At 59.9% G+C, this 68419-nt stretch overlaps 2 protein-coding genes and 1 long non-coding RNA gene across 8 annotated transcripts; 1 reads left to right on the forward strand and 2 right to left on the reverse strand.

Annotated features, from left to right (window-relative positions):
- Window positions 1-7587: 7587 nt before the first annotated feature.
- On the forward strand, window positions 7588-20931 carry TMEM179 (transmembrane protein 179). Of its 3 annotated transcripts, XM_067714340.1 has the most exons (4): window positions 7654-8123; window positions 15528-15665; window positions 17372-17450; window positions 18856-20931. In XM_067714340.1, exons 1-4 carry the CDS (start codon window positions 7819-7821, stop codon window positions 19033-19035), a joined length of 702 nt encoding a protein of 233 aa, XP_067570441.1. In that variant the 5' UTR covers window positions 7654-7818; the 3' UTR covers window positions 19036-20931. The 3 variants fall into 3 exon arrangements, with proteins under 3 accessions (XP_067570361.1, XP_067570516.1, XP_067570441.1); XM_067714415.1 differs by lacking the exon at window positions 15528-15665 and having other exon boundaries at window positions 7649-8123; XM_067714260.1 differs by lacking the exons at window positions 15528-15665; window positions 17372-17450; window positions 18856-20931 and adding an exon at window positions 8330-9146 and having other exon boundaries at window positions 7588-8123.
- An 884-nt stretch (window positions 20932-21815) lies between these two features.
- Window positions 21816-32218, reverse strand: C1H14orf180 (chromosome 1 C14orf180 homolog). Of its 4 annotated transcripts, XM_067714764.1 has the most exons (6): window positions 30508-30856; window positions 27487-27630; window positions 26764-26890; window positions 25097-25226; window positions 23450-23485; window positions 21816-23056 (listed from the first exon to the last, which is right to left on the reverse strand). In XM_067714764.1, the coding sequence occupies exons 3-6, from the start codon at window positions 26872-26874 to the stop codon at window positions 22851-22853; spliced, it is 483 nt and encodes a 160-aa protein (XP_067570865.1). In that variant the 5' UTR covers window positions 26875-26890; window positions 27487-27630; window positions 30508-30856; the 3' UTR covers window positions 21816-22850. The 4 variants fall into 4 exon arrangements, with proteins under 4 accessions (XP_067570865.1, XP_067570783.1, XP_067570713.1 ...); XM_067714682.1 differs by lacking the exons at window positions 27487-27630; window positions 30508-30856 and adding an exon at window positions 32044-32218; XM_067714612.1 differs by lacking the exon at window positions 27487-27630.
- Window positions 32219-51728: 19510 nt separating this feature from the next.
- Window positions 51729-58781, reverse strand: LOC137212006 (uncharacterized). Its single transcript, XR_010937320.1, has 3 exons — window positions 56315-58781; window positions 55551-55719; window positions 51729-54809 (listed from the first exon to the last, which is right to left on the reverse strand). It is a non-coding gene; the product is annotated as an uncharacterized lncRNA (long non-coding RNA).
- Between the last annotated feature and the right edge of the window lie 9638 nt (window positions 58782-68419).

A 68419-nucleotide genomic window follows, 5' to 3' on the forward strand; every position in this document is an offset into this window, starting at 1 on the left:
TATTCAATACACCAATATTTTCTTTGAAAAATTTTACATCAATATTTGTAAATGAAATTCCTTGTTACTTTCTTTCCTTCACTATTCTAATAGGATTTTAGCATTAGTGTGATGCTGACTTTTACAACATGAATTTTGGAGTTTTCCAGATTTTCTATAGATTGAAATTATTTTAAGGACAAGGGACTTCCATGACTTTTGACGGGTAAGTAGAACTCACCTCTAAAACTGCTGGTGTCTTGTGCCTTTTAAAACGGTAGCTATTTAGGGGGGGCGGAGTCAGGATGGCTGTGTGGGCAGACGCAGAGTTAGCGTCTCCCCACCGCTAGGGCGCCTGCCGGCAGCTGCTGGGGGACTCTGACCCCCAAGGAGACGGGAGGAACCCCAGAGTGAACTGGTAGGACGGACGTAGGGGGACCGAGGAGGGAGGAGAAGTGGAGGCCAGACAGGCTCTGCGCCCCTGAGGTGGGGGAGATCAGGAGAGGCAGGCGGGAGGGGCTCTCCGGGAAGAGGAAGACGGGAGAGGAGTGGAGGGCGATCGCCTGGCCCACTCGGCCGGGGAGCCTGCTGAGCTCCCAGGTGAGCTCCCCTGCCCTCCACAGCCCCTTCCAGGCCGCGTGGGTCCTGGGGGCATAGGAGGGAGGCCGGGGGATCAGGAGAGGCAGGCGGGAGGGGCCCTCCAGGAGGAGCAGGACAGGAGAGGAGGGCGATTGCCCCGCCCACTCGGGCCCAGGAAGCCTGCTGGGCTCCCAGGCGAGGTCCCTGCCCTCTGAGACCAGGGGTGGGGAGCACACCTGGGCCCCTTCTGTTCCTTGAGCCTAAGCCCCACCTCCCACAGCCCCCAGGGCGTTTTCCAGCCCCGTGGGTCCTGAGCATTGGCCCCGCCCACTGCCCAAACCTCGCCCCTGCTTAGGCCCCGCCCTCCACAGCCAAGGCCTTCCCCCCCAGCTCTTTTTTTTTTTTGTCTTTTCCCTCCTCCTCTTGTTTACTATTGTGGTACTGATGTACCTTCCAGTTGTTGAATCATCTATATTTTTCTTTTTACATTCTTTCTAACATATCTGTTACTTTCCTAGTCTAATTTTACTTTTTACTTTGTTATTGTTCTCTCTCTCTTTCTCTCTTTGCCACTCCACACGGCTTGCGGGATCTTGATTCGGGAACCTGGGGTCAGGCGGAAGCTCCTGTGGTGGGAGCTCCAAGTCCGAACCACCGGGCTAACAGAGAACCTCTGACCCCAGGGAATATTCATCGGAGTGAGGTCTCACGGAGTTCCTCATCTCAGCACCAAGACCCAGCTCTATCCAATAGCCTACAAATTCCAGTGTTGGAAGCCTCAGGACAAACAACCAGTAAGACAGGAACACAATCCCACTAAAAAAAAAAAAAAAAATGAGAGGGCAAAAAATTTGTCACAGATGAAGGAGCAAGGTAACAACCTACAAGACCAAATAAATGAAGAGGAAATAGGCAGTCTACCTGAAAAAGAATTCGCAGTAATGATAATAAAGATGATCCAGAATCTCAGAAATAGAATGGAGGCACAGATTGAGAAAATACAAGGAATGTTTAACAAAGATCTAGAAGAACTAAAGAACAAGCAGAGATGAACAACACAATAACTGAAATGAAAAAGACACTAGAAGGAATCAATAACAGAATAATGGAGGCAGAAGAATGAGTAAGTGAGCTGAAGACAAAATGGTGGAAAGAACTGCCAAGGAGCAGAATAAAGAGAAAAGAACGAAAAGAATAGAAGACAGTCTCAGAGACCTCTGGGACAACACTAAACACACCAACATTCAAATCATAGGGGTCCCAGAAGGAGAAGAGAAAAAGAAAGGGTCTGAGAAAATATTTGAAGAGATTATAGTTGAAAAGTTCCCTAACATGGGGAAGGAAAACTGTACAAAACACAAATACATTGGGGCTAAACAGTGCACTTCTAAATAACCAAGAGATCATTGAAGAAATCAAAGAAGAAATAAAAACATACATAGAAACAAATAACACTGAAAACACGACGACCCAAAACTTATGGGACACAGCAAAAGCAGTTCTAAGAGGGAAGTTTATAGCAATTCAATCTCACCTCAAGAAACAAGAAAAAACTCAAATAAACAATCTAACCCTACACTTAAAACAACTAGAGAAAGAAGAACAAAGAAAACCCAAAGTCAGTAGAAGGAAAGAAATCATAAAGATCAGAGCAGAAATAAATGAAATAGAAATGAAAAAAACAATAGCAAAGATCGATAAGACTAAAAACTGGTTTTGGGCTTCTCTGGTGGCGCAGTGGTTGAGAGTCCGCCTGCTGATGCAGGGGACACGGGTTCGTGCCCCGGTCTGGGAAGATCCCACATGCCGCGGAGTGGCTAGACCCATGAACCATGGCCGCTGAGCCTGCGCATCTGGAGCCTGTGCTCTGCAATGGGAGAGGTCACAACAGTGAGAGGCCCACGTACCGAAAAAAAAAAAAAAAAAAAAAGCTGGTTCTTTGAGAAGGTAAACAAAACTGATAAACCCTTAGCCAGCCTCATCAAGAAAAACAGGGAGAGGATGCAAATCAATAAAATTAGAAATGAAAAAGGAGAAATCACAACTGACACTGCAGGAATACAAAGGATTATAAGAGACTACTACAAACAACTATATGCCAATAAAATGGACCACCATGAAGAAATGGACAAATTCTTGGAAAGCTACAATTTTCCAAGACTGAACCAGGAAGAATTAGAAAATATAAACAAACTTATCACAAGTGATGAAATTGAAACCGTATTTAAAAATCTTCCAACAAACAAAAGTCCAGGACCAGATGGCTTCACAGGTGAATTCTATCAAACATTTAGAGAAGGGCTAACACTGATCTTTCTCAAGCTCTTCCAAAAAATTGCAGAGGGAGAAACACTCCCAAATTCATTCTAGGAAGCCACCATCACCCTGATACCAAAACCAGAAAAAGATATCACAGAAAAAGAAAATTATAGACCAATATCACTGATGAACATAGATGCAAAAATCTTGAACAAAATACTAGCAAACAGAATCCAATAGCACTTCAAAGGATCACACACCACGATCAAGTGGGATTTATCCCAGGGATGAAAGGATCCTTCAATATATGCAAATCAATCAATGTGATACACCATATTAACAAATTGAAGAATAAGAACCATATGATCATCTCAATAGATGCAGAGAAAGCTTTTGACAAAATTCAACATCCATTTATGATAAAAACTCTCCAGAAACTGGGCATAGAGGGAACCTACCTCAACATAATAAAGGCCATATATGACAAACCCACAGCAAACATCATTCTCAATGGTGAAAAACTGAAAGCATTTCCTCTAAGATCAGGAACAAGACAAGGATGTCCACTCTCACCACTGTTTTTTTTTTTTTTTTTGTGGTACGTGGGCCTCTCACTGTTGTGGCCTCTCCCGTTGTGGAGCAAGGCTCCGGACACACAGGCCCAGCAGCCGTGGCTCGTGGGCCTAGCCGCTCCGCGGCATGTGGGATCTTCCCGGACCGGGGCATGAACCCGTGTCCCCTGCATCGGCAGGCGGACTCTCAACCACTGCGCCACCAGGGAAGCCCATCACCACTATTATTCAACATAGTTTTGGAAGTCCTAGCCATGGCAATCAGAGAAGAAAAGAAATACAAATTGGAAAAGAAGAAGTAAAACTGTCACTCTTTACAGATGACACGATACTATACATAGAAAATCCTAAAGATGCCACCAGAAAACTACTAGAGCTCATCAATGAATTTGGTAAGGTTGCAGGATACAAAGTTAATGCACAGAAATCTCTGGCATTCCTATACACCAACAATTAAAAATCAGAAAGAGAAATTAAGGAGACACTCCCATTTACCATCGCAACAAAAAGAATAAAATACCTAGGAATAAAGCTGCCTAAGGAGGCAAAAGACCTGTACTCAGAAAACTATAAGACACTGATGAAAGAAATCAAAGATGACATAAACAGATGGAGAAATATACCATGATCTCGGACTGGAAGAATCAATATTGTGAAAATGATTATACTACCCAAAGCAATCTACAGATTCAATGCAATCCCTATCAAACTACCAATGGCATTCTTCACAGAATTAGAACAAAAAATCTTACAATTCATATGGAAATATGGAAGACGCCAAATAGCCAAAGCAATCTTGAGAAAGAAAAACAGAGTTGGAGGAATCAGGCGCCCCAACTTCAAACTATACCACAAAGCTACAGTAATCAAGACAGTATGGTACTGGCACAGAAACAGAAATATAGGTAAATGGTACAGGATAGAAAGCCCAGAGCTAAACCCATGCACATTTGGGCACCTAATTTACGACAAAGGAGGCAAGAACATACAATGGAGAAAAGACAGCCTCTTCAATAAGTGGTGCTGGGAAAACTGGACAGCTACACGTAAAAGAATGAAATTAGAACACTGCCTAACACCATACAGAAAAATAAACTCCAAATGGATTAAAGGTTTAAATGTAAGACCGGCCAGTATAAAACTTTTAGTGGAAAACATAGGAAAAACACTCTTTGACATAAACCACAGCAAGATCTTTTTTGACCTACCTTCTAGAGTAACAGAAATAAAAACAAAAATAAACAAATGGGACTTAAATAAACTTAAAAGTTTTTGCACAGCAAAGGAAACCATAAACAAGACAAAAAGGCAACTCTAAGAATGGGAGAAAATATTTGCAAATGAGACAACAGACAAAACATTAATCTCCAAAATATACAAACAGCCCATGGAGCTCAATATCAAAAAAACAAACAATCCAGTTAAAAAATGGATGGAAGACCTAAATAGACATTTCACCAAGAAAGGCATACAGATGGCCAAGAGGCACATGAAAAGATGCTCAACATCACTAATTATTAGAGAACTACAATGAGGTATCACCTCACGCCAGTCAGAATGGTCATTATCAAAAAAGCTAGAAACAATAAATGCTGGAAAGGGTGTAGTGAAAAGGGAACCCTCTTGCACTGTTGGTGGGAATGTAAGTTGATACAGCCACTGTGGAGAACAGTATGGAGGTTCCTTAAAAAACTAAAAATAGAACTACCATATGACCCAACAGTCCCACTACTGGGCATATACCCTGAGAAAACCATAATTCAAAAAGAGTCATGTACCACAATGCTCATTGCAGCACTATTTACAATAGCCAGGACATGGAACCAACCTAAATGTCCATCGACAGATGAATGGATAAAGAAGATGTGGCACATATATACAATGGAATATTACTCAGCCATAAAAAGAAACAAAATTGAGGTATTTGTAGTGAGGTGGATGGACATAGAGTCCGTCATACAGAGCGAAGTAAGTCAGAAAGAGAAAAACAAATACCATATGCTAATGCATATATATGGAATCTAAAAAAAAAAAAGGTACTGATGAACCTAGCTGCAGGGCAGGGATAAAGAGGTAGACATAGAGAAGGGACTTGAGGACACGGGGTGGGGGCGAAGCTGGGGCGAGGTGAGAGTAGCATTGACATATATAGGCTACCGAATGAAAATAGTTGGCTGGTGGGAAGCAGCAGCACAGCACAGGGAGATGGGCTTGGTGCTCTGCGATGACCTAGAGGGGTGGGATAGGGAGGATGGGAGGGAGGCTCAAGAGGGAGGGGATGTGGGGATATATGTATGCATATGGCTGATTCACTCTGGTGTACAACAGAAACTAACACAGTATTGTGAAGCAATTATAGTCCAATAAAGATCTCTTAAAAAATGGTAGATATTTAATAATCTTTCCAATTTATTCTGCAGTTCTCCCTTTGGGCCACCTGCCTCTCAATTGTCATGGTCTCTTTTGTTTTGGCCTAACCCTTAAAGTGTAAGACCCCCAGATGTGTTCAAATTAGTCCACTGGATAACGATTGGATGGGATTTCAACTCTGGTCCAAGTTGGGGGGGGCACTGAATTTCCTGAGCAGGCTCCCTTTGGTTGAATCGGGGAACTCAACAGTAGCAGAAACCCCATGTGTATTCTCCAAGGGAAGGGTTGCTGTCCCAGACCCACGGCTGGTCTTCGATGTGTGCTTTAAAGTGACTGCAAAGTGAATGTGCAATGCACAGAAGACAACTTACACATAGTACCAGCACAGGAAAAGATGCTCAACCTCACGATGACAGGGAAACCCAAGGTCACACCTCAATGAAGACTGATAGAATTTAAATACAGCGATTTTCTCAGTGTTGGAGAGGGTGTCTGCAGCATGGATAAGAAGGTAAGTTCGTACAAATTTCTGTCAACTCTTAAAGGTGCACACCCCATGACCCAGCAGTTCCCCTCCTAAGAACTTCTCTTTTAGGAAGTACCTGTACAGGTGCACAGGCATGTGTGTACAAGGAAGCTCACTCAACAGTATTTGAACTAGCAAAAATGGAAGACATTAACCAGCTACCCAAAGAGGGATAGTTACGCAAATTGTGGAATCTTCATGATTATGGACTCTTACACAGTTATTAAGAAGAATGAAGTAGATCTCTATGTGTGGGCAGGGAATAAGGTCCATGACATACTGCCGAATGAAGGAATCAACCTGCAGAATGGTGTGTATCGTATGAAGCACTCGTGTAAATTGTGGGCGTTTATGTGCTTAGCAAAATGTCTAGAAAAGTAGAAGTCAGACTGTGAAGAGTGGTCACCCCAGTCATGTGGCCGGATGGGGGTGGGGAGGGCAAGAAGGAGACGTTGTCTTTTTATTTTATACATAACATCTATGTGGCTTGACTCTTAAAATGGGCATATATTACTTTGGCAATAAAACAAAAAGGTTTTTTCAGCGCTTGCAACAAAAAAGCCGATGTAATTTTAAACCAGTTGGCAGTGTCTTTTGGAAGGAGGCTCCCTCACTCTGGGAATTGGACTAAATGTGACTTAGTCTTAAAGGGAGCTAGAAAAGGCATTACTTCCACTAATTAATGCATCAGCACATTCCATCTCGGGAAGGGCTGTCTTAATGAGGTGCCTGGGGCATCCATTATTTATCTTACAAATACCAACTCAGGGTTCTGCTTGTGTCAGGCAGTGAGAGATGTCCCTTCTGAGGGTGCTGTGCTGGAGAAGCACAGACAGCTAACAGAGCCACTCTGTCCTCTCGGCACCCATCTCTCCGTGGCGACCCCTGTGCCACTTCCTCGACCCCAGATCCTCCCCTCTCCGGCCCATTTCCCGTATACTTGGTGCACTCCAGGACCCCCGAAAAAGAGTCATTCCAGTCCGGACTGAAAACCTCACTGCCACCCCTCATTATGGGCATCTTGAATCAGTCCCTGTGAATCGCTCTCTCCTAGCCTCCTTTCCTTAACGCCAGTGGGGCAACTGGGGACCTGGGAACCATCGTATGTGAGGCCCGCACAGGTATAGCTCCTGGTACCAGAGTCGGGTCTCGGTAAGCCGACATAGCAATCTTCCCATTCCCTCTCCTGGTTTCCATTCCGCTTCTGCATCGGTACACCCGTTCTCCAGTGTGGCCCACACCCACCCATTGTCCCCTCTGCCCCCTTTCCGCGCCGCGAGCCCGCCGGTAGCTGTCCGTGGTGCTGACCGCAGGCGCGGCCCGCGCTTGGCCGCTGCGCACGCGTCCCGGGCGGGGCGCGCAGGACCCCGCCGGCGCCGCCACTGCGCAGCCTCCCGCGCGGATCCGGCCTGGCTTGCGCGCGGCGCCGGGAGACTCCCGCGGCCTCGTCTCCCGGCCTGCGCCCCTCGTCCCGCGTCGCCAGCCAGCCCCGCGGCCTCCTCCGGCCGCTTCCTCGGCCCGCCTGGCCCCGCCATGGCGCTCAACAATTTCCTCTTCGCGCAGTGCGTCTGCTACTTCCTGGCCTTTCTGTTCAGCTTCGTGGTGGTGGTGCCGCTGTCCGAGAATGGCCACGACTTCCGCGGCCGCTGCCTGCTCTTCACCGAGGGCATGTGGCTGAGCGCCAACCTGACGGCGCAGGAGGGCGAGCGCTTCACCGTGCAGGAGTGGGGCCCGCCGGCCGCCTGCCGCTTCAGCCTGCTGGCCAGCCTCCTCTCGCTGTTGCTCGCCGCGGCGCACGCCTGGCGCACGCTCTTCTTCCTCTGCAAGGGACACGAGGGGTAAGTGGGGGCCTCGCAGCTGCCCTGCACCGACAGACGCAGCCCTTATCCCTGGCACGGCCCCCCTTCCGTGCCCACAGCGTCCCAGGCTCTCCCTGACAAGGAGGAGGGTGAGTCCCTGCGTCTCCCCATGGTCTCAGAGGCCCGAAAATATCAACCATCGGCCCTCACCACTTCCACGGAAACCGCCCTTTGTCTACACGCAGAACCGAGGGGCCATGGCGTTCTCCGTACCAGGACAGTGCTTCCCTCTCCAAGCGCGCATCACCACCCACACCCCGGGGTGCAAGTGTTGCATCGTCATCTCGGAGCCGATTTGGGCCTCCCTCTCTGGCCCAGCGGGGCCCACGCCCGTCAGCACCGCGGACAGCTCCCAGCCGGGTTTGGCCTGCTCCCAGCTCCGGGTGGAGGGGGAGGGACCAGGCAGGCAGGGGGCCGACCCGGCTAACAGGGCTTCCTCCCCCGTTCCCATCCTCCTGGGAAGGAAAGCCGGAGGGAAGCCCTCGAGGCCCACCGCTATGGCACACACCTTGGCTGGGGGATGGGGGAGAGGGAGCAGCAGGTGTGTGGGGCCCCGCTAGCCTCCGCCCCCCTCCCCCCCACCCCCCTGGGCTCCATTTTTCTCTTCACCTTGTCCTGTCCTGGCTCTGTTTTGTGAGAGAGTGGGATGTGGGTCCCTGGGCTGGGGTTCTCAGCCAGTAACACTCCCTGGGCCTCTACCCCTGTGGGACCCTGTGTGGCCCGCCCCACCCACGCCCAGGCTGCGGATCCCTGCGCCCTGGAGCGGCCAGGTCTCCTGCAGAGGCCCCGGGAGGCCGCTCCTGCCTGTTGCCTGCCCTCACATCTACGTGGGGAGTCCACGCCTTCTCCCAGACTCTGCCTCCACCCTCACCCCCATCCATCATCTGCTGGTAGTTTTTAGTGGCTTTTCACTTCTTCCGGGGAGCGGGGCTCTGAGGCTGTGAGTGGGCAGGGACTCCTGAGAGCTCTCAGCTTGGCTTTGGCGTGGAGAGAGGGGCTGGAGAGAGGAAGGGGGGCTGCAGGTTGAGGGGGAAAGGGACAGCTGAGGCTGGGGGAGGGGGTAAATCCCAGCAACCCATGTGTATGAGTTTCCAGGGGCTGCTGTAACAGAGCACCACAAACTGGGGCTTAAGACAATTTATTCTCTTACAGTTCTGGAGGCCAGAAGCCCCAAATTAAGGTGTTGTCAGGGTTGCTTCCCTCGGGGGGGTTAATATTTTCCAGGCCTCTTCCTAGCTCCTGGCGGCCGCTGCAACCCCTGATGTCCCTTGCTTAGGCCTGTGTCGCTCCAATCTCTGTCTCCCTCTCCACATGGCCTCTTCTCTCTTTCCTTCTTCTCATAAGGATGCTAGTCATTGGATTTGGGGCCCACCCTAAATCCAGGATGACCTCATCCTGAGATCTTTAGCTTAATGACACCCACAAAGACCCTGTTTCCAAATAAGGCACATTCACAGGTACTGGGGGTGCAGATGTGGGCATACATTGTCAGGGGATGCAATTCAACCCAGTGCACGGAAGTTCTGCATTCGGGGTCTGCAGAAGCCATGTGTCAGCCCGGGGCGTCCTCCAGGTGCCGTGTGTGGGGTGGGAGCTCTTCCCAGGGTGAGCCCGGGCCAGTCCCGGGGGGGCGCCTGCCCTGCTTCTCCTTCCCTCCACCGCACGATGGCTGGTGTCCCGAGGAGGCTTTGCGACACATCTGCACCTGCGGTGCCAAGGCCACGTGGTGCCGGTCGGAGCCTCCAGTGCAGGTTGGGCCTGGAGAAGCATCTCTGATTACGAGACAGGGTCTGAGGCAGAGGAGGGGCGGTCAGCAGGCGGGGCAGGTTGAGGTCCCTTCAGTCTGGGAAGCTGAGGGCAGTGGGCACAGGCCAGGCGGGGGCCACGGCTTGGTCATCAGCTGACGCCCATGGTTCCAGCTTGTCCCTACAAGACAGGTGACCTCAAGGCATTCAGGGTCTACCTGGTGAGGACGCGTAAGCAGCTCTGTAGGTGGGGCCCAGCCCCCCGTGGCTCTGAGTGGTGGAAGATTTCAGAGGCACCACCAGGGGCTGGGAGCTAGGAGCCCAGAGCCTGCAAGGAAGGAATCCTGGTCACGCAGGACCGCCTGTTTCACACAAGTTGGGCAGCAAACCTAGGAGCCTAGGGACAGCTTCTGTCCTTTGTCATCTCATAGAAGGTGTCCGTCAGCTCTGTGAAACCATCCCCATCCCCATCTTAAAGACGGAAAACTGAGGCTTGGGAGTGTACATGCCTCCCGTGCCCTTTCACCGTGCCCGTCCCCTGAGGACAGAGGGGACCTGTGCTCCCATGGAGGCGGCCTGGCTGGAGGAACACTTAGGGTCCTCTGTCCCTTTGCATCAGTCCTAGGGGCTCATCTGTCCTGCCACCAACGGCCTCGACCATGGCAGCCAAGGCTGGGCCACGCTTCTCTTCTCCAGGGACATCTGTTGCAGAATGTCCTTCTCAGCCCTCAGGAATTCCGGCCCAAGGCCACAGGTTGTCCCGCTGCCTGTTCCCACCCTGTCCACCACACAAGCCAGTTGGTCAGCTGTGATGACGTCTGTCACAAGTGTCATCCTTTCTTCTTAGTTCGGGTTGTAGGAGCAGGTCAAAGCTCTTGTGGATGTCCAGGCCATGGCTATGCACCTGAGGGGAGCCTGGGCTGGCTGAACCCAAGGCGCACGCATACCTGTTCACCTCTGTGTGCTCAGGGCTGAGCACGGGGCATGGTGCCCAGGAGTCACCAGATTAGTGATTGTTGAGTGAATGACGGCAAGGTTCCTGCCCCTTGAGGTTTGCAGCTTCACAGCCACTCATGGGCCCGGATGCCTTTGCAGATTCACAGTCTGACCAAGGGTTCAGCCCTCTGGGCTCGCTGTGTCAGCCAGGTCTGGACCTGTGGGAAGGCTGGGTCTGCCTCGTCCAGCCACGGGCAGGACGGTCAGCTGAGGGCAGCCAGTTCCGGCACAGTTGTTGGTCAAGCTGCATAGACCAGGCGAGCAGGTGCTGGGTGGGTAAAGGGACTCGGGACGGCCAGGAAGCCGGGAAGGGCAGGTGGAGAGAGCAGTGTGATGGACGATGGCTCTCAGGGGTGTTGATGGCCACCGGACATCCGGCCCATGAAGGACACCACTGCCCTCCTTAGACTTGGGTTCTTTTGTTTGTTTGTTTTTTTGCGGTACGCGGGCTTCTCACTGTTGTGGCCTCTTCCGCTGCGGAGCACAGGCTCTGGTCGCGCAGGCTCAGCGGCCATGGCTCACGGGCCCAGCCGCTCCGCGGCATGTGGGATCTTCCAGGACCAGGGCACCAACCCGTGTCCCCTGCATCGGCAGGCGGACTCTCAGCCACTGCGCCACCAGAGAAGCCCTAGACTTGGGTTTTAGGGGGCCCTCCCTGTTTAGGGTTTAGTGTGCACCCTAATTCTCCTAAGAGTCCAACCTCGGACCGAGACCCAGGGTGGAACCCTACGCTTTGATCTGTGTGAGGGACTCACGGCTGGGTCTCGAGCTCGTGGTCAGACGCAGTGTCCGTGATGCCAGCTCCCTCCTCGTGCAGTGTGTCTCTGTGCAAATTGGGGACCCCTGATGGCTGGTGCCCAGGGGTGTGAAGGGTAGGGGGTCGGGGCAGCTTTTTGTACAGGGGGTGTCATCCCGGTTGCTGGCTGGGGGAAGCAGTGAGTGGATCAGTGGCCCCTGTGGCTTCCGGGGTCACTGCTGTTTCGGGCCCCTGGCTGAGCTGAGGGTGAGTCGGGCCTGGGGGCCGGGCAGCTTTGCCGGTCCACGTTGCAGTGGTTTGTGACTGACGGCTGGGGAGCGCTGGGTTCAAACGGCCCATCTGCCTGCCCACACGTGTCCCTCAGCCTGCAGGTCGCTCCCAGGGCTTCCCAGGATAGCTGTCGCCATGGAGATGGCGCGTCCAGGTGGGGCACCCTGACAGGCAGCGGGAGAAAGATGAAGTTAACCCTGTGAGTGCTGGGCTCCCGTTCCTGACCGCTGCCCCGGCCTGTCGGTGGGAGGAGGGGGTGGGAGTCGTGTTGTGAACGCTGGGGGGCCGGGGCCAAGGGAGGCTCTCACACACCCGATTCTTCAGAAATCTGTAAAGCCAGAGCACATGCCAAGGAAATGACCAGAAGCCGACGGGAAGGGTAAGAGGAGGCTGCTGGCTGGCAGGACCCCAGCACGGGCCCTTCCCTGTCTCGTGGGATGGAGACCCCAAAACTGTGCCCATTTAATAGGGATGCGGCCGGAGTGTCGGTGGTTTCTGGCTCTCAGAGACTGTGCTGTAAATAGCCCTGAGAGGTGGGAAGGGGCAGCTCTCTGACGGGTCGGCTGTGTCTCAGGCCTGCTGTGCCAGGGGTCCCACGAGGGCACTGCTGTGCACACGGGGTGAGCGGCCCTCCTGGGCCTCTTGGGGCCCCCCAGCGAGGAGGAGCAGGGTTTGACGCCGGCTGGTCGCCCGCTGGCCTGCCCTCTGCACCCTGGCCGTCCCTCCTCCCACAAGCCCTGCTGCGGACAGGCTTCCTGGGGGGACGGCAGAGGGCTGTCAGCGGGCGGAGGGCACCTAGGGAACCGGCCGTCCCAGGGGGCTGGACTTCTGTGCCGAGAGTGGCCTGCTCCTCTGCTCTGCCTGTGGTGGCTCGTCCCTGGCCTCCCTGGGACCGCCATGTTCTCCTTGGCTGGAGCCGAGTTCCATCCAAGATGGAGACGCCAGGGGCGTAGGCTCTGCGTAACTTCTGCTTTCCTCGGAGCACCAGCTCCTGGGAAGGGGGGCTCCAGTGGGCTGGGCCTTCCCCAACCCCCCAGCCCCACCCAGCCCCACGCTGCCCCACGGGGGGCACAGCTGGCCGTGAGCCCGTCTCCAAATCTGGTTCGCAAGGGCGACTCCGCAGCTTCTCCATCCCTGCTTCCCGCACCCCATCTTCTGGGGCAACACAGGCCCCAGCCCGAGGGCTCCAGCTGTGCCCCTGGCTTGGGGGTCAGAGGGCGGTGAGCCCGACCCGGCCTGGATGATGGGCTGAGGTCTGTCCTGGGGGGATGAGAGCTCAAGAGTCGCCCCGCAGCTACGTGCCCTTCACCCACATAAGCTCCCTCAGTTCCCACCGTAATCCGATGTGACAGAGCAGAAATTGAGGCCCCCAGAGCGCCTTGCAGAGTGAAGGTCGCACAGCTGGCCAAGGGCAGGCGGGCTTGACACCGCCTCCGCTCGGTGACAGCGTCGGAGGGGGATGGGCCATAACGTACCTCTCTTCATAACTATAGGCCCCTGGCCCCTAATTCGAGCTCTCAGGGCCAGATGGATTTTGCCGTTCAGAATTGTGTCCATCAGGGTCCCAGGTGGAGACTGATGACCGCCCAAGTGAGGAAAACCTGAGGACTAAGGTGTGGGCCAGGTGTGGGGCCCTGTCGCCATGCCCGGCCGAGGGGCTGGGCAGGGTTCCGTGGATGAGGCCGCCCAGAGGGACAACCTTTGGTGGAGGGACGCCGCCAGCCTGAGGCTGCCCCCAGGAGGGACCTGGTGATGAACACCTCCCACCCCCACTGTCACGTCCCCCCGGGACCCCATTGGCTGGATGCAACCAGGAGCCAGGGAGAGGGCGGCGCCCTCCGTTCAGCCCCCCAGGCGGAGGATGGACGGGCCGGGATCTGAAGAGCAGCTGCACACGATGGTCCAGTTCGGGCAGGGATTGTGGTGCCGCCCTCACGGGGTGAGACACAGCAGGGCGTGGGTGGCTTGAAGCTCAAGCACAGTGAACACACAACCGACGCTGAGCTGGGCGAGGACCGCGGACGCCCGGTGAGTGCAGGCGCGCTTGCGCCGCCTGGACCAGCCTTTGGAGAATCGCGGACGGGGGGCTGTGGCAGGCGTGGACCTCCTGCGCATGGCTCTCACCTTCGTCCCGTTGGCCTGGATCCTGGGTGTGGAGGCCCCACGTGTATGCGGGGGTGCGAGTGCAAACATGGGGCCAGACCCGCTGTCCCTGCCCTTTCAGGGGTGACTGTTGGGGTTTCAGGAACGCGCTCGCCCCTCCCCTGACGCTGCTGTCGGGGTGGCTCAAGCCCTCCAGCCTTGGCACTCGGCGGGGCGGCCCTGGATGGGGCCTGTCGACAGCAGCCCTGAGGGATCTTTCCCTGGGGATGAGGACGGTCCCGGCTGTGACAAAGCAGCCCGGTCATTCGTGCTGTGAGTCGGGCACTGGTGACCTCGGTTTACCATCTGCCCGTTTTTCTGAGGCAGCTCCTGGGCCGGGACTGCGGCGTCCATGCTGCGCTGTCCTTGGGGCCCAGCACAGGGTGGGTGGAGGCCCAGAGAGCATCGGCGGGTGGATAAACGGAAGAAAGAAACAACAGGCGCAGGAGCGGCGCGTCCATCGCCGCTCAGCCTCGGCCGAGTCACCGCGTCCGGTGACGACAACTTTGATGTTTTCTTGGCTGAAACCCCAGCTGCCACCTCGTTTAGTGAATGTTCCCCGTGGAGCCAGATTTGGTCGGTCATTTCCCTCAGATCCAAAGTGCGGCAAGCACTGTCCACATCAGACCTGCAGCAGGTCAGATGCTGCCCCACGTGGGGCGTCCCCCTGCCCACCCCGCCCCTGCCGCGGGGCAGCCCTGCGCCCCCTGCCCCCTGCAGCATCAGCTCGGCCGACCGCTCTCCTGCAGGACTCTGGATCTCCAGGGGGTGTTTTGGAGATGGTGGGACGGTGGATGCTTGTGGGCCGGCAGGAGAGTCTGGTGGGCGGGTGTTCCCACCACGTCCCTCCCCCCACCCGCCGTGCCATCGGAGGGCAAACGTCGGCGCCCTCTGAAAGCACCCCAGTGGGGGCCGCGCTCCCGTGGACCCTGGAGAGGCCCTGACCCATGGGGCGTTGCAGCCTGGCCCTGAGCGAGCTCTGCCCTCTCGGCCCTGCCTCCTGGGTCCCCCAGGTGCCCGCTCTGGTCACCCCTTGGCCTTTCAGGTCTCAGTGGAGAAATCAGAGCAGGGTCACAGACCCCCAGGCAGGTGCAGGCCAGCCGCATTGATGACTGTGTGGGTAAATGGCCTTGGTGGGTACCCGCGAGGGTGATCCACCTTGACCTTTTCAGCATGGGTGCTGGTTCCGATGCTTCGGAACCAGGCGGCCTTGGGTTTGAATGGTGGCCGTGACTCTGCTATAAGACGGTCCCCCGTCCCGGGCTTTGGGAGGATGGGCTGGGCAGCTCTGGCCGGCGCGTGGGCCGGTGGGGTGAGGAACGCTGCCGGAGGGGCAGCGACCTCTGTCATCGGGGGCCCAACCCCAGCTGGGAACCCGCGGGTCGGGGGCTGCCTTCCTGCTGCCGCCTGGCCCGCAGGGGGGCTGTGGAGACGGGGGTGGCGCGGTGACCGCCCCTCCCACCCTCGCTGCAGCTCCTTCCTCCACGCCTTCCTGAACCTGCTGGTCAGCGCCTTCGTGGTCTGCCTGGTCTTCATCGCCAGCACCATCGTGAGCGTGGGCTTCAGCATGTGGTGTGATGCTGTCACTGAGAAGGGCACCGTGCCCCACAGGTGCGCCCTGGGCCCCGCCCGCCTGTCCTAGGATGATGGCTTCCTGCACGAACCCCACCCTGAGCCCGCAGCTTTGCTCATCCCGCCTGATCCCCGCCCTGTGCACACCTGGCCACCCCTGCCCTGGGGCCCATGCCCCCTCCCCAGTTCAGGGAGCCCACAGCAGCTTCACACAATAGCAGGGGCCCCACAGACCCTGGGGGTGGATCGGGGTATGGTGGGGGATGGAGGCCTAGGAGGTCGGAGGTTCTGGCTTCCCCGTCATTGCTGACACGCGGTTGGGTGACGGGACCCCCTAGGGTGGGCTCCAGGTCCCGGAAGGCCCTGGAGAGCCGGCCCTGTGCTGCCGTTGGGCCCAGGGGTGGTAATGAGGAGGGTGTGGAGTGTAAGGATGGAGGGGGTGGGGACGGTGAGGGACGGGAGTGGAAGTTCTGGTCGGAGGGCGTCGGGGACAGAGGCCTTCGGGGCTGGGACGGATGCTGTGGGCCCTGAGCCAGGGGCCATCTCTGGCTTGGGGGCGGCCCAAGGTGGAGCATGGTGACTGCCTGACCCCCAGCAAAGGGCTGCCCACTGCCCAGCCCTAAGGGGCATCATCCAGTGCCCCAGGCCATTCCCCTGGAAAGGCAGGGACCCAGGGTTACCTCTTCCAGAGACTCCAGATTCTTCAAGAAAAATCAGATCTGGAACCTTAAAGTATAGAATGGACGGAAGATCCGAAGTGGGCGGGGGCAGGGCGCATCTACCTGCTTATCCTGCACCTTTAACTTGGGGGCCCCGGGGCGCCTCTGTAGCAGCTTGGGGCACACAACAGAGGAAAGTTCAGGCACCCTGGGTGGGTGGCTCTTTTGCGGTCCACACCAGGGCAGCCCCCTGTGGGCTGGGGTCTTGCCCATGCTGAGCTGTGCCCTGCCTGATGGGCCCCCGGCCACCTGCTTTCTCGCCCCGCCCCCCCTCGACCCCCCAGAGCCATTGGAGCATGGGCAGGCCCCTGGGTATGGCCTTGGGCTTCTCTAGAAAGAGTCTCTTTACCCTCACAAACTCCATTTCCAGCCCTTAAACCCCATCCTCCAGGCCTTTCCAGGGCCTGCCTGGACCTCTGGGCCTCCCTCTTCCAGGCCTCACGCTCCCGGTAACGTGTCCTGACATCTCGGGATGCTACGGGCCCCTGAGCCCAGGCCTCATTCACTCCAGGCTTCTGAGGCTGGCCTGGCCCAGCCTGTCTACACACAAGGAGCTTGTGCAGGTCCCCAGCACGCTGTAGTTTGCCCTGCTGTTCCCCGCTGTTGCACTGGCCCGTGCCGCCAGCCCCAGGAGGTGAAGAGTGAGCAGGTCAGGTGGGCGGGGCTGCCCCCATGGACGCCCACGGCGCTTCAGCCGGGCTACTGTGTGGCTCAGTCCGGGGACCAAGGGGCTAGAAGCAGCAGCCCTGCGCCCCTGCTTCTGAGGCCCCTGGCTCTGCAGTGCTGTGGAGCTGCGGGGGCCAAGGCTGGAGTCTCCAGGAGAGTGACGGGCAGCGCTGGTGGCCCCCACTGTCCAGCGCCAGATGGGGGCCGGGTGGGCAGGTTCCCTGCCCCACAGGTGGGGCCCCACCCCACCTGTCTGCCCCACCTTGGGGGCAGCCCCTCGCCGTTCGGGGGTGATGCTCTGCTCCCCCCCATGCTTGGTCCCCCAGCAGTCCCCATCCACCCTGCGTCTTGTCATTTTAGCTGCGAAGAGCTCCAGGACATCGATTTGGAACTGAACGTGGACAACTCCGCCTTCTATGATCAGTTCGCGATGGCCCAGGTGGGTGGAGCTGCCTGGGCAGAAGGGAGGCGTGCATCGCCAGGCAGGGGGCCATTCACTGCTAACATTCACCGAGTGCACAGCCCATCCCCTCACCCCAGCCGGGCAGGAAACACACTCGTAGCTAAGGACGGTGCCAGGCAGAGGAGATAGAGCTGGGTGAGCACTGGGCTGGGGGAGCAGTCGGGAAGGCTTCCCGGCGGACGGCAGGATCTTGGAGACTGAGAGGATGTTTGCAGGGGGTGGGCAGGGGTGGGCTGTGGGGCGTCCTAGGAGGAGGGAACAGCTAGCTTCTGAGCTAAGTGCAGAAGCGGGGAGGCCTGGGGAGTGAGGGGGTGGCCCTGTGCCGGGTGGCGCTGGGAAGGGAGCCGGGCGTCATCCTGGGTCTGCAGTGCCGGGCCCGGGAGTCTGGATTCTGGTCCTGGCACCAGGTGGGCCCTCAGATAGATGCTTGAGGGCTCACAGTGGGTCCCCAGAGAGGGATGCCGAGGCAGTGTCTGAGGAAGGGGGTCCCGGGAGGGGGTCCGCCCCTGCATTTGGAGGAGCCCCCAGCCACTGTCAGGGAGACCCTTCTCCTCCAACCCTGCCCTTGTACCAGCTTCGTCCCCTATCCTCCAGGAGACCACGGGGCAACTCTGGGGGCCCTGTCTGCTGGAACACAGGCATGTCGGGACATGTGGTCAGAGAGGGCCTGTCCCTCAAAATCTGCTGCTGACCCTGACGATGACCCTGATGGCAGGGATGACGGGGCCCCCCGGGCAGGGGGCGGGTCCTTTCAGCACGGGGCAGGACTCACCAGCCTGCAGTCCACCTCTGGGCCCGCGTTGGCCAGTGGCTGGTCTGAGGCCTCTTTCTATGGCGAGGAGCCCTGTGGAGGGCGCTGGACGTCGTGTGGGTCCAGCTGAGATGAGCTGAGCCTGCCAGAGACACCTTCACGCAAATGTAGTGGGAGATGCTCCCGCCTGAATTTATGGAATTTATGCCGATCAGCTCAGGAAGGTACAGGCTAAGTCTGCTGACAGACACCCTCAACTGAGCCAGTTTAATTGCAGCTCGAGGCGGTTCTGATTAAACTGTTTCCCCTTCAACTGTTTGGAAACAGCAGATAAAGGTCAATTTCTTCCGGCGACTGGAACAGGCTCCATTACGGATGGAACGAGCTCCCTTGGAGCCGCGCGGCCCCAGCTCCTCGCGGGCCCTGTCGGGGTGCGAGCGTGGGCAGTTCCCAAAGCGTCTGCACAGCTTGGGGGCCGGGAGGGCCGCCAGATGCCGGGGCTGACGTCCCCGTCCTGTCCTGTCCCCGCAGCACCTCGTTCCTTCCCCAGCGGGTCCGTCCTTTTCCCGGGGGTGGGTGGTGGCCACTGGGTCTGGCTGGCCCCCTCACCCCGCCCTCTGCCCCCCACAGTTCGGCCTCTGGGCCTCGTGGCTGGCCTGGTTGGCCATCACCATCCTGGCCTTCCTGAAAGTCTACCACAACTACCGCCAGGAGGACCTGCTGGACAAGCTGGTCCACGAGAAGGAGCTGCTGCTGGCCAGGCCGGCCCCCCACGCCTCCTTCCAAGGCGAGAAGAGCGCCGTCATCTAGGCCTGGCCCCGGACGCCCCGTCCAGGGCACATGGCCTGCCCTGGGGCCGCGGCCGGGGCTCTGCCCGGCCCCCCGCGACTTGCATGCCTCCCCTCGGCACTGCGTGTACTGAGCGACCCCCTCACCAGGTGCCCCGTTCCCAGCCTGAGCCGCGTGTGGACAAGAATCCCACCACCTGCGAGACAGAGGCGAGTGTGGGACGGAGCTGCCCTCTGGCCCCGGTGGTCCCCACCCAGGGCTGAGTCCACTCTGCTGCGGCTCCAGAGCCCCGGGGTCCAGACTCATCTCAGCTCAAGAAGCACAGGGACGGGGGGCTGGGCCTGGGGTCATGTGGTGGCTTCGCGGGCGTCCTGGGGACTTGCCTGGGGAGGCCGGGGGGGCCCCCGTGTGGGATGGGCCTGGGCTTGGGGTCGGAGACATGGACTCCAGATGTGGAGATGCCATTTCGCAGGGGAGCGGGGGCCAGGTGCCACTGTGGGTGTCTGTGTGCCTGTGAGGCACGTGAGGGTGTGCGTGTGTGTGGGCACATGGGCCTGCATGGCGAGGCGTGAGCGTGTGTGAATGTGGGTGTGAGTGTGCAGGTGAGCGTGCCCATACACAGGTGTGTGGGAGTGTGCAGGTATGGGTGGAGACCGGAGCGGGCAGCTGTCTGCAACCCCGTCCCCGGGTGCCCCCAGGGCCCCTTGCACCCCAGAGGAGGGGGCTGCCTTCCCAACTCAGGAGGCCTCGAGGGCAGGGTCCTGCCCCCTCGGCAGCAGGTGGAGGAGCTGGGAGGGGAACCGGGACCCTGGGGCTCGGTGACAAGCCACCAGGGGGCTGCTTGGCTGTGGCCCTCCCTCCTCTCGGGGCTCCCCGGCTTCCGCATCCTGTCCTCCGTGTCCTGTCCGGGATTGGGGTGCCCGAGGTGTAAGCATGCCTCGCCCCTCCCCTGAGCTTAGTAAATAGTTTCCTGGTCCAGCCCGCGTGCCAGTTTGCCCCCCACCCTCCAGGGGAAGGTGAGCCCCCCGCTCCCCATGTCCATGGCTCTCACCACCAGTGGATGGTTCAGTCTCCCAAAAAGCGGGGCAACGGGGCATCCAGAGGCCACGGATCTGTGCCTGGGTCAAGGTGCCAGGTGTGGCGGGCAGCCCGGGCCCGGGAGGCGAGGCTGCAGGTCACCTGTCATGACCTGCTTGGCTGGCACCTTTTGGGAGTGGGGGCTTGGGACCAGGGCGACTGAGGTTCCTGGCATCTCAGATGCTCTGGCCCCGGGCCTGGCTCAGAGTTTTGGGAAGAGCAGCAGGGTCCTTGGGGAGGTGTTTTGACAGAACCTGAGGCCCCCGAGGGGATGCGCCCGCCCTAGTCCGCCGGCCGTGGGGACCCTGTCTGGCCCTGGACAGTTCCTGGTCTCCAGCAGAAGGTGGGGTGGCTCTGCCTTGTCCCCCATCAGGTAGCAGCCGTCTGGGCCCTGGAGGGAGGAGCAGGGCCAGGATGTGGGCTTCTGGAGCCCGAGGGTCTGCTGCGGATTTGACACTTGTGGGTGGCCTGGAGCTGGCCTGAGCAGCACCTTGGTCAGGCTAGCAGACACCTGCGTGCACTTACAGAGCGGGCCTGTTGCTGACACACTGGCTGGCTGCACCGGCACCCCCAGACATCCCCACCCCAGGGGCTTCTGGGAAAGGTACAGCTGGCCCCGGGGAGGGGGTACTGGGACAGGAGCCACGCGCCCTCGCAGTGGGCAGGGGACGGACCCTCCGGGGCTGGACAGGAGGGGTGGCCGTGCCTCTGAGGCTCCTGAGGTGGGTCCACCCGATCGCTTCCATGATGCCTTGCTTCTCCCCGCTGCTGTTTGATAATGGACATCGTGTTTTACTTCCACTTCTGGCTTAACTGAAAGTAAAGATTCTTAAACTTAAATGTATCCATCTATGTCTCAAGTCAAAATAGAAACAAAAATACCTGAGCCTCTGAAGTGGACAAGCAGGAATCTCTTTGCCCGTCTTTTCTCCGCCTCCAGTTTGCCTTTTCTCCATTGTTCTATCTGCTTTCGATTCAAGACTTAAAGCACTGCACTCCCTGTTTGCTCCTGGAGTTCCCGAAACTTACTAGGAACTGGGAGTTGGTCCCCCTCCCCCACAGTGGCTGTACCCTCACATCCGCACATTCTCTCATGGGTTTCGTTCTCACTGCTTCCCGTCGAGACTTCACGGGTGTGAGGATGGATTTCAAACTTTGGAATTCTTGGGGTTGTCGGGTACACCTTGAGCAATATTTTTCCGAAAACAATGGGGGTCATGGTCTCTGGGACCCTCCAGGGCTGAGCATGTCTTTGCAGTGAAGGAACAGCCCTTAGCTGAGCGCAGCAGGCCATGAGGAGGGGAGTGCCGCAGCCCAGCCCCTTCTGGGTGGCTCCCCGCCCCACGCCGCCCCCCAGTACCTGCCCCAGGGCTGTGGCACTTGGATTAACCTGCTTACCCTCTTCAGGGGGCAGGTGAGATGAGGCTAGGGGTGGGGTGGGCTGGGGGTGTGTAATGCTGGAGGGTCCCAGAGGGCCAGGGCCCGGAGCCCCGCCGTGGTCCCCCTAGGCCACCGCTCCTGGAGGTGGGCCCCTCTCGGCTGGGCTCCCCACTCGGGGCTCCCCAAGTCCTGAAGCCCGAAGGGACCCCGGAGCTACCGCCCCGGTCCCTGAGGCCAGAGGGGACGGCTTGCCCACCTCTGCTTCAGCCGCTGGAGTGACTCCCACCGCAAATCAGTCCCCATCTCCCTCCTTTGGGTAAAACTCCGCAGACTGAAAGAGGTGGCCGCGTGTTTTAATAGAGAATCGGCGTCTCCCCACGTAAGCCGTGGGAACAGACGCTTAGAGAAGGCCCGCGGGGGGCGCGGCACGGCGCCCGTGGCTGCGCAGACACTCGTCTGAAGGTTACGGGGGTGCAGCCTCTCCCCTAGCGGTGCCTCCTGGTGTCTGACCCTGGGCCTCCCTGCTTCGTTCAGGGCCCCGCTCCATGCAGCGTCTGAGGGGACCCTGGGGTCTGTCATCACGTGGCCTCCTTGGCCTGGAACGGGGTTGAAGGCTCGGCGTCTACACAGTCATGGGACTCCCAGGCCGCGCGGCGCCGGCTGGGACCCTGGCGCAGACGGCTGTGTCCTGAGGGTGGTGGGGTCCTCTCGGCCCCCCGATGTCCTCTCTGCGCCGGCCACACCCCCAGGCCGACGGCTAGGCAAGAGGGGATCCCCAGGCCTTGGGCCCGGTGCAGGTGTCAGACAAGCTGGGGGCTCCGGGGCCATGCCCTGCACGTGGCTGCAGGAGGGAGTACCCCCCGCCCCGCAGCCAGCGCCTCTCCCACAGGGGTTTCGGGGTCTGGGCTGCAGGCCCCAAGCAGCAAAAGCCCGGTTGTACCTCCTCCCAGGACTCCCACAGACACAGGGAGGGTGCCCCCGTCCTCGAGGGGCTACACACGGCCACATCTGGGCCGGGCCCAAAGTCACAAGAGTTCCCGCTGGGGCGAGGGAGGGGCCCAAGGGGTAGCCTGGGGGCTGGAAGCTGTGGGTCCCTGAGTTTCAGCGGTGGAATTCTTGTTCTCCTAAAACCTCACGGGGCACCCTAACATGTGAAATAGGAGGGGCTGCCTGCTTGGAGGTGGGGGGCTGCCTGCCGTATCCAAGGCCGCAGCACCCCACGTCTGATCTCAAGCCGTGGGGCCCGCTTTCCCAGTCACCCTGCCTGCAGCAGCCCCGCTGAGTCCAGGGCTCAGGGCTGTCTGGAAGCCCCCAGCCCCGACCTGGGGCTCTCCCTCTGCAGTGCTGCCCCTGGGCCCGGGGGAGGTGAGCGCCGGCCATCAGAGCTGCAGGAGGTGACGCCAGCAGGCCAGGGCCACGAGCTGCAGACGCACGCGGAGGGCCAGGAGCCGGGCCCGGAGGTCCTCCAGGGCCAGTGCCACGGGCTCAGCCCGGCTGCAGCACAGCCCCAGCGCCAGCATCAGCAGGACGCACGCCGTCAGCCGCAGGATCAGGGCGCCGTCGCGGGGCCTGCGCCGGCCGGGCGCTGGGGCCGAGGGGGATAGTGAGGACCCTCGGGCGCCCGCCTCCCCGCAGAGCTGGTGGGGAGGCTGCGGTGGGCGGGCACCTCGGTGCTGCCCGTCGGGTGGGCCCCCACGGCGAAGGTCTCCCCGTCCCTATCTGGGCCTGCGATCTCCTTGCAACAGGGCCTCCCGTAGGCTCTGCCCTCGCACCCTCCCTGGGGAAGGAGTGAGGGGGGCAGACGGTACCCCAGGGGTGCTGCCGCCGACCCGTGACTGTCAGGGACCCATGGCCCTGCCAGGGTGGGGAGCCCGGCTGGAGCAGTGGGAGGTCTGGCCGTGGCCTGGAGCTGGGGCTGTGCTGGGCAAGCGTGTGGGCAGGGGCTTTGAGGGATGAGGGCCGAGGGCTCAGAACTTACCCCTGGCCGTGGCGGAGGGCTCCCTGCAGGCGATGTCTGGGGAGGAGAGGAGGGTGGGTTCGGGCGGAGCGGGGGGCCACCCCGCTCGGAAGGCTCGCTGCCTCCGCCAGCCAGAGCCCCCGGGGCCCCTCCTCTCACCCGCCTACCCTAAGGACCCCAAGACGGGCTGGGTCAGCTAGAGCTTCCCCGCTTTACAGATGGAGACTCAGGTCCCCGCGGGTCCTGACCCGGCCGGCTGTTCATATCCCCCGGCCGGCCAGGCTGCCCGACACCACCCAGGGCTCTGCCCCAGCCTCACTGATTCAGATTCTAGCTTCCAGGTGTTGGCGCTGCTCTCAGAGCCTCCCGGGGGCCCTGCGGGAGTGTGGGGTGTCCCCTGCAGCAGCCTAGGAGGAGGGGGCTGCAGGGGTCCTGGGGGGCAGCAGGGCCTGGCACTTTGGAGAGGCAGGCAGGACCCCCCACCTCCTGTCCATTCCACTTAGCTCACTGGGGGACCCCAGACCAGCCCCGGACTGTCTGGGCCCTGACTCCCCACCTGAGAGTCTCTGCTTCTGGGGCTGCTGGGAAGCTCTGGAGGCGGGCGCTGAGCTGTGCTCTGGGGGTTGGGGGCTGGACCGGGGAGGGCAGGGTGGGTGGGGACCCCTGCGGGAGGCCCGGACCCGACGCTTACGATGGGCCTTCAAGGGAGACACTGACACACGTCGGGGGAGTGAGTTTTATCCGCAACTTGGTGGGACTCAGGGAGCGCCTTCCTTGGGGGGCTGTGGAAGCCGAATCTAAGCTGCTCCCACGACCCCCCAGGTCCTCACCTTTGTGGGGTCCCCTCTGCTTAGTGTGGGGGGTGCGGCTTGCTTCTACCGACAGAACACGGCAAAGGGGCAGGGGTTCTGCAGCTGTGATGGAAATCCCCACAGCGGACTGAGTCAATCAAAGGGAGATTGTCTTGGGTGGGCCTGGCCTAATCAGGCGAGCTCTTTATAAGAGAGGGTCATATAAAACAGCTGCAAGGACGCGAATTCTGCAAATAACGCTGTGAGTTTGGAATAGGGTCCCAAGCCTCAGGCGGGGCCCAGCCTTGGCTGACACCCTGATGCCTGCCTTGTGCCACCCTGAGCAGGGGACCAGCTTTGCTGCGCCCAGAACCCTGACCCACGGGACCACTGAGATAATCGGCGTGCGTTGCCTGAAGCTGCTATGTTGTGCTGATTTGTTATGAGGCATCGCTAGCTGATACAAGGGCACTGTCCCACGGGAAGGCTGGAGGAGGAGTGAGGTAGACGGGTGGAGAGGGGGCTCTGGGGGCAGCACCAGGACCCTAGGGCCAGGGGGCGGGGAGAATTTGGGAGGTGGGCAGTGAAGGCTGAGGGGGTGGGAGGAGCTGCGGGAAGGAAGAGCGGGTGGGCTCTGGGAACGCCTAGCCACTGGCCTTTTTCAGGAAGACAGTAATGACTTGGGAAGCTCTGGTTCTATCTTTCCTGCCAGTCGCTGTTTCTTTGACCAGCACTCTGTTCAGACCGACCCCGTGGGCCTGGGTTTTATTGGGGTTACACCTGTGAGGACAGGGCAGTGACTGTGGTCCCTGCGGACAGCCCTCGGTGAGATCCTGGGTGATGTCCCCCCACCCCGCCTGGCCCGCTCGCCTCTTACAGTGGACGGCCACCTCCAGGGGCTCGCGGAACCGCACGTGCCTCGTGGTCCTCCGTGGCTCGGCCCCATGGCTGTGGCGCTCCTGCGGGCTTCGTCTCAGGATAGAGGGGGGGCCCTTCCTGTCGTCCTCCTGGGGGGTGGGAAGCAGAGGGAGGCAGGCAGGAGTGAGCCCCTCCTGCCCAGCCCCCCCGAGGCTGGAGACAGGCAGCCCCTGCGGCGTCCCTGCCGTCTCCTCTGGCTTTATGCAGCAGGGACCAGACAGGGGCGTGGAGACACTCTGCGGACCTGCCCCGGCCCCAGCCTGGCTGTCTGACCCCCTAGGGCTGCTGGCAAGTGGTCAGGGCTGGGACAAAGCCACCGGGACTGGTCACGACTGGATGGCCGTGTTAGCGGGGACGGGTGCGGTCTGTGATCGCGCAGGCCTGTGTCTCCCGCCCTGGCTCTGCCCCCACCCATCCCGACGGGGTCCGGCATCACTTCTCCATGTCACTAACAGTGACAGCAGTTGTGGCTGGCATCCCCCGAGGACTGACTGCCTTCACGTCTGAGCTGTACACACGGAACCTCCCTGCGCCCCCGGGGGCTCTGCCTGATGGCCTCCTCTGTCCAGGGGAGGCCCTGCCCGAGCTCAGCGCCCTGTGACTGCCCAGCAGCACCACCTGGAGCCCGCCGTGGGACAGCTCTCGCCACACACTGGGCCGCGGTCGCTTACCTGTGAACGAGGGGAGGTATCTGAGCAGGAGACCACTGGCCCAGGGCGGGGGGCAGAGCCTGGACACAGCCCACCCAGGGGCCGCCCTCCCACCCACTGTGTGTTTGGAAGGTGGAGCCAGGAGTCAGCAGCCCGCCCCGACCTTAGTGTTCCCATCCATCAAATGGGGGCAGCAGGCTGTTCTGCACGGACACCCTGTGAGTCGGGGCCGTCTGTGAGACGGCCTCCTGCTGGGGGGGCCACCGGCTGAGTGAGCCTGCCACTGGCCTTCGGGGCTGAGGCGGTCCTGCAGGGGCGGGAGACCCACCCGGGCCCGGGGTTTGGCCCAGCTCATGGCTGTCCTGTTCCCGCGGCTGGGACACCTAAGTTTGTGGCCTGCCCTGGCCAGCAACGAGCTCAGAGGCTAGATCAGGACTCAGGGCCTGAAGTCGGGGCCCCACTTGCTCCTTGGGGAGACCCCCTTACACTCCCTCCCTCTCCTGCTGCTGCCAACTCTCCCTCGTCCTGGACCCGGTCCTGACAGGCTGCGTCCTGTCACCTCGCTGTCCTACTGTCTCCACCCACCCCCACTCCAACACCTGCCTCCCTGCGCCACCAGACTTGCTGCTGCCCTGCTCCCGAGCCCTCCATGGCTCCCACCTCCTCTGCCTCTGCCGCCCTTCCCAGCCCCTGGGACTCTCTGCTCTGACCCATCCTCCAGGCCCTTTGTATGCTCTACCCCCACCTTCAGCCCTGGCCAGATGCTGTGCACTCCTGGTCATTCTGTGCCCCAGCCTGGGGGCCTCTAACCCTCTCTGCCAGCCCCCCAACCCAGCCATTTCCCTCCCGGGGGTCCTGGGGCTGCGGACAGCTCGGGGAAAGGGCAGGGACCACATTTCCCTCTTCTGCTCTCCCTCCCTGCCTCCAGCTGAGGCCCCCTCCGCCAGCCCAGCGCCCACCCAGGGCCCTGCCGCACCCTCCCCGCCCTGAGCACGGGTGAGCCTGGAGCCGCCTCCTCATTCTTTCTGGTCCGATGCCGCGTCTCTGGCAGGGAGTCGGGGCTCAGGGCGTGTGCCGCCGTCTTCATTTACTGGAACATGGTCCTAAGATAAGCAAAGACATTATTTATTGCACACGGAACACTCCTCATAGGACGGAAATAAAAGGAGGAGAGGTTCTTCCCAGGAAGCTGGGCTGGCTTCCCTCGTCCCATCAGCCTGGCCCACAAGCAGACGCTGCTTTCCCTTGAGGTGCTCCAGGTGCAGAGGAATCCTGCCTACTCGACACCGAGACGTCAGCAGCTTCCCCTGCCGCCATCTTCCTAATTACCAGCCTTAATGGCTGTGTAATATTCCACAGGGCTGATCCCATGATTTACAGCCACCCTCCTCCGGAGGTTTGCATTTTTTTATTGTCACTTGCGGTTTCTTTAGGTCACTTGCAATTCTCTGAGGCCGTAGATAAGACTGCAATAAGCATCATTGCTGCCCTGCTTCTCGGGATGCTCCAGGCGTGAATGATGGGGTCCAGGGCTGGGCTTTGTCAGGGCTTCATGGGGGCTAGGAAAGCCTTCTCCAGGGGTTCGTGGGGGCTGCAGCTGGTGGGCCCGCCCCTCAGTGCTGCCTAGACTCTCTCTGTCTCTCCCTCCCCCCTCTCTCCCGGAGTTCGGATTGCTCATGTACTAGGTGTAAGGTGGTACCTGCCCTCTCTCGTCAGTGAGCCTCTGATTGCCGCGTCTCCCATCTCTCCTCACTAATTGCAGCCCTTCTGGTGTGAATTTTCTTTCACATCCTTTGAAGGTCCTTGACTTTTGAGACGTCCCCCTGCCCTGCTCCCACCGGGCCTGAGCAGGTAAAGCCTGGCAGGCATTGGCCTCAGTCCTCTGAGGGCCCTGTGGGGTGATGGCCCCCACCCCCGCCTCCTTGTACATGCGGGGCAGCGTGGACACCAGGGGCTGGTGCCAGGTCCTCTCTGCCCCCCTGCCCCTGGACCATGAGACGGGGGGGGGTGGCACGGGAGCCATCTCCCCTCCTATCCCCAGCCCCAGGCTCTGCCAGGGGTCTCTGGTCTGGGTCCCTGGCGGCCATCACTGCTCCCGTCCTGTGCGGTCAGATGTTTGCACTTTATGAGGAGGGTTCTGGCTTCCATCCACCCTCCAAGGACCCTGCCCCCAGGGGCTGAGATGGAGCTGAGTACGGGCACCTCAGATGAGCTCCTTCGGGGCCTCCCCAAAGGGGAGCTGCCAGGTGGGGGAGGGCTGCAAGGGGGGTGGTTTGGGGGAGGGCTTTCTCCGCCTGGGAGATGACAGGCCGGCCATTCAGTTATTTAAAAAAGGAGCAATTTTCGCCTATCTGAGCATCGGCTTTTTATTGCAAATAGGGTCTTGGGGGAGCCGCCGGCCTGGGGAGGAGGGGCGGGGAGGGAGGCCTTATCTGAAGGACCCGGGCCCAGCTTCAGCACCGGGGGGAAGGGGGCCGGGGGGGGGGGAGGAGGTGACAGCGTCACTGCCAGTGGGCCCAGCTGTCGAGCCCCTACTGTGCCCAGGGCCCTCCCCCCAGGCCGGGGGTGGTGGAACAATGTGTGTGTGTGCACAGCCGTGTGAGCACTTGTGTGTTTGTGCACGTGTGGGTGTCCATAGATGTACGTGTGTGCACGTGTGTGTGCGCGTGCTGTGTGTACACACGTGCGAGTGTGTATGTGCCTGTATGCATGTGTGTGCCTGCAACTGGGTGTGCACGTGTGTGTACATGCGTGTGTGCAAGTGCAGTGTGGTGTGTGTCCCTGGCAGCTCTGTGCTTCCAGGGCAGGCAGCGGCTCCATCCTGTGCCTCCTGTGACCTTGTGTGACCTTGGCAAGTCTCTTAACCTCCCGGTGCCTCAGTTTGCTCGGCTGAAAATGGAAACAGCGGTAGCAGCTTCCCCCGTGGCTCCGGTGGGGGTGAGTGAGGCAGCTCACGTCAGGGCTCAGAGGCGACCTGGGGACCCGCCTGTGCTCACGGCCATCAGCCGTGGTCATCACTCAGGGAGAGGGCGTGACCACCTGGCACGGAGCCTGCGTACACGGTGAGAGCCTCCTGTGGGACGTCCCCTCTCCCGCGCCTCTCAGGAGCCCTGGGCCCTCTCCGGCCTGGGCCTTTGCCTGGGCCTTGCTCTGGTCCCAGGTGCTCCCCGAGCCCCCCGAGCCCCCCGTCCTCACCCCGCCCGGCAGCCTTGCTCAGGCTCCAGCTTCCCCCCTGCCAAGAGGAAGTGGGGCCTCTGCAGACCCCAGGACTGGCCTGAGTCCTGGGTTCTGCCCTTTTGTCTCAGGAGCCTCGGTCAAGCGGAGGGCCTGCCCCAGGCCTCAGTTTCCCCACCAGGAAAACGGAGGAGGAGTGTGCAGCTCTGGTTGGCTCAGCAGGTAAGGGCTGCTCCGGGTACCACCTCTCGCCTGCCTCCCAGGCCTCCTCCGGCGCCAGCAGGGCCCCCTCCACCCCGGCTGGATGGCGAGGACAGGGCCCCATGCGGGAGCGAGAGGACTTGGGCTCTGGCGGGGACAGCGTGTAACACGAGCGCCCTGGCTCTCAGGCTGCCTCGTGACAGATGGGTGATAAAGGGTGGAAAATAGCTCTGGGCCTGGGCCTGCGGAGTGTCACCCCCGCTCTGCCGCGCCTCTGCCTGGGGAGGGCACGTCCCCTGAGGGTGGACACCTGCCCTGGGCTCCCCCAGAGCTTCTGTGACAGTGCTGCAGGCCCTGCAGGGTGCCGAGCGGGGGTCCTCAGGCTTCCGCCCGCGTTCCAGGAGAAGGGGGTCTGGCCAGGACTACACGCCCACAAGACCCCCACCCCTGACGGTCCGCGCGGTTTGGGCGAGCACCCTCCCTCCCGCCCTACCTTGACGCGACGCCTTTGGGAGACAGCGATCACACCCACAGGGGTCCCTGCAGCCCAGCTCTCCACCCCTGTCCCCCACCCCGCCCGCTCCCCCGGCCTCCAGGGGGGTGCTGGCTGGGCGGGGCCCGCTCCACCTGGTTCACCGCCTCAAGCAATGCTGAGTCCCGGGTCCCGGCCACCTGTCCTGCTGCACCTGCCCCACCACTTGTGGCGCTGCTCACTGGCCCGCCTGCTGTGGGCCCGGCTGTAGGGGCCCCGCTCCGGCCCCCGCGGCCCGCTGGCACGTCTCTGTCCTCACTGAGGGGCCTCTGAGACCCCCGGCGCGGTGCCGGCCCTGCACAGGGAGGGTCCTTCCTTGGCGCTGACCCCACGCCTGGCACCCGGCTCAGCACCCACACCTGCTCCATCACCCCTCGAACCCTCCCTGTGCCTGTGCGCCCGTGGGGACCCCAGGGCTCAGGGGACAAGCTTGCCGAGTCCCACAGCCCCCAGGAGCCCTGGGCTTGGGTCAGCGGCGCCACGGCCGGGCCCCTCCCGCTGTCCTGTTGCAGCAGACACCTGCTCCGGGGCTGGCAGAGCCCGCCAGGACCTTGCCGGGGAGGCTGAGCTCCTGCGCCGCAACTCACACACCACATACACATGCACACAACACATGCCACACACGTACACACCCCCCCCACAGCCACACACACTCATACGCACACACCACACACACACAATCCACATGTACACATATCACATACAAACACACACACTCGTACACATATGCACATACCACATCCCACACACACGTTTCTCTCTCACACACACACACACACACACACACACGCACACGCACACTGCTCGGCCCACCTGGGTTCCTGCAGCTGTCGCAACCCTGCGTGCGCTCGCGCACCTGACGGCCTATAATCCGCTGGTGATTAGAGCCTCCGGCACAGTGGGAACCGGAGCCGCGGCGGCTCGCAGGCCAGCCGAGAAGTTTCCATTACAGCCACGGGGCAGTGGCCTCAGCGGTCCTCTGGGCTGTCCTGCCCTGAGGCGTCTGCTGGCAGTTTGACCCCCTGCCCAGAGCAGCTTGGCTGAATTAAGGGGCCTGAGACCACGAGCTGCACGTTTCCTCAGCTGGGAAACGGGACGGAGGCGGTGGACACCCCCATGCTGGCCTTCCCTCTGGAGGGCGGGGAGCAGAGTGAGGGCGGCTGGCTCCCAGCTGCTCCCAGCCCAGAGCTCACGGCCTGGCAGCTTCCCAGATCACACCATGTCTGAATTAAGCCAGGGGAGGCCCCGGGGGGCTGGCCTTGCTCCCTAGGCCTGTCCGGCGTGGGGATCCAGAGAGTGGGAACTGGCCCGGTGGCCCCGAGGCCCCTTCCACGCTGAGATGCGAGGCCCACGCCTTTCTAGGGCGCACCCAGGACGTGGGGTGGCAGCAGGACCGGGTGATGGCTGTGTGCCTGCTGGGTGCGTGCGGGAGCCAACCTCGGCCTCGGGAGCCCCAGGTGATAGGGCAGGTGGACCCCCACCCAGACACCGGCCACATCAGCCCAATTTCCAGCCCTCAGGTTCTGCCCACTGTCCAGAGTGCCGTCGAGATGGAGAGCTAAGCCTCCCAGGGTACCTGCACACAGCAAGCGCCAAATAAATGCTGCGCCCTGAGCCCCATGTGCACGGTGGGCCGGGATCCGGATTCCCTCTGATGGAGTCAGCTCAGAAAAGAGCCGTGTCTCTGGGGCTGCCCAAAAGCCATGGCCTGGGCTCAAGTGACCCCAGTAACGCATCTGTTCCCTCTGGGAACAGCAGGGCCCCCGCGGACCTCTGGGAAGGCTTGCTGGTGTCAGTGCCCGACCCTGCAGCCTGTGCCGCGGCCCGTGCAAGGTACCCAGATCCCATGAACCCTGGCTCCCGTGCCTCGGAAGGCTTGGGTCCTCGCGTGGTGGAGCGTGGAGGGACCCACAGTCCAGCTTCGCCTGCACATGGCCTCAGGCAGGAACGTGGATGAAGGGCCAGTGGGGCCCTCATGTCAGGCCTGGCCGCGGGGGAGGGGCTCAGAGCACCAGTGGCCTGGGACGTGGCTGAGTGCGCCGGCCACCCACCCTGTACACACCAAACACGAGGTTCAGAGGGGCCGGGGCTTCTGACGTCACCCGCTGCCTGGTTTGCCTGGCACCGTACTCGAATGAGCGCTGAAAGCGCACAGCACGGGTGGGTGGGATGGGCGCCCCCCCAGCCCCCGTCCAGGGCCACAGTGCGCGCTGCCCGGCCTCAGTCCACGGCCCACGCCCGCCTGCAGCGGGGTCTCCGCCCGCGTCCATTTTGGGGAATCTCTCTGCTCCGGCAGCCTCATTCCCAGATGGGGAGTGAGCGTCACCTGTGCCCCTGAGTGGCTCTCACCTGGCTCCCTCCTGGGTCTGTGCGGGGTGCTGCCAGCTGGGCTCTGTGGCGCCCCCCAGTGGGCACCGTGCAGCATAGCCCTGGCCTGGTCCCGCTGGCGGTGCCCTTCCTGTGCCCTGGAGAGGCGGGTGCTGGGCTGCTCAGGTGAACGGGGCCGCGACTGCCCAGCCTCCTGCTGCCCTGGTGGGAGCTGCTGCCTGCCTGCCTGTGGAGCCAATCTGTGGCCAGCCTGTGTCCCCGCCCCAGGCCCCTCTGCCAGGTTGCAGAGCCCGGCCAGATGGCAGAGGCTGAGCTATAATTACCTCTCCTCTTTGGCAGAAATAGCAGCGACCCCAAGGACAAGGCACTGGCCCCAGAGCAGGAGCGGAGGTGGCCGTTTCCCAGGCCCTGAGAACACAGGCCAAGCCTGCAGGAAAGACGGGGGGGCAGTGCCCCCTCCCTGCCCTCCAGACCCACGTGTGTCTTCCCAGGCCGGCTCTGGAGATGTGCAGCTCTTGGAAAACCCAAGGGCCGGCATCAGAGGCAGAGTGTTGGGTGGGGGGGAGGCAGAGGGTGGGGTGATGTGGGGGCCTGGCGGGGTGCAGGCTGTAGGAGGGTGGGGTGATAACAGAGATAACAGAGTCCAGCCCCCGACTGACGCTGCCCCAGGGTGGAGCCCCGAAAAAGAGAGGGGCCGGCCCTGACCCCCGCTCCTGCACCCTCATGCGTCCTGCCTTGGGGTCCCAGGAGGAAAAGGCAAAGCGCAGATCCCAGGCTGCCGATTAAGGGCACAACGGCTGAGTCCCGACGTTGCCTCAGAGCTAGTAAGTTACCCGAGCAAACTGCTACGTGGGCAGCGGGACAGGGCATCCTCAGCGACAGCCGGCGCCGGCCGTTCCCTCCTCTCGGGTCAGCAAGAGGGGACGTAAACGTCTGCCCTGGAGCCCCAGCCTGAGCAGTGCAGCACCTCCTGCGGTGGGACGGGCCCCAGCCCCCCGTGGACAGGAAGCCGACAGAGGTGGCCTTGTGGCAAGGGCTCAGTGGGAGGGGGTCTCGTGTGACTCTAGGACCCCCTCCGCCCAGCCCGCCTCCAGAAAACGGCTCAGAAACTCCATCCCTCGGCCGCCCTGCCCACCCCCAGTTTTTGTAAATAAAAGTGAGTAGGGCTTTGCTGGAACACAGCCATGCAACCTTGGTTTCTGTCCACGGTGCCTTCGCCCTACGAGGGCAAAGTTGAGCACGGCCCCGGAGCCTAAAACCTCTGCCATCTGGCCCATTACTAGGAGAGTTTGCTGCCCGGCCCTCGCGTGGACGCGGCGGCGGGGGAGCGCCAGCCCCCGAGCCCCTCGCCAGCTTCTGCACAGAACATGCACAACTGGTGGGGTCCAGGCCACTGTGGCCACGTGCAGCCCTCAGGGGACCCTGGGACACTGAGAGGCAGCCACCCTCTGTCACACTGCCCCTCTCAGCCCCGGTCCACCCCAGGCACATGGCGGGGGGGTTCCTACGGCTGGACCTCCTCCACACCCAGCAGAGAGGCACAGGGGTCAGGACTCTCTGCACGTCCCTCGGGCAGCCCCCTTGATTGGTGGAAACCGTACAAACCCATCAGGGATCTGCCCGCACCCCCCGGGCCCGCAGCCACCAGCACCAGCTTCTCTCAGACCTGGTTCCATCAGGGCTGCCACACGTGCCAGGACATCAGGAGCTGGCTGGAGGACAAAGGGGGCACCGAGACTGGGCCAGGCCCACCCCTCATGGCTGTGTGACTTTGGGCAAGTTACCTCCCCTCTCTGAGCTGTACTTGCTCATCTACAAGTCTGGGCAGCTCGGCACCTGCCAGGCGATAGGACTCAGTAGAGAGCTGAATGCCCCCAGCACCCAGTGCAGGACAGACCCTGGGAAATGCTGGCTCCTCGCCCCTGCCGCCCCCTCTGCCCCGCCTGCTGGGGCAATGTCGGGACTCAGCCGCAGTGCCCTTAATCGGCAGCCTGGGATCTGTGCTGGCCTGAACGCAGAAAGCCCTGCAGAGTCAGGCGGGAACAGGGGTGGGAGAGCCCGGGTGGCGTCCCTCCTGCACCTGCAACAGAACTTCAGGGACAGTGCGAGCTGCTGGGACCGGGTGCCCGGACCACGCCCTTGCCCATCAGGGCCAGCCCTGGGCCCCTGTGGCTGGGCGGGGCCGCACCTTCCCGACAGCCCTTAGCGGCGGACGGTCAGCTGCTCCACGCCTTCTGGAAGACGTCGAGGGGTGCTTGGTGGAGGGTCCGCAGGCAGGTGAGGAGTAGCAGGCAGTCAGGCGGGGAGGCTCCTGCAGAGCCCTGTAGCCACCGCAGGGCCTGGGCACCCACGGGATGGGGCAGAGGGTGGATGTGACCCGAGGGGTTCAACTGGGCCCTTGGTCGCCTCGCCCTGGGGAAGGACTGGGGGGAGGGGGGGAGGGGTGGGTGTGGGACTCACCGAGGGCTCCGGAGTGCGTGTGTGAGGGTCAAGGGTGCTACAAGGCCGCTGGCCTGGGGAAGACGGTGTGGTGTCGCCAGTGGCCGCTGTCCCAGTTGACTGCACACGGCGACTTTACACAATCCAGACGTACTCTCGGCAGTGCTGGAGGCCAGAGTGGGAAATGCGCTGAGCTCCGGGTGTGCGCAGGGCTGGCCCGTCTGGAGGCTCCAGGGACCATCGTTTCCTTGGCTTTTCCTGCCTCTGGAGGCCCCACATTCCCCAGCCCGTGGTCCCTGCCCCGGGCTTCAGAGCCAGCGCTGTCTCGTCCAGTCACCTCACCTCACCTCACTCCAAGCTCCTCCCCCCGACCTTCAACCAATAAGGACCCTGTGACTACATTGTCCCGCCCCCTCAATCCAGGATCACCTCCCCATTTTAAAGTCGTGCAACTTTAATTCTATCTTCAACCTAATTCCCCTTGGCCATGTGACCTAACACAGTCACAGGTTCGGGGGTTTGTATGTGGACATCTGTTGGGGGCATTATTCTGCCCACCACAGATGGCGGGGTGCAGGTTTTGGGGGTACCATGGGGATTAAGTATGAGAGCCAGTTAATTTGAGATGCGTGGGGGGCTTCCGAGTCGGGGCGGGGGGAGTTGGATGTACGTGTCTGGTTCCAGGTGGCTCCAGATGGGAGATGTGAATTTGGGGTCACCCTCTTGCTAGCTTGAAAAATGGTTCCCCAAGACATGTCCACATCACATTTCTGGAACCTGTGGATGTTAACTTCCTTGGTACCATCACACGTGTTCCCGTAAGGGGGAGATTTGACACAGAAGAGGAAGCAGTGATGTGACCACAGATGCAGAGCTTGGAAGGATGGGGCCACAAGGCACAGAGCGCAGGCAGCCATCAGAGGCTGGAGGGAGGCCGGCCGGACGCTCCCCTTGAGCCCCTGGAGGCGGCGCCATCCTGCCAACGCCCTGATTAGGATCCCTCAGACGCCGAGAGAATTGACTTAGGATCCCTCAGACGCCGAGAGAATACGTTTCTGTTGTTTTCTGTTGCTTAAGTCACAGGGTTTACGGCTCTGTGTTATGGCAGCTGTGGGAAATGAACCAGCCATCTTAGAGATGACATAGAAAGCCTTGGGCCTGAAGGAGTGACCCAGGGGTGCCCAGAGACAGAGGCGCATCGTGAGGTCCGAGCACGAGCCCTGGACCCTGCAGTGTGATGAGGTCAGGCTGGCGTGGTGGGGAGAAGCCAGGCAGCGAGGTAGAGCAGGGGGCCTGTGGGGTCGTACAGCCCAAGGTGGCGGGGGGCAGGGAGGAAGGGGGTGCTCTCAGGGCCACCGCCAGGCAAGGAGGGACGAGGAGAGGAAATTCACCGCTGGGCCTGGCTGTGAGGAGGTACAGGTGGACTTGGTGGGCTTGAGGGTGGGGGACTCAGGAGAGAGGGAGGGAGGGGAAGGGGGGAGAGGAGAGTGCAGACTTTGGGTCGGAGGGGCCGATGTACCATCTGGGTGGATCCAGGACAGGAGACGGGTGGGGTCCACAGATGCAGGCCGCCCTTCTTGGGGGAAGGAAGAGCTGGGGAGAATTTCTACCAGTAGTCAGGCAGTGAGCCCTCCATCCCCGGAGGCAAGAAAAGATGATTCCTTCCGTCGGGGCCTCTCAAGGGCGCCACACAACCCCAGGATCACGTGTGCCGTGGGCGTGCAGAGGGAAGGAGGGCTGTTGAGTGGGCTGGGGTCTGGCCCCGCGAGCGCCAGCAGAGACGCTTCTCTTCCGGTTGGGGTGCAGGTTGAGGGTCCCGCCTGAGGTCACAGCCCCGGGCGTGCAGCATCAATGCCCTTAACTGGGGAGCCCACAGCTTGTCATTCTCAGCCTGAAGCACGGACCCTCTGGCAGTTAGGGCCGTGTCTGCTCACCCTGCCACCCAGCCAAGGCCCCACTTCACAAGACGGGGGAGCCTGGGTAGCATCCCCGCAGAGCCTGGCGGGGCCCTGGGTCACCGTGTGGCTGGGCCGCTCCTGTCAGAAGCACCGGACGTGGGCCCCCTGGTCTTCAGCAGTCACGGTAACGGAACCGCTGGGCCCCACTGTGCACTAACAGAAGTGGCCCCTTTTCCCTTCTCCTAAATTATTCATGACCTCCAGGAAGCCGTAAAAGTCATCAGCTCTCTGCAGGGGCCATAATTACAATGATAAATTTTATTTGTAAAGCGGGTCCCTCCCAAGAGCCAGCTGCCTGGGGGGCCGTACATAAGCCCTAACCGAGACAGGGGCCGCGGGAAGCTGCCCGTCAGCGGTTTTTCCAGCAGGGCCTGGGTGGCTGGAGCAGTGGTGAGGGTTGCGGGAATGGGGGTACCTCAGCCTGCTGGCGTGACCTGCTGAGGGGGTCTGCTTGACCTTTAATGGGGCGATCAGGTGACCCCGGCTTGGGGTCCTGGTTAGAACCGTCCGTGGTGGCCAATCTCCTGTTTTGTGGGTGTCACTCCTATTCTTGGTCTCGGGGACCTGCCTCTGGCCGGCCCCAGGGCTGAGTGTTCATACCCATCACACACACCCCAGGTTCACACTCCGGGACTGTGCATCCATGTGCACGCGTGCGTGCGCGCACACACACACACACACACACACGTGTGGGCACATGCTCCGTCCACAAAGGTGAGGTGTGTTCGTTGGGCCAGGATGTGTGCCAGACCCTTGCATGGCTCGGAGCCTCTCAGACCCCCCCATGGATGGAGCCCCGTGGATGGGGCCTCCTGTTGGCCCAACCAGGACACAGATTGTGGGGAAGTGGCCACACGGGGCCCCGAGGGGGCAGCTCCCAGAGTCGGGGTTTGAACCAGGGCCACTGGGACTGTCCTGGCACCTGTGTCATGTGGCCACCTAGACCTGTAGGCACAGAACGTTAGAAAGAGCTTGACACTGGAGGCAGAAGGCAGGGCCCCGGGCTCCCCCATCCCTGACTACATGACTCTGCGCCAGTGCCTGCCCAGCGGAGGGCCGCTGACGCCTCTCCTGCAGGAATCCTCACCCTGGGCTGCTGCAGGCTCTGGAGGGATCTGAGCGCCACACTCTGAGAAGAGCAGGCAGGCAGGTGCTGCTGGTCCACGCTGGGGCCCAGCAGTGGCTCAGCGGCCCGGGGCCTGGATGCCCACAGGTCTGCGTGGCCCAGGTGTGCCTGTCGTGGGGTGTCGTCTGCCCTGGGCTGTGCCGAAGCCTTCAGGCTCAGGGTGGGGAATGCTTATCCTTCGGACCCACTGCCTTATGCAGAGAGAAGCCTCCCCGAGTTGGCTGGCCCGAAAAGGCAGGAAGAGTCAGTCTCTAGAGAAGCCATGTGCTGGAAGGAGACGTAGCCAGACCTTCAGAGGCTGACGGATAAAGGGTCTGGGCTGGCATCGATATCAGGGGACCCAGGCACCATCAGGGTTCGAGTGAGAGCTTACGGAGGCCAGGAGACGAGTGGACCAGCTCGAGCCCACCTCACAGTGGGTCCAGTGATCCGCAGGCCGGGCTTGCTGCCTGTGCCCCGGGCCTGCTCACGCTTGGGCTGTGCCCTCAGCAGCTGCAGAGCCCTCGCAGGCTCCCCAGACCTGTGGGGTAAGAGCCATGATGGTAACAAAACCCAAACCCAACTCACCAATGGAAGTTGGTGGAAGCTTCTGAAAGCACCCACCCTGCCCAAGAGAGTCACTCCACGCGTCCTGAGTGCGTGACGGAAGTCGAGACCATCCTTGAAGCCTCCGAGGATGCACGGCTGGTGGTCCCGCCACGTCCCCCTCGGCTCACCCGTGTGGCCCCTGCAGAAGCCAAGCAGATGACGGTAGGAAACGGCGGGTCACGCCGACCCCGGCCCTGCGTCAGCCCAGGCGGAAGCCGCTCTGCCTGAGGCGGTCCCTGGAGCGGCGCAGGTCACCCACCTCCGGAGGGGCTGCACCAGCTGGTCCGGATACCTTGTCCTCGTTCCCCACCCGTGAAGAGGAGCCAGGCTCGCTGGCCTTTCCCTGCACAGGACAGCAGCACGTGCAGCCTTGCGTCCGTGCTTCGTCCACCTCTGGCTTTCCTATTTTGATCCGGTCTGCTGGGACTCCCTCCCCCTCCCCAGTCTGCAGAAAATCACGTGGCTCCACCATGCCCCAGGTGTCATGCTGACCAGACCCGGCGGGCAAGACGGTCCACGCCAACATCGTGCTTTCAGCTCACACCGGGGGCCTCCGGAAGCGGGGCCTTCTCTTTGATTCGCTAGCAATGGAGGAAAACTCCAGCCCTGGTCCCAGGAGCTGACTGCGTTTGCCAGTGTGACGCAAAGGGACTTCCCTTGTGGTGCAGTGGTTGAGAATCTGCCTGCTAATGCAGAGGACATGGGTTCGATCCCTGGTCCAGGAAGATCCCACATGCCGCAGAGCAGCTAAGCCCGTGCACCACAACTACTGAGCCTGAGCTCTAGAGCCCAATGAGCCACAACTACTGAGCCTGCGAGGCACAACTACTGAACCCACGTGCCACAACTACTGAAGCCCGCGTGCCATAACTACTGAGCCCATGTGCCACAACTACTGAGCCTGTGCTCTAGAGCCCATGTGCCACAACTACTGAAGCCCGCACGCTTAGAGACAGTGCTCCACGACAAGAGAAGCCACTGCACTGAGAAGCCCGCGCACCCCAAAAAAGAGTAACCCCTGCTCGCTGCAACTAGAGAAAGCCCACGTGCAGCAACGAAGACCCAACACAGCCAAAAATAATAAATTAATTAATTAAAAAAAAAAGAAAAATCACCGTTTTTTAAAAAAAATGTGTGGTGCGAAAACTAACGGCTGATGTGGTGAGGGAAGGGTAAACGACAGGGCTGGGGAACCTTCCAGTGGCCAGGGCTGTGAGCACTGCCCCCGTGTCCCCGGTGTGGGGAGAGGTGGCCAGAGGCGCCTGATGATGGAAATGACGATCCTGACCCACAGAGCTGTGTGGGGAGTGGTCCAGCAGCCCAGGAGCCCTTCTGACACTGTGCCCCCCATATGGATAGCCTCCTCCCCGCTTCCCCACGAGTGAAGACTGCTGCCTGTCCTACCTGCCGTCCGCTGTACCCACTGGGGTGTCGCTCCAGGACCTTTGTCTCTGACGTGTAAGTTTCCCTGCCCAAAAAGTCACTGGGGTCTCTGTCCTGACTCTGAGCTCTTTCCTCGGTCTCGAGGCTGGTGTCGAGGGTTACAGGACTGCAGGGCGTGGCCCTACAGGCCGCTGAGCATGGTGAGGTCCCCAGAGCGGAGGACGTGGCCTCCCGGGGAGAGCGAGCATCCCGGCCCCTTTGGCGACACCCCCGCGGTGGCCCACTCGCTGGGTCTCCCGTCACCTGAGCTCCCCACGGCTGCGGAGTTTCCTGACTCCAAAGTGGGGCACCAGAGGTTGAGTGCAGCCGCGCGCCGGGCATCACGGTGTCGTCGGGTTACTGAGCACCCCCTGGCTCGGCTGCGAGTGTCCACACGTGCTCGGGTAACGCAAGCTTCGCTTCAGGAAGGTCCAGGCCGTGGCGACTGAACCGGGGAGGGGTGCGCGCTCACGCTGCAGAATAGCTGTCCACCCTCTGCGTCCCCGGAACAAAAGCGGGGTGGCCTAGGGTGCCCGCCGCCGCCTCCCGGGAGCCTCCTCATGCTGCAGCGTTGACCGACTCAGCCCAGAGCACAGGGAAGTTTCCAGTCCTGCGTGAGCACGCCACAGCCGTGCTCAACCCCGGCACACGCGTGTTCGTGCCCACAGCACCTAGGGTGTCCTCTGAGGTTGTTTCTCCCCCTCCTGCCCTTCGGCCCCTGTTCTTCTTTCGGCCTGACTCCTTCCCAGCTGCCTCCACCCCATGTGCAATGTCACCTCGCTGGGGAGGAGATGTGTGTGAGTGTGTGCCTGTGTCTGGCAGGAGTGTGGGTGGGCGTGTGTGCACGTGTGTGTGTACGGCCAGGTGGAGCAGAAAGGGTGTGTTTGAGCCGCAGGAGCCTTGCCTAGTCCCACACAGGGCAGACAGGCTTTGGTCTCCAATTTACAAACAAGTTGGTTTCTGGGATCCCTGGACAGCGGCCATGTGCAGTTGTTCAGGTTGTGCATGCAACAAGGAGCCAACTTATATTTACTGGAGGAAGGGCAGAGGTGCCACAGAGGCCAGTGCCGGCCCTGCCCATCCTCCTGGATATGGAGGACATGAGAGATTTGGGAAGTCAAAGGTCACACGGGCTCTCAGAGGACCTGTGCTCTCCCTACTCGGCTCACACACGGCCCTCCCACCTCACCCCACCCTGCACCCTCTGTAGCCCTCCCTCGTATGGCCCACTGTTCCCATCACACAGACCTGTCCCCGCTACTCCCGCTGTCCCTGACCTCAGCTGCCCTCCATCCACACGTGTCTGAGGAGACCCAGCACGTGCTTGGGGACCACGCAGGACGGAGCAGAGGTGGGCCCTGTGTCTGCCTCCGAGGGACAGACTCATGGTGGCCTCTGGGCCTGTTCTTTTAAGACTCGGCTTTATCTCCACGGCCCTGCGGCCTCCCCGTCCCCCAGATGTCACTCTCCCTCTGTTCTGGGCCCACTGTCAGCACATCTGCCTCCTCCCGTGGCCCTGCGCTGCGAGAGGCCCCCGTAGTCACTCCTCTGCGTTCCCGCACCTCCCCTGATGCCTAGAACAGGGCCAGCTGGCCGTTACGGGTCTGGAAAATGATGGCAGGAAGCGCCCTACTCAGCGGGGCTGCCCCCTGCTGTCCCCTGGCTCCCACTGGGTGGCTGGTCATTCCCGTGCTTGCTGGCCCACCCTTGGAGATCACGCTCACACACGTACACATGCAGAGCACATGCACACGTGCGCGTGCACACGCACACACACACAGGCACGCACACACATACACAGGCACACACGCACACCCTCACGTGACAGGGGCTCAGGTGTGGCTGGAACAATACCTCTGGGAGGGAGGGGCCCTCGGTCCCCGGGGGCAGGGGGCCAGGTAGCTGGCCTGGGGACATGGCCACCGACACTTGGCTGGCAGGAGACAGGCAGCCCAGCTGAGCCCTGAGCTCTGCCTCCCGGGCCCTGCGGGGTTCGTGCTCTGTACTTGGGGGCGCGGGTGGCTCACCTGCACGCCATCTGAGCCACAGACACGCGCCCGCCCTGCGGCAGACCGAGGAGCTGAGGGAGGTTAATTAAGCGCTAGACTTTCTATTACCCGGACGGTGGAATATTCCATGAAATCGCGTTAAAGGGGACCCGAGTGCGCTGGCCGCGCGAGGCTGGCTGTGAGCACTGGGGGCCCTGCCCACGCGGCGGACAAGCCAGGCTGCGAAGTCGGGGAGGGGGGGTTTATTGTACACCGTCTGATGGAGTAATGGAGTCATCATGGTAAAACACCTTTCCAGAGCATTCGAATCAGAGCGTTAGAATCAGAGGTGAATTGATTCCGCGGTAAAACAGCCTTCTTTCCTGGGGCTTATTTAGAGCTCGTGTGCCGCCGCCCCCGTAGAATAGTGTTCGCGAAGCCACAGTTTCAGGTGCCGCCCTGCCCCGCAGGTAGGGGTGGCTGGCGTGGGCGCGGGACGCCCCTCAGGCCCGCAGGCACCTTCCTGCTGGACGTGTTGGAGGGGCTGAGGGCTGGAGGGTGCGCGGGGGCCGGCGGCGCGGCTGTCTGCTCGTCCACTCGGCACATTTGTGCCCGGGCTGACCCCGTGCCAGGCCCCGGGCGAGCAGCGAGTGGACACCAGGCAGGGTCCAGGTAGCTGAGGTGTGGACTGGGAGACAATAGGGACCCCCCTGCCCAGGTGGGCCCAGGGCGTGGCAGGAGAGCGGGTCAGGGGTCCTGGGAGGTGACGGTGGGAGTTGGGACTGAGTTTCTGAAGTCGGAAGAGGCTGCAAGTGGGGAGGCCGGTGCTGGGGGGGTGGGAGCTCGGACAAGCCTTAGGAGAGAGGCAGCCTGTGGTGGGAGGGCCCACGGGCTGGAGCAGCTGGGCAGGAAGGGCTGGAGGGACTCCGGGCTGGGGCTGAGGACCCAGGAGAGGCAGCGGGAAGGCCCTCTCTCTCCTGTCGCAGGACCCCGGCCCGTGACCGCCCGAGGGGCCCGTGGAGGCTGTGCCTCAGTGCCTCCCCCAGCAGTGGCCCAGCTCCCAGCTTCCAAGAAACAGTGTACCCCATTACATTAGCCGGGGACACCCACACTGAAGGCAGAGGAGGCCTCCTGTGGCCTCATGCAGCCCGGCCATCTGGCTGGGAACCTCGGGGAAGCAGGGCTCTGATTCCAGAGGCCTGGGCAGCCCAGGGTCTGCACTGCCAGACGTACGTGGTGCTGCTGGTGGTGCCGGATGAGACAGTGGAATGGAGCACTCTGGCCAAGGCAGCTGGCTGAGCCGCTGGCCCCTAGGGCTGCCGGCGGGGGGACCTGGGTGGCTGCAGTGCCCCCTCCCCCAGAGCCACCTGCCATGGCCCTGGGGCGCAGGGTCACCAGGTCCCGTCCATACCTGGCGCGTGAAGCTTGGCGAGCCCTGGCTCTGGCCGACCCCTCCTCCTGCAGACGAGGACATCATGCCCAGTTGGGTCAAGGCCCCGGGGACACAGTGAGGCAGGACCTCCCACCCACAGGACCCAAGTGCCTGTTAGGGGCCGGGGTCCAGGCGGGGTCTGGGGTGGGTGGTCTAGGGTGTCAGCACGGGTGCTCCTCGGCGTTCACCGGGGGAAACCTGTGCTCTGCCTGCTGAGTTATGCTTCCATTTTGGCTCTGAGGGAGCCCAGCCGCGCGGGCCCCGGCATCAGAGGATCATGCATTTCTTTTTTTTTTTTTTTGGTGGTACGCGGGCCTCTCACTGTTGTGGCCTCTCCCGCTGCGGAGCACAGGCTCCGGACGCGCAGGCTCAGCGGCCATGGCTCATGGGCGCAGCGGCTCCACGGCACGTGGGATCTTCCCGGACCGGGGCACGAACCCGCGTCCCCTGCATCGGCAGGTGGACCCTCAACCACTGCGCCACCAGGGAAGCCCAGAGGATCACGCATTTTAATCTGCGCCGTGTCCCGGGAGGGCGCGAGGACTTAGGAGCCCGTGTGATGGATTTCTCGCATCGTATCAGCAAGCCCTCTCGCCTCTTCCAAGGGGGTGTTCCTCAGCCCCGCATCCTGCCTCCTCGTCATCCCGGGGGGCTTTTAAAAGTGGGAATATTTGGACTCCAGGCAACTTGGGGAGAAGGCAGGAAACAGAACCAGGGAGATGGAGTGAGCGCGTGTGCCCCTCCCTGGAGCTGGGGGCGCTGGCCTCCCCTGACTAACCGCCCCCTGTTCCCTCCTCAGGCCCAGAGGCCCCTCCTGCCCTGCAGCCTGCGGCAGGGGCGCCCCCCTGCGTACCCGAGGCCCAGGTGGCCTGGCTGCTCACCACCGATCCCACCTCGGGGCCTTTCGCGCCTCCTCCCGGCCCGGGCCCCCACCCCCCAGCTCCTGCCTCAAGTTGCCTTGCTGGGACCCCTGGGGGGGTCTGGCCCTGCCACGGCCCCTGCGTCCCTGTGGGCCCCTCTCTGGAGCCTGCATCTTGACGAGTCTTGCTTGGCAGGCGCTCCAGGGGGCAAGGCCCTCCGCCCATTGCTGTACACGCCGGCCCCGCAGCCCTGGCTCCGAGGAGGGTCTGCGGTGCGTGTGGGCTGCTGAAGGGCTGCGTGGATAAATGACTTTGTGTGGGAGCCCGTCTGCCTGCAATTGGAGCTAAAGAAAAGGCAACGGAGGAGGCGGAGACCCTCACAGCGCAATTATTTCACTGTTTCTCCCTGTGAACAATCCCTGGCCCCCGTGCAGCCCGGCCGCAGACTTTCCAACGGGCACAGAAGAAGCTGAGATTGAGGGCATCCTCTGCCCCTCTGACTTGGAAGCCCGGTCCCTCCCCGAAACCCACCTCCAGCCTGTCCTGCATAGAGGCAGGTCGGCCCCTTTCGGATCCAAGGGGGACGAGCGCGTTCCGAGAGATGGCCGCTTGGGTGGATCGCCTTCCGCCGCGGTCAGGGGTTCACAGGCGACTCAGGGAGAGAATGTGCCTGTTCTCTCCACTGGGAATCCCTGGAGCCCGAGGCCTCCCAGGCAGTGCTCACCTGTGCAGACCAGCTCTCACACCCCTCCCACACCTGCCATGATGCCTGGTCCAAGCCCCACTGTTCCTGTCACGCAGATCCCTGTGAGGGTGGGTGGCCCCGGGCTGGGGCCCAGGGAGGGAAGGCTGCAAATTCTGTGCTGTGGGCCAGCCAGCGGGGCCCGACGTGGGCTGGGGTGTGTGCCTGGGTGTCCCGCCTGCCTGGCCTCCCCTCTCACCTGGAGGATGGGCAGCAAAGAGCATCTCTGCCTCCCCTGGGGAAGGAGAGGGTGGTGCTCCTGCCAGCTGTGGTGGACCCTGGGGGGCCTGCTGGGCCTTCATGCTTGTCGCTGTCCCCAGGGCTGGTCCTCCACCCTCTGGAGAAGCTGGTGAAGGACGTCGTGTGGGCACCGGGCAGAGCCTGCAGCCTGAGTAGGGAAGGGGCAGAAAGGCAAGCGTCCCCGCGGAGATAGACGTGGCCAGCGTTTCCCAGGCCGCCGGCCAGGAGGGGCACACAGGGGCCAGGTCCCCTGCGCCTGCATTGCGTGGTGACAGACCCTCCCATCTCTCCCCAGGCTGAGGGGCACCTCCCGGGGACAGGCTTCCACTGACCTGTGGGGCGAGAGGTGGCTCGGCCGCCCCACCAGGGCACCCCACAGCCATGGGCAGCTGGACCCCCTTGGATGTGACTAGGAAGCTCCAGTGACTGGGTGCCTTACCCAAGCCCAGGGGCTGCCCCCAGCCTGGAGTTGCAGCTTCAGCTGCTGGGCCTGGGGCTCCAGGGACAAGCAAACTCTCAGGTCACACTCAGGCGGGTTGTCGAGCTGGACTCCAACCCAGAGAGACTGACCACTCCAGGGCCCCAGACGGGGAACCCGGGCCCTGAGACGGGGTGACCCGTAGGTCCCACTGAGTGATGAGCTGGGTCCAGGTCTCGAGCTCTGCACACTGCCTGTGGCCCTGGCCTGAGGAATTGCACAGTGTCCGGGGTGCACGGTGGTCGCACAGGCTCTCAGGGTGGGACCTGCAGCAGGACCTGGCAACCAGCTGCTGGGAGCCTCAGACGCCCGGTCCTGCTAGAGGGTCTGCCCGGCTTTGCCCTGTGCTGGCCGGGCAGGCGCAGCTGCGAGTTATCCAGGCAAAGCTGAAGGGGACGGTGGAGCGGGGGCCACTTGGGCCTGGACACCGTCGTGCATGCCAACGACACGGCCCCCCACCTCCTAGGCGCTCGCCCTCGCTGCCCCAGGGACTGTGTGGAAAATACTGGGTGTTAATAAATAACTTTGGGGTCACAAAACACCGTCTTTATCACTATGATGGGCAACAAAAGCAATGAGGTGGAGGGGCCAGCCGCCGGGTGTGAAATGGCTCGTAAACGGCCCTCCCGTCGGTGCCGCGCTGGGCGCCAGACGCCGAGGTTTAAGACCCACGCTGATTAGAATTTTTTATAAGTTTTTTTTACACGAGTAATAACAGCTCTTTCGAGACAATAACACGGCACAGGAAGGATTTTGAAGATCCTGAGGAATGAGAATTTGATTAGCAATCAGGATGGGCCCGCTCCGCCTGGGGCAGCTCTAATTTCATGCATTTATGTTCTTTTTATTGTCTTTCCCTCGGGAGACAGAGCTCCTTCTGGTGAGCAAAACCCCTTTTCCAGACCGAGGGCATCCCTCCCCAGCCAAGACCGGGGCTGGAGCTGCCTGGACGCCGGGCTGCGCTCTGGGAGTCCGGGCCAGGACAGCTGGCCGGCTGCAGGTGGCCGCGGGGGTGGGCCGACCGGCCACCAGGTGGCGGTGGAGGACGGACCGGGAGGATGGACCGGGAGGCTGGGCGCGTCCCAGCTGGTCTTGGGGGTGAGGCGGGGCTTAGCAGGACTGGGCCCCACCCGGAGGGGCCCTTCCATGCCACCCTAAGGCCCAGCCAACTAGATACCTGGGGAACCAATGAGGGCAGTGCATTTCCCAAAGTCAGGGCCCGCCAGGGGTGCACTCTCCAGCTGGGTGAGGACACCCCGCACTCACAGGCCCCGACAGTGTGCCTGGGGCCTGAGACGCCCTGCGGAGTCACAGCCTGGGTGGGGGGCACGCCCTTCTCAGGACCACCGTGCTCCTTGGCTGGCCCAGCTCGGTGGACCCCAGGAGCCCTCTGCTCACATCTGAGTAGCCTGACCCGGCCGTGCTGGAGGGAATGGGGTGCACGCAGGGGCCCCACCGGCCAGGGCAGGGGGCTCCCAGCCTGTGGGGGCCTGGCCATTGGCTCTCAGGGATCACAGCCACGCACATCTCTCTTTGCCATGTAGGGAGCCAGACTGCATCCTGGGAGAGGGTCTGGGCTCCGTCCTCACCGTCACACCCTGGGCAGCACGGCGGGTGCTGGGTCATGGGGCCGCCGACTGCCCTGGGACCCCTGTCCAGCCCTCCCGAGAGCGTTGGCAATGGGTGGGAAGCGTCGGGTTCTCCTGTTTCCCCTGCCTGAACAGGAAGAAAAGGAAGGTGGTGAGTGGCCCGGGGGACCCTTCTGAGAATAGGCTCTGGGGCCGGGGGGTGGCAGCAGGGCTCTGGGAGTCTGCGCTGAGCGAGTGGGTGAGGGTGGCAGTGGTGGGACAGGCGTGGAGGGTCTCCTGTTTCCCCTGCTGGGGTGGGGCAGTCTGGGAAAACGTCCCAAGGGGGTGTTTAATTCTCTCTTCGCTCCTCCAGGCCGTGGCACGAGGAGATGCCCCGGACGCAGCTCCTCTGCGGCCCCTTCTGTGCTCGGGGCCTGATCCCGCCATTAGCACTTGATCCCCTTGGGGAAGCCTCCTCGTGGTGGGCAAGCAGACCCGGAGGGAGGAAACCATCCGTCCAGACCCCATAGGAGGGGCCCCACGCTGGTAGGCTGCCAGCCAGTGATGTCTGGGCTGTGCGGCGGCCTCAGCGGAGCGGGGAGGTCCTGACCGCCGGCCTGGCTCCGGCAGCTCGCCTCCCTCCACATGCTGCCCCGGGTGACGGGCCGCCGCGCCCCCGGACCTGCCTCAGTTCACTTTCTCGCACCCCACCCAGGGTCCTGCACGACCACGCTCGCTGCGCGTGAGCGTGGGGAATTCTGAAAAATCACCTGCCACCGGCGCTTATTTAAATCCCGGGGTGATTTATGAGTGCGGACAGTTTTAAGGCCACCGCCGAGCAGGTAGTTAGCCAGACTGCTGAACTGACAGTTTCCAAAGTGAGTGCAAAGGCGGCCGGGCCGCCAGCTCCGAGGCCCGTGCTCTCCGCGCCCGCCCGGGGCCTCGCCCAGGGGACACTTACCGTGCCTTTGCAGAGAAAGCCCGGGCTGTCCTGTCTGACCTCAGGCTGCTCTGGGAGGGCACGGGGGGCTAGTGGGCCTCGGGCACCCCAGGAAGTGTGGGGAGCTGAGGAGTGACCCTAAGGTCCCTCTCAGGCTGGAGGGCTGGGGAGGGTAGGGGACGAAGGGGGCTGGAGTGAAGAGGGGCCCCAGGGAAGCCTTTGGGTGTGTCCCAGGACAGGGCTAGGGACAGGTGGCTGGGTGGGGCGGGGGGAGGGCTGCAGGTCCACAGTCAGGCCCCCGCACCCAGAACTAGGCACGTCCTGAGCCCCGGGAAGGAGGTGAGGTAGGGGCTGGAGGACTCACGCTGCCGGAGGGAGCAGCGCCCCGCCCCTGGGGCCAGCCCTGCCGCCCTCCCTGCGCTCCTGCTTCCCTGCGAGGCTGGACGTTGCAACACGGATATGTTGGGACACGGATATGGAAGCTCCTGCCTTTTAACCCGTCGGTGCCCGGTTAAGACGTGGCAGACCTCACCGTGGGCCACAGTGCACCCAGCACACAAGCTCAGGGGCTGGGCCATGGCACAGGGAGGGAAGAGAGGTGTGTGGGTTTGGGCCCTACTACGGTGAAGACAGACCGTGCGCTGCTGGGAGGGGGACGCGGGGCTGGGGAGGGGCCGCCCTGCACCCCTGCGCCCCTGCACCCCTGCGCCCCTGCACCCCTGCACCCCTGCACCTGCATGAACCAGCCTCGCTTGCCCGGCCCAGCTCGTCCTTGTCCCAGCCCTGAGGGCAGCCCTGTGCAGCCTGGCCGCCAGCTCGTGGGGACACCCTGATCGAGTCCCCCTTCCTCTCTTGGCCACAGCTCCTCCATGAGGAGTGGACCCCGCGGGTCCGGTCCCTGCCCTGGAGCCACGAGGTGGTGCCGCGGCCGGGGCTTCCAGGGCTTCTGCGTGGCCGCGTGCACGAGTGAGTGTGCACACGTGTGTGTGTGTGTGTGTGCGCGCTTCTGTGTATACGGTGTGCCTGCACGTGTAGGCACGTGTATGCATGTGTCAGGGGTGTGTGCGCACATGTGCGTGGGCATGTACGCACACGTGTGCGTGTGCGCTGGAGAGCAGGGCCCGCTTTCAGAGCTCCCCAGGTCCAGGGGGAAGCGTGGGGTCCAGCAGTCGACGGCAGCTGCCCTGTCCTTTTTGGTCCCCTGCATGTGGGCTTCGTTGGGTGGAACATTTGTGAGAGATGTTCAGAGCTGATGTCCAGCGCTGTCTAAACCACGGGAGCTCACGGGGCAGGGCAGGGGAGGCAGAGCAGGGGCTTGAGGGGCCGGGCCGGGGGCGGCCTGGGTCCTGGAGCAGGGGGCCCAGGTGCCTTGGTGCCTGGCGGGTCCTTTCTGCCCCAGGTCTCTGCCTCGCCTCCCATCAAGGGCAGGCTGGGCTGGCGGCAGCTGAGGCCTCCAGCTCTGAGGTTCAGTGATTCTGAGATTTTCGAGTGAGGGCCCTGGACTGGAGACCCCACCCCAGCACAGGAGGGTGCTCCTTCCGAGACCTGTCCGGCTGCCCGAGCTCCGGCCTGGTTGTGCGTCCCTTATGCCCAGTCACTTGGTGTCATCTGTTCCGAGGCACCAGCCCACGCCGACCCGGCACCACACAGGCCGAGTGTCCCCTCTGGGTTGGATGCCTGGGCTCAGGGGCTGAGGGATGAGAGCCTGTGCAGGGACTGGTGAGGCTGGAGCCCGGTCAGTGCGAGGGAAGGAAGGAATCAGTGGACGCTGGGCGGTCAGGAGGGAAAGGGGGCAGCCGGGGTGGCTGACGGTGGGCCCCAGGGGATGGCTGGCACTGGCTGGCACCGGCAATACCGACCCCCCAGGCGGCCGAGTCTGGGACAGGAGGAGGGTGCAGGGTCTGCCCCCGCATAGGCACTTCCCCTGCCCAGTGTGACCCGGGGACATGCAGGGACCCTGGGAGAGAGACCGGATGTGACAGGTCCGCGGTCAGTCAGGTGGGGGCACCTGCCGGGGGCTGAGGGGGGAGCTTGCACGGTGGTCCCAAGGCCTGAGGTGCCTGGGTGCTGGGACAGCAGGGGGCACAAATGCTGGCCCCCCCAGCACAGAGTGAGGCTGTGGTTCACCGTGCAAACCTGCAGCTAGTGAATATTTAACAAGGCCTAACAAAAGCGCATGCATAATTAACCAGGCAGGCTCGGAGGAGCCGAGTAATTTGTCTTCTTAAAGGGGGTTTGGTAATTTGTTAAGCTGTTTTGAAATCTGCAGTCTAGCTGCGGGAGCCGTTCTGATTTCTAAATTAATTTGCGTGATTTAGAAAGTGGGAGCATCACGCCCGCCTCCCGGTTCTGGAGGGGCCCTGGCGCGGGGTGGGGGGCCTCCACTGGCGCTGGTTCCGAGGTTTGTTCTGTGTTTCTCAGTTGATCAATTGATCAACTTCTTCATTCACGGAGCCTCCGCTACCTCTGGGTTTTGATGTGCAGGACGCGGAGGCCCTCCCCCACCGGCCCTGCTCCCAGGTGAGGTGCGCGATGTGATCTAGTTGGCTGTGGAGGCTCCGTGTCCTCAGAGGCCGGCCCTACCACCGGCTCGGCACCCTCGGGGTCTGGTGGCGGGTGAGCCTGTTTGGGAGGCCTGGAGGCACTGGGCCGCCCCGGCACTGCCCTCGGCCAGCCTCTGAGGTCAGCTGACGACCTGCCGTTCAAGGACCGGACTCCCAGGGTGACTTAGGGGTCCCCCGGGCAACCATGGTTCCTCCATGGTTTCCAGCCCTGGGTCCCTGGACCACTGGGAATGCTGGAGGAGCCCCCGAACCCACAGGGTGCGAGCACCCTGCTGGCGCTGAGCCCCGTCCTTGGAGGCCGTGTCACTGTCCCGTCAGGCGGCTGCAGGATCAGGGGCGATCAGGCTCGGTCCGTGCGTTCCTGCACCTCGTTGGCTGGACGGGAGGTCTTCGGTCAGCAGCAGAGCTGTGTGGACGGCCAGGTGGTGGGTAGAGACAGTGGTTTGCGCAGAAGCCTGGGGGCCAGGGAAGACCAGTCGGTGTCTGTGTTGTCTCTTCCCGTTAGGGCTGCAGGTTGGACGGGGCGGGACAGGCACGTCAGGGCTCTGGGAGGAGAACCCTGGTCCTCTTCTCCCCCAAAGCCCTCAATGCCCCCAAAGCTCTGCCCTCCTTGCCGCCCCACCTACCCCTTAGGCCAGAGCCCACCCACCAGTGACGCCCTGGGGGTTCCCAGCTGCCGCAGCCTTTGGCTCTCTTTCCACTGATGGTGCATTTTTCAAGCTCTGAGCTGGTCTGAAGCAGCCTGGTGGGTCCTGGAGGTGGAGGTGAGAGGAAGGCCTGAGCTTGGGCCGGACCCGCCTGGCTGAGGCAGGCCCACGACCGTGCCACCAGCCAGGTTTGGGTCGAATTTAAGGCAGAGCTGTGATTTCAGGGAAGACAGTAAGTGCTCAATAAATGTTGCTCCCCAGGAAAGGAGCAGAGGCTATGGCGGGTCATGCTTTGTGACGTCCCTCCCCTGGGCCTTGAGGGGCATCCTGCCCTTGCTGTACAGGTGGGCAACGGAGGCTTAGGCCTGCAAGGCCGCATCGTGGTCCCTGTGTCAAGCAGGGCCTCATGCCCCTCTGATCTGGGGGAAATCCCCACCTGGCGCCCCCCCCCCCCCCCCACCAACCCTGGCAAGCCCCGGTGGTCTCTCCCTGAGGCAGGGGCGCTTCCCCAAGGCCACCACGCCTCTGGCTCGTCTTTGTCCCACCAGTGAGGCCTCAGCAGCTCTCTCCACGGCTGGGCGAGTCCTGAAATACTCTTTCCATTAAAAATAAATGCCGCATTTTATCTGCCTGAAGTGGCTCCACTCTCATTGCCTTTTCCGCGCCGCTGTATGTGGAGAACTATAAAATCATAACACAGCGATTAATCCCCTGTATCTGCTCGTACCTAACTTTTATTAAAAGTATCCTGTGCTCCAGCTGCCTTGTAAATTAGAGTGAGGTTGAGAAGACCCCAGCTGGACTAGCTGGGACGGAGAGCGTCTTGAGACGGGGAGAGGTCGTCGCTGGCCGGCTGGGTGGGCGCACGGGCAGCCCGAGAGGAACCTTGTTCTGCTGCGTGGCCGCCTCCTGCCGGTGCGGGCTTCCTGGCCCGGGATGGACTCAGGCGGGCCTCAGGTGGGCCAGGGTCACTGGACGTCTCGGTGCCAGGCTCACCTGCCCACAGGTGCCTGCACTGGGGCAAGCTGCTCTGCAGAGACTTTTCACCTTTTGAGGAAAGAGCTGGGCGGCGGGGAGCCCAGCCCTCACGGCACGTGGGGCAGGCCTGTGGCTCCCGCCCTGGCAGTCGCAGGCTGAGTCCAGCCCCGGCGGGTGTGCTCACCTGCACTGGGGGCAGGTGGGAGCAGACCCAGAGCTGCCAGGGGACCCCGCCCCCACCTCCCACCATCCAGATGCTCAGGGTCGCCCCCCCTCTTGAGAGGCAGAGTGGCCACCACCCTGCGGGCCCCTGGGTACGTGGCACCGCCGACAGAGCCCGCCTGAAGCTGCGGTAGGGACAGGCCCCCGAGGGCACTGCCTGTCCTGAAGCGCTGGCACCGTGGGGACAGAGTTCCTGGGGAAGGTCCCGCCTGGACTGTCGTAGAGGGACAGGAGGCGCCCTGGTGGCTGTGGTGACAGGAGCTGCGTCACCACACCCGCGCAGGAACGAGGTCCCAGGGGCTGAGGGCCTTGGCCTGCAGGGGGCGCTGGGGGCAGGGAGGCCTTCGGGGCTGAGCTCTGAGCCGGGGCTGCTGGTCCCCGCAGAGGCCTTTAGGAGGCGGGAAGGCGGGAGGCCGGCTGACGGAGGCGTAGGCGGGGAGGCACGGAAGCGACGCGGGGCAGCCACGTGCAGGCGCTGGAGCTCCCGGGGGAGCAGGGCAGAGGAGGCCCCTCCTCTGGGGTCTCCCCTCACTGCAGAGGGCCAAGGCGCTGCAGTGGGAGGGCGTCGGGGCTGCGGAAGCCACCCGCCTCCAGACTCGGGGACCCCAGGTTGCTCCGGCTCCCAGCAGGGCCCCCACCTGCCCCCATTCTGCCTTCACCTCCAGCTGGCTGACCGGGGACCTTGGGGGCTGCCATGACTTCCCCCGGCCCAGCCGTGGCCCGCCGTCCGCGAGGCTGGGGCTTCTCCTGCCCCCGGGAGCGTCCAGCCCACAGGAGTGGGGCCCTGGGGCGAGGACAGGAGGGGCTGTGACGCGGGAGGGCGGCCTCGCAGGGCGGCGGGCCCGCTCCCAGCAGCGCCCGGGGCGGCAGGGACTGTCTGCAGGCCCGTGCGTGAGCACCCGAAGCAGGGCAGCCCGAGCCCCGGACGCTCGCGCGCTCCCTGCCTCACGGGCCTCGCCCCTCCGGGCTTGTCTCTCACGCCACCTGCAAACCCCAGGTGCCTCTGTAAGCCTCTCTCAACAATACGGACTCTTCAGAGAATAACCGCAGTGTCCGAGCCGTCCCCTGCTGCCCCCAAACCACGGGGAGGTATCGGTTACGTGCGGCTGCGTAACAGCCTCCCCGGCGCTGAACAGCTGGAAGCAACGCTCAGCACCTCACAGTGTGTGCGAGGCGGGAGCCCAGGTGTGGCTCAGCCAGGGGCCGCCGGCTCAGGTCTCACAGGTGCAGCCTGGGGCTGCCGTTGACTGAAGGCTCCACTGGGGAAGGACCCACCTGGGCTCCCTCACCGGCTGTTGGCAGGAGGCCTCCGCTGCGTGTCACCTGGGCCTCTCCACGGGGCTGCCTCGCGACACGGCAGCTGGCTCCCCCAGGGAGCTAGGGGTGGGGGACAGCAGGGGAGGCCACAGGATGGAAGCCAGTCTTTTCTTAACCTAATCTTAGAAGTGACACTCCATCTCTTCTGCAGTGTTTTAGTCCCTGAAAGCGTGAGAATTAGTCCAGCCCAGCCCAAGGGGGCGACCACATGGGGCCGTAATGACCAGGAGCCCGTCGCGGCTGGGTGAGCCTCTCTCGTCCGCCTAAGGCCTGTCCAGGTGCTCACGCGCACCAGCCCACCGCCACCGAGCGGTGGAGCCCACCTCCCTCCCTGGACAGGGCGGGTCTCGTTGGGTCTCCCCAGCTGACCAGACGTGGGGGACGTGACCCTGTGTGACTTGCCAGGCTCGGCTGTAAAGCTCGGCTCTCTGGGGCAGCCCCTGGGAACGTGGCCGCCATGCCTTGACGAAGCCCGGGCCGCACGGGAGGCCTCGTGTAGAGCCCTGGCCACGTGAGGGAGGCAGCCTCGACATCTCCAGCCTCAGGCACCGTCGACGCAGCTGCGCCAGTGACCCCTTACGCCTCGTGCCAGGACCGCCTCTCCCGTGCCTGGGGCTCCTCCCCACGCCTGGCACCGTCAGATCCCCTCTCCGAGTCCAGACTCCTTGGGAAATTAGCCTCCAGACACAGGAACTGGCCCCAGACCCGCTTCTCCGCCCACTCGGCCACCTGTACTGGGACCAGTGGCTCCGCTGAGGCCCCTGTAAAGTGGATGCTTGAGTTCGCCTCATTGCACAACTTGAGGTCACGTAGCCTGGGGTAAGTGGAGAAGCGTTGGGGGAGAACCCCTCTGCCCCTCTTTACCACTTGCCTCCCGCCCCAGCCTGCTCTTTGGACCCTGTCCTGCTGGTGGACCCTCACGCTGGTGCCCACAGTGGCCGGTCCCCACGGCTCCCGTTCAGGGCCGAGGGCAGGGGGAGCAGAGGCGTTTGGGGTCCCTCTAAACTGCAGCTTCATGGGGCCCCCGCCCCTGTGAACCCCCTGAGGTCCCACACTCCCTGCAGAGCCCAGCCAGTGAGCGGAGAGGCCCCTGCTTCTCCAGGACAGGCAGGGACATAAAAACTGACTCCCCGCGGAAACGCAGCCTTTCACCGACATTCCACTTTTATGAACAGTTTCATTACAAAGTAGATTTCCCACCGCAGTGCCATCAGCTGACCTCTCGGAGGCTCCACATGGCTCGTGCGCGGCCCTGCTTCTCAGCGTGGGGACTGCTAACTGGAGGGGATGTAGGGGGTCAGCCCCTTCCCCACTGCCCTGTCTAGTGTCTCAAGGGCTCCCTTCCCCCGCTCTGACTGGCTGGGCAGTGACAGGCCTAGTCACACCTGCCGGGACCTCGCAGGGGGGCTGCAGCGGGGCCTTCCCCTGGGCTGGGCTGGCCTGGACAACCTCAGAGGCTCTGCTGGCCCAAGCACCCTCGAGAGCCACTCAGGCTCATCCCCAGTGGAGCGTCCGCCGCGCGTGGCTTCAAAGAGCCCGCTGGGCGCAGAGCCCCCGATGTGAGCAGGGAAGGGGCTGGGGCCTCGTATGCGTCAGAGGGAAGCAGGGGTGTCTGGCAGCCCTCCAGACCCTGAACCACCCACCTTCGGACTGGTCTGGGAGGTTTCGCCTGGCGCTGGGAGAAGTGTCTCCCATCAGGTGGATGGACCTTCCCGATCCCCAGAGGGGCACCCTGGGGACCCCTGCTGGACTCCCTGCTGGACGGGGAGGGCAGGGGTATGACGATTTCTTCTGAGGACACGAGGGGCTGTGGGATGGGCATTCATTCTCACCATGAAAGAAGGATGGCTGTAATTTTGACCCTGACCCTGACTGGGGGAAACCAGCTGCAGTCTGGAGTGAAGCCCCCTACTCTTCTGACACTGCCCCCCACACTCCACCATGGCCTCGGGAAGCAACCTCCTGGAGTAACAGGCTGAGGACCCCAGGGCCTTGACATCTACAAGAGAGGATGTGTACCTGAGCCTTGACCAGTCCCCAAAGTAGACAGATTCCAAAGTCTGATTTAGGGTCTCCATGGTGATGCAAGGACTCAACTCTTTCTGTTCAGTCATCCTTAATGTGGCTTTTGCCCTTCGGCTAATAGCCTCGCGATCACAATATGGCTGCTCCACCTCCAGTATCACATCTGTGTTCCAGCAGGAAGCGGGGGCAGGACAGAAGACGAAAGAGAGTGAAAAAGGAAGGCAAACCTGATGACTGAGTCTTTCCCCTTTTGTATTACTTTCTGGGAAACCCACCCAGTACTTCTACTAACATCACGTTGGTCCAAGCTGTGCTGCCTGGCCCTCTCCAGCTATAAGGGGAACCAAGGAACATTCATGTGGAGGGGGGTGCATTGCTACCTTGGATGGGAAAAGGGCTGTGGGTCCTGACTTCAGAAGGCCAGGTGGATAATGGGAAAGTGATCTTTCGTGTCTGTCCCTTGGGTCAGGAGGACATCCTGTACATCACCTTTATTTTTAAGGTGCGGAAAGTCCTACTCTTTCTTTTAATTCACTCCTTGTAACATAAAAGAACCCCCCACCCACCCCGCGACAGTCGGCTCCCACCCAGCAGCCTCTGCGTAATTAACGCCGGGCCTGAGATGCTGGGCAGTCTGGCTGATTAGTTTTTTTTATTAAAATAATGACGCCTTCCAGGCAATCAGGGGGAATTGCATGAAACTCAGCAGTTTTCACTGCTTATTTATGGTAACATGGAGCAGTGGACAGTCTCATTACCGTCTGTAAATACCCAGGGTCGTGTCCTTGATGGTGAAATACTGCCTTCCTGGACGGTGGGGCGTGGCCATCCGACTCCTCCGGGACTATAAACGCCTCTGGAAGTAATTACCGTGGACTTTAAGAGGGCGTTTGACAATCTCGTTCGGTGCCTTGGATCCTCTTAGGGGCCAGCAGTCCTGGAGGACGCGCTGGGCATGGGCGGGGCCGACCAGAGACGGGGCAGAGCAGGGGGTCCGAGACAGGCGGTGGACCCCTTGGGGCTCCTGGGGGCAAGCAATGGGCGTGGGCCCCGACTGGGGGCAGGACTCGGGGAGCCACCCTGCTGCTGAGGGTGCCTGTGCTGGGGGCCTGCGCTGGGGTCCACGTTCCCGTTCCCCACGACCCAGAGCGCGGGCTGGAGATTGTGCGGGGGGGGGGGGACGCTGGGGCCCCTTTGGTGTCTCCACAATTCTTGCCTCCCACTGGGGCTCGTGGCAGATTTGGGAGAAGACACTGGCTTTCCTCGCAGAGTGAGCTCGGGGTCAGGAGTGGTGTGTGGGGTAGATGATTAGTCAGGCTTCTCCAGAGACCAGTAGGGGGTGTCTTTTTAGCAAGAGGGTTATTGTGAGGAGTGAGCTCAGGTGGTCCGGAGGCTGAGAGGCCCCAGGAACTGCGTTCACAGCCTGGGGACCAGGAACCTGTGGTGTGGATGGAAGGCTGAGGTCTGAGAGCTGTACACAGGTCTCAGTCCAGGTCTGAAGGCCAGAGAACGGAGGCCCGAGGGCAGGAGGCCGCGGCCCCAGCCCCGCAGTTAGACGGCGGGTGAGGGCTCCCCCTCGGCCTTGGGCCGCACTCTGGCCTCCAGGACCGGACGAGGCCGACCGCACTCAGGCCGCCCTCAGATTCAAACGCTGAGCTCACCCAGAAACACCTCACACACCCAGAAAAATGTCATACCAGGTACCCCGACCTCCCAGGCCAGTCAAGGTGACATGAAATTAGCCACCACGGAGACCCTGATGGGCAATCAGACAAAAGTCCATGATGGGGGAGGGGCTGGAGACAGAATGGCTGTCCATCCACGATGGGAAAGATCGTGTGACCAGCCTGCCCCAGGCAGCCGGCAGTGTCCCATGGGTGGTCGTGCCTGCAGTGGGTGCCCGAGACCGTACAGAGCCCCCTGTAAACTGGGCTCTATTATCTGGTGGTGTCTCCCGCAGCTTGGGAGCCACGGATGAAGCCATGAGTGTAGCGTTGGACACCTGAGGGAGACACACCGCGCCTACCTGGTGATGGAGCCCAGCCTGTGGTCCAGACACACCCGTTCACGCTGGGCAGTCTGGCCACCTGAGCACTCGGTGTTCCACTGTCCGGCGTCCTCAGCCCACCTGGCCCAAGCCAGGAGCTGTTTCTCGAAGTGAGGATGGTTACCTGTTGCATGGGGTCCTCTGTTGGGACCCTCCCACTGGGACTGCTGGAGGCAGCACGCAGGGTATTCCTACCTGCCTCTTCAGGCACCGGGATGCCGCTCGGTCATCAGGGACCTGCTGTAGGGTTTGCTCTTTCTTTGTCCCCACTCGGAGCTGGGGGCTTTTCACTGGGGAGTCCTTTCCTCCACGCCCACAAAGGCACCTGAACTCGGTGCGTTTTTCTTAAAGTTCACGGGCAAAGGAGTCTATCCTGCCAAGTCCCAGGTCACTGGCCCCTCACGTCCCGCCCTCTGCAGGCAAGGCGCCCATGTCCTGCTCCCCTTGTCTGGGTTACTGTGAAACCATCAAGACTTCCGTGGGCCATACCGTGGCACAGAGGGGCTGCTATGCGCCTGTGAGGCAGTGGTGGGGACACGTTGACGTCCTGGTTCTCTGGAGACGGGCAATAGCTTCCCCAGATCTGCCTGCATGCGGGCACCAGGTGCTTGTAGGGACCTGGGTCTGGAGCAGCAGCTGCGGCTGGGGTCAGCCGGTGACGTTTATGATGCCCACGCCCGTCTCTGGGCTGCACCGGCCGTGCTTGGGCATGAAGTGCTTCTCCAAGCCTTGTTATGACTCCATCTCTCCAATTCCTCCAGGACCGTGGGGACTTTGGGGTTGGCAGGAGGGAGAGCCCCAGATTCCCACTGAGCCCAGGGTGGCAGCTGGCGTGGATATCGATAGAGGCTGTTCTAGCTACTCCCTCAGGAAGCCAAGACAGATGCGGGAGGGCAGGGGGAGCCCCTGATGCACCCGGGGGGACACAGGTCAAAGCTCCGTTTACCCCAGGCCCCCTGAAGCCCTCTCTGATTTGGGGACCACAGTGACACTCAAGATTCCCTCTAAAGTCTCTTCCTGGAGGTCTGTCCTGACTTTCGTCAGAGGCCCTCCGAGGCTCCGTGTCCCAAAGCTGACACTGTGACCTGAAGGAACCCGAGTGTGCTTCCAGCCACCATTCCTGTGTCTTCTAAAGTTCAGATGGCTTCCCACGCGCTACCAGCAAGTACTGGGGTTCAGGCTACACCTGAAACCAGGAATTTAGGGATCTAAGTGTGTGTGTTCTCTTTCTCTGAAGCCCCAGTTCTGACGGCGGCCACCCGGCAACTGGGATCATCCCTGCTCTGCGTCCCGCCTGGGCTCTTCCTACCAGCTCCCCTCCGGTCTTCCCTGGTAGCTCAGACCGCTCAAAGCCAATACGACATGTGCTGGGCAGGAGCGTTCCCTCCTAAATGATGGTGAGGCTCTCATCGGGGCCGGGAAATCCAGTCCAGCCCACACCATTTCCACGGAGACCTGACCCTCACCCCGCGCCTCGTGGGGAGCCATTCAAGCTTCCTGACGTACCAGCATCCAACTGCGGATCATTTAGGCAGAAAAGGAATCTATTGGCCGGACCTCAGGCAGCTCACACAGTTGCCAGGGAGTTTGCAGCACCAGGCTTGGAAAATGACAGGAACCGAAGAGTCTGGGTGACCAGAGGTGGGGTCAGGGGTGCCACCCACACCGACGCCGTGACTGTCGCCATGTGGGAGATGGCGCTATGTCCCCACACCCTCCCTCTCCCTTGTTTCTCCCCAGCTCACTGAATGCGGGATGGTCTGGAGTTTAGCTCAGCTGCAGCCTCAGACCCACTGTGCTTGGCCAAGCGGCCTGGGAGACCTTGGACTGACCCTGGACCCCCGTCTAAGCACTCGCCCTGGGGAGCAGCCTCAGGGCTAGGAAGCATGAGCTCCGGGGGTGGCTCCCAGTAGCCCCACATGACTTACAGCCCCTTGGATCCGACCCCCGTGGGACTCACCAAAATCCCACTCTTTTGGTTTGAACTGACCAGTCCAGCCCCAGCCTGGGAGCTCCAAGGCACTGCCCCCAGGAACCCTGATGAAGGCGTGTTCCCAGGTCCTACCTTTCCCTGTACCACCTGCCTCACCCTCCCTGCATGGCCCCACGGGGTGGGCCTGTGTCTCCTCCAGGGCCCATGAGTAGAGAACCTCTCGATTCCATTTCTCTCGTGGTCTGTTGTTGAACTGTGGCTTGCCTTCCAGCACCTGTACTCCACTGCACAGGTGTTAATTTAACAATAGGCAGGATGGCATAGCTGGGGTCACAACAGGTGGAAGGGGGTGACCCCCAGGGCTGCCTGATGAATCTGAAAGACCTTGTTGATCATTGCATGCTGTTGAACCTTCAATGGCTCCTCCCTATTCCCTGCAGGGTTAAATCTGCTCCCCCAGTGTGGCACCCCAGGGCCCCACGGTCCAAGTCCCCTGCACTTCCAGACGCCTCTCCCGCAGTGGCCCTGCTGAGTGTCCCATGCCTGCCAGGCTGGCTTCTCTCCCGCAGTCCCTGCTCGTCCTTCACACGGGCCTTCTCTCCATCACGAGTGCTTCTTCCCTTGGCCCTGGGAACCGGGGAGGGTGGCTCAGGGCCCCTATACCTTCTCGTGCAACCAGGACGCTGCGGCACGAGAGGGGTGCTCCTGTAGTTATGCGGGGACCCCAGGGTGCTCCTATAGTCATGCAGGGCCCCCAGGTGCACCGGGTGTCCTGGGCAGCCTGGGATGGGCGGTCGCCCCCCCTCTTGCTACCACGTGGCAGGTGGTATCATCTTGCTGCCCGTTCCTGGGAGGAAGGACGCCATTCTCTCTGGGTGCTGTGGACAGGGAAGGTGGGGGCAGAGCCTCTGGCTCGTCCGTCCGTCTCCCTGCCTTGGAGCCAAGGGCAGGCCACTCGCACGGCCTGGGTAGGCGGGCAGTCCCCGGCAGAGGACTGTGGCCGTGACCCTGGACGTTAGTGCCCCATTCCCCCCTCCCGCCCCCGGAAGGAATGTGGCCCGACAGCTACTTGCTTGCTGGACGCAGGAAGCCCAGGAGAGGACCTGGGCCTCAGGGCTCGGCCAAGCCCCCAGGACACCAGCGCGCTCTGACCTCTCCTTGCGTCCCCGTGGCATCAGGGGCCCTGGGGCCTCCCCACACACCCTCATCCACCTCCATCGCGATCCCGGGGGTCGGCGCTCAGCCTTTGCCTCCTGCTGAGCCCGGCTCCGCGAGACCAGTGCCCAGGGCAGCCCAGGGCCTGGCTCAGACTCTCCTCCTCTGGGTGCAGGCCCCACCCTCGTTGCCAGGAAACCGCAGACAGTGCCTGGAGAGCTGGCGCTGCTCGCCTGGCACCTTTGTTACGCTGTTGCTCTGTCTCTGCAGGGGATGGAGCTCCTTGCCTGCCGAGGGGGTCACGCGGGACGCTACCAGTCTGGGACGGGAGCCCCAAGGTGGAGAAAGGGGGGTGAGCGGCAGCGGTGGAGGAGGGCCTGGCTGGGCCCCCGCTGCGAGGTGGCGGTGGTGGGGCTGTTTGAGCTGGGAGCCTTGTCAGATCAGACACCTGTTTCCCAGGCTCCCAGGGGAATGGGCAGGCGGGGTGGCCATTTAGGTAAGAGCTGCCTGATAGGATGGGACCAGAAGCTGCCTCCCCTCCCTCGCCCCTTGCAGGGGGTGTGCGCAGAAGCTGGCCCTGGGGCAGGTGGGGAGTGAGCCGTCCATCTGGAGGCGATTCCAGCAGCCCGGGGGTGCCAGGGGCAGGGAGGACTCATCCACGGTCGCTGGCTGCTGGGCCACTGGCCTCACTCCCACCAGGGCCCCTAACCCGACCCGAACTCTAACCCCAACCCCACGCGGGGCTGGGTGTTGGCCCCTGCCTGTCCGGCATCACAGCGCCAGGGCAGCTCCTGAGAGCCACCCGGCACCTCTGCCTGCCCCTCGCAGAGGCCGAGCCTCCTCTGGTGGCCAGGAGGTGCCTCTGGGCAGGGCCGTGGCCTTGCGGTGGGAAGTGGTGGGGTCTGCCAGAGGGCACAGCGGGGTCGTGGTGAGCCGTGGCGGGCCAGTGACCTTGGACCAGTGGACAATGGTAACGGCCTGGTGCCTGGAGCCACCACGAGGCTGGGACCTGGGCTTGCAGCTGGGCTGCCATGTGGCCTGGAGACGCTGACCTGGACCAAGAAATGTCACGTTCAAGTCCCCTTGTTTGGGGTCTTTTTTCAGACGCCTACTTACGTTTTAACCACATTTGATGCTCTGTCAGGAACTTTCTGGATCCGCTGCTCCCAGAGCCGCCATCTCTGGCTTTGCTCTGGATGCTGTCACAGACCGAGAGCTTGCCGTGAATGTCAGGGCCGCCAGAGGGGAAATTACAGCCTGCGTCGGCTGACGCTGAAGTCACATCCCCACCTGTTCCCTCTTCCCCTGACTCGGTGACGGCCCGGGGAGGGGTCCCGCTCCAGCTGGGAATCATGGGCCTCCGGGGGCTCTCTGGCATGGAGGTGTGCTCCAGCCCGCTGTGCAGCAGCCGCGGGATAAGTCAGAATAAATTAGCATACTAACGAGGGGGAAACGCGCAGGAACCATCTGGAACAAGGCAAGTTGTCATCATCGGAAGAGCCGAGCTGCTTCCAAAGCCATACTTCACGTTTCAGATGCATCTCTCTCCCCCTCCCACAAGCTGGGAGCTGGTTCGGGGCCATCCCAGCCCTGAGGCATTCCTCCGGTGCAAGGAAGGGCCCAACACAGAGGTCACCTCTGAGCTTACAGTCTCACTGTCAAGGGGAGGGTGGCTCCGTGGGGGTGGGCCTGAGGGGTAGGGTGGTGGTGGTGGGACCCTTCCTCCACCCCGGCTGTCTCAACGGGGAGGGTGGTGGCCACAGGTGGGAGGGCAGGGACCTCAGCCCCCAGACTCACGCACTCACAGACAGACATTCATGTACACACGCTCCCTCTCCGTCTGACACACACTCTGTCCCACACAACCCTGCGACTCACGCCGGGCCTGTTGTTCTTAGACCTGGAGTGGCTTCCAGGCAGATGGAGCACCAGCTGTGGGACCTGGGAGCACGGCAGAAACACTCAGGAATCTACCTTTTGAAACGTCTGGCCCTCACCTGGTGCCTGTGTGCAAGAGAAACCCGTTTTGGATCCTGGCTCCGCACTCCCTCTGTGCAGTCGGTCAAGTCCTTCGCCCTCTCCCAGCCTCAGTTTCCCTGTTGGATTAAGGGTGATGGCAGCAAACGTGTGCTCCAGAGCTGGGACTGGGCTCAGCGCCACGCTGCAGGACAGCTCACGGTGGCTAGTACCTGGAGGGGGCCAAACGTATTCTTGACGACTTTAATACAGGCATTCATGGTGGTGAAAACCATTTGAAGTCGCAGAACATGCTAATCCCCTCTTAGGTGCGGGCTGGGTCGAGTTGCTCCAGGTGTGTAGGCGCCAGGCCCTGGAAGAATTCAACAGAACATCATTTATGTACCTTGGGCTTTGGGGTTAACAGTTTCAAGACTTTTGCGTGTATATTTCAGTTGTTAATTTACTGTGGTATTTCCTGCGGTTTTGCTTTATAGATTTCGATGGTAAGTTACTTACTGCCTAAAGGTCAGTCACTGTTATGCCTTTCCTGCCTTTTAAACTGTTTCTCAGACCAAATTACTCTTTATCTTTTTTAGAGCTTTTCAACTTTATCTGATATTGATTTTACCGACACTTTTTCTTATTGTTTATGTTTGCCCAACATATTTTTGCTTTCCTTTTCTTTTTAACGTTCAAGTATTTTATTTTAGGTATACTCTGTGTAAAGAGTGCATAACTGTATTGTCTTTAAATAGAGTGTTTATTGTCAAAACAGACATGTTTGTTGATACATCTGTTATTTATGCTGTGTTTTCCTTGTCTCTGGCTTTGGGAGCTGTTTACTCTTTTATTTTTCTCTAGCGTTTTGGAATGCCTAGTTCTTATTTGTATTCTCTTGGTGGTAAATTCCAAGTTTAAAACGTATTTTTAAAACAGCTTTATTGAGGTAACTGACATATAATAAAGTGCACAAAGTGCACAGTTTGAAAGTTTTGACATAAATACATTTGTGAAACCGCCACCGCAACCTAGAAAATGAACGAATCCATTATACAAGTACCTTCATGTCCTTTCTCCTTCCTGCCTCTCTCCCGGCTCTTCCGTCCCAGGAAACCACTGATGCCGCTTTCTGTCACTCCAGATTAATTTGTATGTTTAGAATTTAAATGGAATAATAAAATATGTACAGGTTTTTTGTCTGGCTTCTTTCCCTCAGAATACAGTAAGTCCCCTATCTACGAACCTTCAAGCTGTGAACTTTCAAAGATGCAAACGTGCATACGCACACCCAATCATATAAGTTAATTCGCGTGTCTGGCGTACATTGTCACGTGCGTGCACCCTCTACAAGTGGTCGTGCTTTTGTGTACTTTACGGTAGTGTAGAGAGTACAGTAGCCCAGTGTCTTTATTTCAAGCTCAGGATGTCTGGAAGCAAGCACGAAGGCAGTGGGGATATAGCTGATACTGCTAAGAAGTACCAGCTGTTGTATGGTAGTACTGTGTTTTACAAGGTACTGTGCTATAAGATTAAAAATGTTTTCTTTATTTTTTGTGTTTGTTTTTTATGTATTATTTGTGTGAAAACTATTATAAACCTATTACAGTACAGTACTACATAGCCGATTGTGTTAGCTGGGTACCTAGGCTAACTTCGTTGGACTTAACGATCAAATTGGACTTACGAATGCTCTTTTGGAACGGAACTCGTTTGTATGTGGGGGACTTACTGTAATTATTTTGTGATTCTTCCCTGTTGTATCATCTATCGACAGTTCATTTCTTTTAATTGCTGCGCAGTGTTCCACTGTATGGGTAAACAAATAATTTATCTCTTCACCTGATGGTACATATTTTAGTTGTTTCCAGGTTTGGACTCTTATAAATAAAGTTGATGCAAGCGTAAGTGTACAGGCATCTGTATGGACATAAGACTTCTTTCCTCTTGGGTACTTAGAAGTAGAGTGTCTGGGTCACACGGCAGGGCTATGTTTACCCACTGTTCTCCAAAGTGCTTGTACTGTTTCACAGTCTCACCAAGAGTGTATCAGAGTTCCAGCACTAGCTAAGGGCAGTCATTTTAGCCATTCTAGGAGGTCTGCAGTGGTAGCTCTTCGTGGTTTTAACTTGCATTTTCATGATGAAAAATGATGTTGAGAATCTTTTCATATACTTATTTGTCACTCAGATGTCATCTTTGGTTAAGTATCTGCTCAAATCTCTTGTCTTCCCTCCCTTTTTTTATTGGGTTGGGACAAACGAAAACAGAGAGTAAGATGACAGGCTAAAACCTAATCCTATCAACATTCACACTAAATAAAAATGGTCTATACACCCAAATTAAAAGACAGAGATATTCATGGGACTTCCCTGGTGGCGCAGTGGTTAGGAATCCAGCTGCCAATGCAGGGGACACAGGTTCAAGCCCTGATCAGGGAAGATCCCACATGCCGTGGAGCAGCTAAGCCTGTACGCCACAACTACTGAGCCTGTGCTCTAGAGCCCGTGAGCCACAACTACTGAAGCTCGTGCACCACAACTACTGAAGCCCATGTGCCTACAGCCTGTGCTCTGAAACAAGATTAGCCACCGCAGTGAGAAGCCCGCACACCACAACGAAGAGTAGCCCCCGCTCACCACAACAAGAGGAAGCCCATGCGCAGCAATGAACACCCAACGCAGCCAAAAATAAATAAATAAATAAAAATAAATTTATAAAAAAAGAGAGATGTTCAGGTTGAATAAAAATGCAAGGGCTTCCCTGGCGGCGCAGTGGTTGAGAGTCCGCCTGCCGATGCAGGGGACACGGGTTCGTGCCCCGGTCCGGGAAGATCCCACACGCCGTGGAGCGGCTGGGCCCGTGAGCCATGGCCGCTGAGCCTGCGCGTCCGGAGCCTGTGCTCTGCAACGGGAGAGGCCACAACAGTGAGAGCCCCGCGTACCGCAAAAAAAAAAAAAAAAAAAAAGCAAGACACAAGCATATGCTGCCTATAAGAAACAAACACTAAATATAAAGGCGCATAAAGTTTAAAGTAAAGGGACGGGAAACAGATGCACCGCGCTAACGCTAGCTCAGAACACGCTGTGTGGCGCTGCTAAATCAAAGTAGGTTTCTGAACAAGGATTATTGCGAAGTATAAAGAAGGCATTTTATAATGACAAGGGTGCAATTTAGGAAGATATAGCAATCCTAAATGTTTATGAACCTAATAATAAAGTTAAAGATACATGAAACAAATACCGGTAGAGCTGCAAGGAGAAATCCACAAATCCACAATTATGCTCCTCTCAATAACTGATAGAACAAATAAGAAGAATATCATCAAAGACAGACTTGTACACCATCAACCAAGTTGACCTAATTGACATTTATAGGACGCTCCACACAATATGAATAGAATGCACATGTTCCTCAAGTGCACACAGAACATTTACTAAAACGTCATATTCTGGGCCATAAGTCAAGTCTCAATAAATTTAAAAGGATTCAAATCATACGAAGTGTTTTCTCTGACTACAATGGTTTAAAATTAGAAATCAGTAACAAAAAGAAATCTGAAAAATCTACAAATATTTAAATAAATAATACAATAAATAAATAACACAATAAAAATTTATTTACTCATTGTAAATAAATGAGTCAAGAAATTAAAAGAAAAATTATAAAGTATTTAAGTTTAATTAAAATGAAAACACAACACATCAGAATCTGCTGCATGCTATGAAAACATGAGTAGAGGGAATTTTATAGCTCCAAATATTGGGAATGAGAAAGGTGACATCACTACAGGTGTTACAAACATTAAAAGGATAATGACGACATATGATGAACAACTTTTTGCCAATACATTTGACAACTTAGGTGAAATTAACAATTTCCTTGAAAGACACTGAGCTGAATCAAAAATAAATAGGTAACCTGAATGCTCCTGTATCTATTAAAGAAACTGAATTTACAGTTAAGATTCTTCCCACAAAGAAAACTTCAGGCCTAGACTACTTCAGTAGTGAATTCTACCAAACAGTTAAGGAAGAAATCATACCAATTCTACATGAATGTTTTTAGAAAAATGAAAGGGAGAAAATACTTTTTAAATGAAAGGGAGAAAATACTTTTTAACTCCTCCTATGAGGCCAGCATTACTATGATACCCAAACCAAAAACATTAAAAGAAAATAAAATTACAACAAATATCCTTCCATAACATAGGCACAAACACTGTAAACAAATTTTAACAAAATGAATCTAACAATATTTTAAAAGGACAGCACAACATGACCTAATGAGATTTAAGTCAGGAATGCAGAGATGGCTAAACATCAGGAAAGCAATTTATCATGTTAATAAACAACAACAAAAAATATGGCAAACTCAATAGTTGCAGAAAAATCATATGACAAAAATCCAACATCCTTTACTAATAAGAACTCTGCAAACTAGGAATCGAAGGGAATTTTCTCAACCTGACAAAGGGCATTTACAAAACCCACACAGTATCACTACACTTAATGTGAAGGATTGAATGCTCATTCCCTAAGACAGAACAAGACCAAGGTGTTACTCTCAACACTTCTACTCGACATTGTACTGGAAGCTCTAGTCAGAGCAATAAGAAAAAGAAAAAAGGCATTTGGATTGGAAACGGAGAAATGAAACTTTTTACTTGCAGACAACATGATCATCTATGTAAAATACCTAATAGAATCTGCAAAAACACTCTAAGGTTGACCCTTGAACAATGAGGGGTTAGGGGTGCTGATCTGACCCCCCTGCAGAGTGGAAAATTCGTGTATATCTGTGGCTCCGAATCCACGGATTCAATCAATCACAGATTGAATATTATATATTTAATGAAAAAAGATCTTCATGTAAGTGGACCCAAGCAGTTCAGGCCCATGCTGTTCACGGGGCAATTGTAACTAATAAGTGAGTTTAGCAAAGTGGAATGATACAGATTAAGAAACACAAATCAACTGTTTTCTATGTATTAACAGCAATCAGAAATTAAAATAAGCAAAGCCATTTACAATTTAAAAATATGAAATAAATATTTATGGATAAATATAGCAAAATATATGGAAGACCTGTACAGCCAAAACTGCAATTATTGCTAAAACAAATAAGACCTAAATAAATGGATGACTATATTCTGTTATGTCAGAAGACATGTAAGATAACAATTGTCCCCAAATTGTCTATAGATTCAATGCAATCCGAATCAAAATCCCAGGTCTTTTTGTAGGAACTGACAAGCTGATTCTAAAATTTATATGGAAATACAAAGGCCCTAGAATAGGCAAAACAACTTTGAGAAAAAAAGAACAAAGTTGGAGGATTAATACTATCAGATTTTGACTTATTATAAAGCTACAGTAATCAAAATTATGTGTTATTTACAGTTTGATGTAGTCCCGTTTGTTTATTTTCACTTTTGTTTCCCTTACCTGAGGAGACATACCCAAAAAAATGTTGCTAAGACTGATGTCAAAGAGCATACCGCCTATGTTTTCTTCTAGAAGTTTTATGGTTTCAAGTCTTACATTTAAATCTTTAATCCATTTTTGAGTTTAGTTTTGTATAAGGTGTGAGTGAGTAATCTAGTTTGATTCTTTTGCATGTAGCTGTCCAATTTTCCCAACACCATTTCTTGAAGAGGCTCTTTCTCCATCGTATATTCTTGCCTCCTTTGTTGTGGATTAACTGACCGTGTAAGTGTGGGTTCATTTCTGGGCTCTATATTCTGTTCCATTGATCTTTGTGTCTGTTTTT

Source organism: Pseudorca crassidens, chromosome 1 (genome assembly GCF_039906515.1).
Source record: "Pseudorca crassidens isolate mPseCra1 chromosome 1, mPseCra1.hap1, whole genome shotgun sequence".
NCBI lineage: Eukaryota > Metazoa > Chordata > Mammalia > Artiodactyla > Delphinidae > Pseudorca > Pseudorca crassidens.

Coding starts and splice junctions, on each gene's coding strand:
- TMEM179 (XM_067714260.1), top strand. CDS start 7,819: ATGGCGCTCAACAATTTCCTCTTCGCGCAGTGCGTCTGCTACTTCCTG. Junction 8,124..8,329: donor CTCTGCAAGGGACACGAGGG/GTAAGTGGGGGC, acceptor GTCTACACGCAG/AACCGAGGGGCCATGGCGTT.
- C1H14orf180 (XM_067714537.1), bottom strand. CDS start 25,964: ATGGGAACACTAAGGTCGGGGCGGGCTGCTGACTCCTGGCTCCACCTT. Junction 23,486..25,096: donor CCTGGAGGTGGCCGTCCACT/GTAAGAGGCGAG, acceptor TCTCCTCCCCAG/ACATCGCCTGCAGGGAGCCC. Junction 23,057..23,449: donor GCCCTCCGCCACGGCCAGGG/GTAAGTTCTGAG, acceptor CCTCGGCCCCAG/CGCCCGGCCGGCGCAGGCCC.